The sequence below is a fragment of the Tachypleus tridentatus genome, chromosome 13 (assembly GCF_004210375.1).
Source record: "Tachypleus tridentatus isolate NWPU-2018 chromosome 13, ASM421037v1, whole genome shotgun sequence".
In the NCBI taxonomy this organism is placed as follows: Eukaryota; Metazoa; Arthropoda; class Merostomata; order Xiphosura; family Limulidae; genus Tachypleus; species Tachypleus tridentatus.
The window spans coordinates 271,993,760-272,065,848 of record NC_134837.1 but is presented as its reverse complement, the minus strand read 5'-3'; the positions used below and the strand labels follow the sequence as shown (position 1 = coordinate 272,065,848).

The window sequence follows — 72,089 nt, the reverse complement described above, 5'->3', positions numbered from 1 at the left end:
CTTGTTCAATTTGAAGCATATTGTTAGACAACGTGCCCTTGCTTTGTTTATGTATTCTACACTGACTGCTTTTATTGGAATAAATATTATTTCTGTACTTGCCAAATTATCGGTGCCGAACCTTTTCCCTTGACGACACCATTTATAAATGGAGAGGACCCTATACTTCGTAACCCACTGCTCTACAAGCCTCCAGTTGGGGTTTAAGTGCCTGCTTTTACTTGGAACACCATACTTTATTTGGTGTGCTTGTTGTACAACGCCATTAGGGCAAGCGTCTCGCTTCTGTATTTTTATGCGTTTCTCACTGGGCGACGTTAGTAGAGATTTATTTCAAACTTTTTAGTAAAAATCGCCGAGTTTAAGTTTAAAAAACAGGTTCATGGTTTTCTACTTTAACATTGACAACCATGACTTGGGTAACGCCTGCAGGAGATAGTTTGTCATTAAAATTTCTCTAGAGAAACGATGTCCGATATTTAATGCATTTGTTCATTATTTTGGGCTTGATGTTAAAATGATTAAATATGTATTAGATTGTAGAAAAATTGTGCTTACATTCTGCATGATTTGTCCACTTAAGAATAATGTAATATATCTGTACTTTAAATTGGTTTTTATCAAAAATATTTATCTTGTTATATTTATAATACTTCGTAACTTTCGATGTTAAAACATCATTGTTGACGTTACCTCATCAACAGTGAGAGGTATGTTGTTAAGGCAACTTTCATTTATAAATCAGTTAACTACATAACAGCTGTGTTAAAATCTAAAGGTAAATATTATAAATAAAATTCCTAAATGCCTAACACCAAAGTAAAAGAAGAAAGGAGGCAAACCGTTCTGAAAGCTCTAGGTTATGAACTTCGAGGTACAATAGAACACGGCTCTTACTCAGTAGTGAAAAGGGCACACTCGAAAAGATATTTGCAAGTAGCTGTGAAAATTATTTCAAAACGGAAGGTCCCCAAAGATTATCTGATGAAGTTTCTGCCTAGAGAAATATATGTCATTAGATTTATTCGGCACGAAAACATAGTTACGTTTTTCGAAACGATTAAAACTATTAACAGGTAAGTTTTAAAGGAATAAGCTGTTTTACAAAATCGTAGACGATTAGTCAATTACGTTTAAAAAACAAAGCATGGATCTAGAGGTGACTGAAATAAATGTTTAAATGTAACATGTAATTAAATACTACAGTATGAAAACGTGGTGTGGTAGGAAGGAGTGAAAGCGATATACGAAAGATGAACTTATTTTTTAAAATACCATATTTATTAGAAATGTCATAAATGTAACGTGCCTAACAATATTACTTAGGTCTACCACCCCATATTTTTGTATAGATTTTACGTATTTCGAATGAGCTTCAAATAAGAGGTTGATTTTGATTCTACAGAATATTTTTAACCCATTTTCAGACATCTTCGAAAGACAGAAACGTATCAAATAAATTACACCCTAACAGTTCATAAAATATTCTGAAACGTACGAACTTCGTAAAATACACACACAGAGATGTTAGCTTAAATTCCTTTCGTTTATGTTAACACGAGGGTTACGGTTGTTACTAAAATGTACTATCTCCGAGTTTAGTTGTGCAGCGCTATAAACACTTAAAAAATTTACGATATTTCACATTAATAGGTCCTTTCACTTAAACATTTTATTTTATTACCTGAACAAATTAACACAACTTTTTACAGGTGTGAAAAGTTCTTTGTGATGTATCAAATTTAGGGAAGTTTATGTCTCTCAGTATCATACATTTTTAATCCTTTCTAAGGTACCGCTTATTTGAATTTTTATCTTTGATTGTCGAATACGAACTTTGTTTCTTATTTTATAATTTTTAGTATGTGATATATTTTAATAAATTTTATAGTTAATTTAACTTTAAAATCACAATTTCTTGAAATATGTAATAACGTTTTTTTTCAATGTGCTCTAAAAATCGATTAAATATTGTGTAAAGGATGGCCCGTCTTAGAATAGTTTTATAATAACACATATTAACCTAATTACGCTGGTATGAAATATTAACCTACGTTAGCAATACATTCAAATTATATTATGGTATAATAAATGTATTTTCTTAAATATGCCATAAAAAGTACAAAATGTTTAGTGAATCAAGTTCACCCTGACAATGATTTTACATCGATAAACTTAGGATTTAAAAACAAAATAAAAATCTAAATGGGCACACCTACGCCACTTGGTGTCGATCATAGTTGGTTCTCAAAATAAATGTGAGAGTGTGCCCGAATGTTGGTCGTTATCAATGGACGAACCATTTGAAACTGAGTTACAAACCAAATATAGTGAAAAATCCATTCCTATGATAACAGATAATATTAGATATATATATATTATTGCCATTGATCTTCCCAAAACTAATAAATTTTGAGTCATAATCGAAATACATACCAACTTTCACCCAAAACCATTAGGCGCTCGCGTCGTAATCTGAGGGTCGTGGGTTTGAATCCTTGTCGCGCCAAATATGCTCGTTCTCTCAGCGGTCGTTATAATGTTACGCTCAACTCTTGGGCTACTCTTTTGCCAACGAATAGTGGAATTGACCGTAACATTATAACGCCCCCACGGCTGAAAGAGCGAACATGTTTGGTAATGACAAGCTGCTTTCCCTCTTGTCTTACACTGCTAAATTAGAGACGGCTAGAGCAGATAGCCCTTGAGTAGCTTTGCGCGAAATTAAAAAATAAACAAATTCATTCAGCTGTTTGCGAGAAATCTTGCTGACAAACACGTATACAGGAGTGGAAACATAACTTTGGTGGCAAAGATAAAAAGTGTTCTTTTGTTTGGTTTTGAACTTCGTACAAAGCTACTCAAGGGTTATCTGAGCTATCCATACCTAATCGATCCCCAGTGGCACAGTTGTATGTCTGCGTCTTATACTACTGGAAACCGGTTTTCGATACCCGTGGTGAGCAGAACACAGATAACTCTTTGTATAGCTTTGTAAATAATAACAAAACAAACCGTATTTAACTTAGCAAACAGAGATTAGTGGGAAGGCAGCCAGTAAATACTACCTACCGCCATCATTTTTACCAACGAATGGTGGAATTTACTGTAAAATTATAAAGCCTCCACAGCTGAAAGGGGCGGGCATATTCAGCAAGTCTTGTACAAAGTTTTACTAAAGAAGTATTTTAAAGGAATCAGATTTGAAATTTTAATTTACACATCAAAATACGCCAGCTTTGACTTCTTCCTTCCATTGCAAATATGATGAGAATTTTCCTATGTATACTTTAATGGTAAAAGTTCCGACTTTAGGACTAGATTTCGTTTTGAAAACACCATAGAGGTAAAAATGATTATTAGGGTTAGGGTTTACAAATGAACCAGTACAATATTATTCCGGGCATTTTCGGGTATGAAAGCTGCCGAAATATTAGTAGAAGTTTAATCATTTTTTATATGCAATTTAATCAAATAAAATTGCAAAAAATTATATAAATACATTAAATTTTTGAAAATATTCATAAGTTTCTCCTTTCGGCTCACTTATTCACTTGTGTGATGTGACAGTTTTGCCGTTGTACATTTATTATAATACCTACGCTTGTTTCTGTACAGTTTTTTGTGTGCCTATGACGTATATTGTTGACTGTGTATTGCGCAAGTCGCGTTGTTTTCGGATTTGTAGATGTTTGTTTGTTTGTTTTGGAATTTCGCACAAAGCTACTCGAGGGCTATCTGTGCTAGCCGACCCTAATTTAGCAGTGTAAGACTAGAGGGAAGGCAGCTAGTCATCACCACCCACCGCCAACTCTTGGGCTACTCTTTTACCAACGAATAGTTATAACGCCCCCACGGCTGGGAGGGCGAGCATGTTTGGCTCGATGCAGGCGCGAACCCGCGACGCTCGGATTACGAGTCGCACGCCTTACGCGCTAGGCCATGCCAAGCCCTCGGATTTGTAGAAGGTTCTTGAAAGTAAAAATCTACATTGTACTTATTAGATGTGAATGTAATACTAGTTATTGACAGTAATATTACCAAGTGAACCTTCGAGAAATTCGCGTGATTTCTATTAAAGCAATGTGCCAAGAGAGATTATTATTGTTGTTGGTCAGCTACAATAAATGTGCCATAGGCCTAGAAAATTATAATTGTAATTAACGCCTATTAATCGGAAAACTACAGAATTTGACAAGGAGAGTTTATAGATTTCGAACATTACAAACCGTTCAAATTCAGTAAATTACTTCGGACACTAGAATTTCTTCGAAAACATAAAATATCATAATAGGAAAAAGTCAACCGTTTGAGGCCAATCAAGCTAGCTAGCGAGATGTGAAAATGTCAACTCAGAATTAATTTGCTTGTCATGGAACAGAACATCGATAAAATATTCATTTCCACACGGATATAAAAATCAGTATCGTCTTAATGTTTGTAAAACTTGTACATAAACCATTATTTGTAATAACTATTAATAATAACCGTTATTAGAGATCGTATTGTTTTTTTTTTTATGTTTGTACATTAAAATTTGTGTTAAACAAAAGGAAAGTTGTATGTATCAATCTTGTTGGCGAATATCATAAGTTTGATAATATGTAACAGTTAATTAACATCTAAATTCAAATTTCCGGTTATTTGAAATTGTAATGCGTAACGTACGTAATATAATAAATCGAAGACTCGGCCGCAATAAATTACAATACGTAACAATGAAAAGAAAGAGGTTTCAAAATTATTAGTAAAGATTTAAACAAATAAAAGATTATCTGAAAAACAAAACAATTTAAATATTTTATCATCATAAATTGTTTTTTTTAACATGGTTTTATTTATAGTTAGTGTAATGAATATTTAATCATTGTGTGAATAGGATTTATATTGTTATGGAATTAGCCGTTGAAGATCTGCTGGAAAGAATAAACAAAGAACGTTTCATTAGTGAAAATCAAGCACGTAAATGGTTCCATAATTTGGTAGACGGCGTTGCGCATTGCCACGAAAGAGTAAGTATTGAATAATATTTTTACTAGGCTTGTGAAAAGCAGGTGTAGTTTTACTATTTAAAAAGCTCCTGAGAGTATACTAACGAAGATTTGTGAACTTAAAAACAAACTTCCGTATATATTTACTTAATTTTGTCCATTGATTTATCGATTAATAAAGTAAGGTAGATTTTGTTTCCTTAGGCACTTTACGGGCCTAGCAATTCATTTGTAAATTTTGCTAGTTAGTTCAAAATTTAAAAAACAAATCTAACCTTGTTTTGTGAATGAAAATATAAAAAAAGTGTTTCGTGTTTTGTTCACAGGGAAAATTTGGATTATTATTTTCGCAACCCGATTAATAAAATAAAAGTGTAACCATTTTTTTTTTTGCATAGAAGGTGTTTCTGACCTACTAGCTGCATTATTCAAACAAAACAAGCAGCTTCATATAAAGGTATGAATAGAGATCAGAACAGAGAAACAAATGTTTAGCTTATGCCAGTCCAAAAAGAAAGAAAGGATTGAGGACCAATGGAGATTTCACGATTCTGAAGCCGAGGTGGCAAATTAGTTACTCACATCTTGAACTTAAATAATGTGTTAAAATTAACGTATAACGTCACTACACAGTTGATACACGGATGCATAAATCAAGAAAATACACTAAGTTATAAATGTTTCCTTTACTACATGTATTACAGACGCCTTTAGCGAATGTCGCACTTAGCAGCTCGTTTTTCTCGCAAGTTTCGGGCACTCACATTTCAAACTGACTGAATTGTTGCGATTTTTTAAAAAATCCTTACTGTGATTGGCTAACTCGAACCTCTTTCCTTGGCACCGCTACCGTGGGGAATCTATGCAATAGAGGTCTATATGCTTTCTAGGCCGTATTGGGGTACACAATATTTACATTATTAACTATTAGGGCGATAGCTGAACATTGGCCTTTGACCATTTTAAACTAATATTATAGACCAATAGGGGGCCCGGCATGGCCAGGTGGGTTAAGACCTTTGACTGGTAATTCGAAGGTCACGGTTTCGGATCCCCATGCTCGCCCTTTCGCCTGTGGGGGGCGGTATAATGTAATGGTCAATCCTATTATTCGTTAGTAAGATAGTAGCCCAAATGTTGGCGGTGGGTGGTGATGACTAGCTGCCTTTCCTCTAGTCTTACACTGCTAAATTAGGGGCGGCTAGCGCAAATAGACCTCGTGTGGCTTTGTGCGAAATTAAAAAAACAAGACAGAAACAGACCACTAGACATTGGCGCTCACACAAATTTTCAAAGGGGGCAAAACGTGTGTTAGGGATCAGCTTTTACAGTGTGTGTGTAAACACATTGAAAGAATATGTCATGTGTATTTAAACATAATTTTACAGTTTTCGTAAAAGTCACTAAAATATTTAGTTTAACGTCGTACAATTATTTTGTGAAATATAAAGGATGCAAATGCCCCCTTTTGCTCCTTAAGCTGGCGTATATGCCAATAAACATAAAACTGGCCATTTTATGAAATATTAGGGGGCGTTACTTGTACAGTTTAAATTTTAATAAGGCAAGTTCCCTGGCCAATAATTTCAAATGTGAGTATTTTAAAGACAGACATTAAATATATTTACTTGCGTTCATTCGTGAACATCTGGTTAGTCTTCGTATCCCCAAAACATTTTTTATTGCAATTCTAAAGTAAATTTGGCTACTAAAGAGACATAATAATATAACTGTCGACAAGGATGCATTACACGAGGTACCTTTGTAACGAAGGTGTTTCCTTAGGCGCTAGGGTTCCTTTGGTTGTGGTTTGAGAAAACAAAAGTGTCTCGTATAAGGGATTTCTTTCTGCTAAACTTATTCTTCGTCCGCAATTGTGATGAATTAAGATTTCTACTTCTGTAATCAGTTTAACTACAAGTGTGTACTATCTTCACAAATTTGTTTGGGAATTTCGCACAAAGCTACTCGAGGGCTATCTGTGCTAGCCGTCCCTAATTTAGCAGTGTAAGACTAGAGGGAAGGCAACTAGTCATCACCACCCACCGCCAACTCTTGGGCTACTCTTTTACCAACGAATAGTGGAATTGATCGTTACATTATACACCCCCACGGCTGGGAGGGCGAGCATGTTTAGCGCGACGCGGGCGCGAACCCGCGAACCTCGGATTACGAGTCGCACGCCTTACGCGCTAGGCCATGCCGGGCCATCTTCACAAATATTAGAGAACAATACGTTTTCACACACTGTGTCAAGATTACACCCTAACACTGCTACCACAACATGTCGGTCCTTCTGTTTTGTATTTACAGTTTACATTTCCTTCGTATTTGTTTTGAATTTCGCGCAAAGCTACAACGCGAGGGCTTTCTTCGTCAGCCGCCTCATTTAGGAGTGACAGACTAGAGGGGAAGGTGGCTAGTCTTATAACAACCCACAGCCAATTCTTTTACCAACGAATAGTAAGTTTAGTCCTCAAAGGACGAGCATGTTCAGTGAGAGGGATTCAAACCAGCGATCGTCAAATTGCTAGTCTAGCGCTTCTAACCACTATGCCATGTCGAACATGTAATAGAAAAAAATTTAAAGCTCTTATAAGAGTATGATATCTCACCTTTTATTCCATATACATATTTCTGTCATTAGGGGATAGTTCATCGCGATTTGAAGTGTGAAAATCTTCTTCTGGACAGCAAAGATGTGCTGAAAATTACAGATTTTGGTTTTGCTAAGTTTGTGAATAAAGTTAGGTTTAATAACGAAAGCATCAGTTCAAACTCTCTGAGCCACACTTTCTGTGGAAGTTACGCATATTCTCCTCTGGAAATACTAACAGGAATTCCTTATTTGCCTCATCTATCGGACATCTGGAACATGGGGGTAATTCTTTTTGCAATGATCTTTGGTAAACTCCCTTTCAATGATTCGAATTACCAAGTGTTACTTCAACAGGTACAAAGCCCCGTGATATTTCCTTCAAACAGTGATGTATCCACGGGGTGAAAAATATCATAAACAAAATTTTAGTTCCGGCTAGTAAGCGAATCTACATACAGGATATTCGAAGTGATTTTGGTATAACCGTATTCCGGATACTGAACAGCCGATTCAAACCAACAATGATACAGAAAGAAAGAGACAGCAGGCATACTGAAGTATCTCATGTAAGACCAAACCAACAATCTACATGTAAACTACTCTACTAAAAGACAAAACTTTATATTCTGCAGTATTTATAAAAGTTAATCTCAATAACAAAACTACTTTTCTGTTATTAAAATTCAATATACACTGTACTTATTATTTGCATAGATTTGATTTTTAAATTCCTTACCAATAAAGTATTTCTGTACAAGATATTAGTATTATACTGCGTTATTGACTGTATATTTTTACGTTAACCCTAAATTAATATGTACTGACTAATCACAGTATTAGGAACTGACATAATATTAGGTTAGTTTTTACCTTAAGTTGTCTGAATTTGTACCACAGACTTCTCAAAATGCGGAAAACCTTTTTTTTTGTAGATAAGTCGTCGAGTGTTGTTTACATATATTTCAAAGTGTTAGAACGGTAAAAGTAACACTAGCCAATTACAAAAATGGTCAATAGGAATATTTTTTATTGCACTGACCAAGGAAAATGACTGGAGTCACTTTATGGTCTTCAAATCAGTTCTTGGTAATATAAACACAGTCATCTTTTCCCTAACGTTTTGGAAAAACCCTTTATGCCACTGTGAAAAGTGCAGTATTGAAGCGTGTATACAGCTTGTTCCAATACACTTTGAATTTCATATAAATAAATCATAAAGGACCCAAATCTATCATTATTGATCATTTCGCACCACACACTGACATATGTTACTGTTAACAACACAATCAAGCCAAGTATAATAAGGGAAAAGAAATGAGTGTAACGTAACTCCCCAGATTTTTTCTCTTTCTTCAACAGAAGCTCAATTTTCCTTTTTGGACAGACTGTCAGTTATCAAGTGAGTTCTCGTAATGATATTCACATTACAATTTCTAGTAGTAACTGAATCCTCACCACTTGATATGAAAATTAGTTACGTGCAAAACTGATATTTTGCAACTTAAAAGTCTCTCCCATTGTCTTAACTTGGTCAGTAACCAGCAATGGATAACCAGTTTTTCTCATAGCATACACTTTATTTTACAAATGCATGTATTTATATTCTTTAATAAGATATGATTTTGTAAAGTTCAAGAAATAGTATCTTTATAAGCACGTTCCTGCTACACGTGCACCAACTTTCACGATCCGTTAAAAGTTATGAAAATTGTTGCTCTTACTTCCTTGTCTTGCAAATTACTCATAAAATAATTGCTTATAAGACTAAAAAAATCGTTCAATGTCTATTTTAGATGCACAAATAAATGATGATTGCTAGAAATGTTTATAAGGCTTTTGCTTAAATAGCTAATCAACGTATATTTTTTAGCATTTCAACATTAAACTTTCAATAATTTCTTCAAACCATTTCAGGTCCTCATAACATAAAAACATACCAGATTTTTTAAAACGATACTGAAGACCTAGAATATTGGCTGTTCTATTTCAAGTACAAAATTTATTGCTATTCCTTTAAATTTTTCAGTAAATGACCTTCTAAATAATAAATTAGTAAACAACTATAAGCATAAGTGGGACATACTACGTGCTTCGACAGAAGTTAACATTTTATATAAATTGAAAATGTTTTTTTCTTTCGCACAATAGTTCTGACACACCCAACAAAACAAATGACTACTCTGTCAAGAGAATTTTGTTGGGCCAAAATAATTGATTCACGACCAAGTTAAGGACAAACGGAACATGATGAGTGAACAATATGATGTGATGATTGTGAGTCCAGTGAAGGAGATTCAGTGTTCGAATGATAAAAGACTACCATTGAATTGTCAGAATGAACCATCAGCAAACATCCGACAAAATATAAAAAGAACTCGGTGAACTACCATAAACTCAAAGATGCTGATATGTAGGAACGATTTTGCCAATATCTAATGACTCGAAATCTCTTGAGCATTGAAATTTGAACCTAAACACGAATTGGAAGCAACTATAAAAAATGACAAGCCAGTCAAGGGATCCTAATAGTCGATGTATGGATGAGAAAGCAAACTAATAGGAACCACTAAGAAATCCTGAATGGAGCTGAATTGGTCAAGTAACATCCACCAATGGCAATGCACATAGGCGCGACTACGGGGAATGAGGGGAAATGAAGGGCCAGACCCTCTTAAATAATCCATTGTAAATGGTGTCCACAAATGACGAAAATGGATAAATTCATCAACGCTGTAATCCTCTGAAATGCCTTCAAATTTATGAGTAAAAACAAGTATATATATATATATAGTACTACTGCCAATCGAGAAGTGCAAATGTGGAGATGACGCTGCTTACGATAGCGCTTTCCTATTGGTTGAGAGCTGCCGCATGATTATTTACATGTGGGTATGCAGAAGCAGATGGTGGAAGGCTTGTGGCAAGCGTTGAAAATTTGCATCAATAGAGAGCTGCATTGATCGAGAAAAGCTGTTGTGTGAGACAACTAAGATGTCATATTAAAACATTTTCTTCTACAGATATAACCAAAGGAGACATATCAATGTTTTGTTTAAACATGTAGTATGTTCACCTTAAAGTAAATCTTTTTTTACAAATCGTTGTTTTCCAACTTATTATTATACTACCATAATATAATTCCTTACTCAACAATAACTTTCTTCTGGTATTAACACTCAAAACTTCACAATAGATCTAGTTACTGAAATCCGAGAGATAAAAATACAAGAACTTCACATCTGATCTGGCGAATCAAATTTTAGGTCTCAACTCTTCCTCATTACACAGCTTGTTACAGCCACTGTAAATTTGTTTGTTTTGAATATCATGCAAAGCTACCCGAGGGCTATCTGCGCTAGTCGTCCCTAATTTAGCGGTGTAAGACTAGAGGGAAGGCAGCTAGTCATCACCACCCACTGCCAACTCTCGGGCTACTCTTTTACCAACGAACAGTGGAATTAACTGTCACATTTAAAACGCCCCCACGGCTTAAAGGGCGAACATGTTTACCAGTCGAACACCTTAACTCACCTGGCCATGCCGCGCCGCACTGTAAATTTACTAATGATCTACTTTACAGCTTATGCCACAACACACACACAGGCACTGTAAATCTGACATTGATCTGCTGTTTGGCTTACGCCACAAACCTTAAGATTAGCAATATTTTGCTGAAAAGCTTTGTTAGTAGCAGTAATAAATTTAAAATAAAATGTGTTAACAGTCCAAATAATTAACATATTAACAGTTGTATTTTTTGTTTCGTCAAGCATCACTTGGTACACTTTACTGTCGATGAGATTAGAATGTTTCATAGATTTTTGACATGTTACAATAACCTAGACATAAAATTAAGGTTACTCTGACATTCATAACCCTGCTGATTTGGTGTTTGTTTTTTAAGAATATCTGCCAAAAAAAAGTAATTAGATTTAAACAGATATTTGGGTGTCAAGGGGTATTATCAATCTATATTTCATGTCATACTACTAACAATTGGTAAAACCATTTTATTCTTTCTATTAATAGATTATTTCATATTTACACCAAATACTGACTAGATAAGATTATGTTTTTCAAAAACTAGTTGTATCCAAAAGGAAATGCTACACAAACAAAAACATGTGTATCATCGGTGCTAAATGGTAATGTTTATATTTTAAATATTATACTCAGAAATGTTGCCTTCTCAATTATAATTTTAATTATCATCACAGTCACTCTTTGAATACACAAAACAAAAGTATTTGGTAATTTATTTTTTCAAGCATAGCATACAGAGCCCTCTACCTGATACTTTAGAGATCCTTTTAAAATATGTGAAGAAATTAGGCTTGCAATTAATAAACGGAACTTAAAATTTATGAGAGAGAACTGAACTAGATTAGTACTAGAAAATGGTGTTAATACTTCTGTACTACAAATCCTATATTAACTACAAACAGATCTATATTGTATACGATTCACGTTAAAATAACATTAATATTATCTTCATTCTCCACTTCAACCTTGTTCATCAGACTGAACGTGCTTGGTGTAACTAAAGTACTTACAAATTCTGGATATGGACAACCTGCTCAGTGTGCAAGTTTGGATGTATCTTTGTGAAATTTCCATCGTCACACAATGAAGTTAAATGTAACGTAGTCTAAAGAGAAGTTCACACGGCTGAATTTCTACATCAGTAATAGCTAACGATTCTCTGTCTTATAATATGGTTATCAACCAACTGGTGTACTTTTTTATTAAACATACATTGGAAATGAACTTAGAATAATTGGTTTATTGGAAATAAAGTGGCTCCCATCTGAGCTCATTACTACTGATATAAAATTGGTTCTGTGAATATTCTATGAATTACAAAACTATTATTTTTTGTAATTGAAAGTTAGTAGTTTCCAATAAATTACAATGACTTAATATTTACTGATCTACTGTAGCACCCACGATGTTACACTTTTACTATTATTTATTTTACACCACCAGAACTTGTACCATTCTTTCTAATGAATCATTGAAGCTTACTTATAATGGCTTTTTATCACAAGAAATTTGTTTTTAATCATTATGAAAATAACTGAGGCAACCAGTGAAAGTAAAATAATCTTATATCCAACAAATCATACCAGTCATAAGTTAAAACACCATCTTTTATGTTCAGCTAATTACCAGGGAGATCATTATTTATTAGGATATATATATGAAGATTTGCAAATGTTACCTAAATCATATATACATACAAGTATGCATATTAGTTTCATTAACACTAGCTTTTTTTTTTACAGAACTGATTATAATTAGTCCTGTAAAAATCTATTAAAAGATAAAAAAAAATAATTACAACTTTTAATTTTCTATAAGAATAATGTTACATTTAGGTGGACTACAGCCACAAGTCTGAAGGCAATACATTATACAGAACATAATAATTAGAAACCAGTAACTTATTTTTTTGCTCTTGGTCAAAATAAAACTAATTCCTTTATTAAAATGGTATGTTTACTTTCTTTTTTCAAACACAGTACAATCAATCTTCTAACAAAAGGATTCTTTTGTCTCATTTATCTTCTTCCATAAAACATGGTGAAATATTTGATATAAACAGCAACAGTATCTTCTGCAGAAACACTATAATAACACTTCAACGGAGAACAATCAATGAATGAAATACGTTTTAAGTTCAAACAATGAAAAAATACAATTTGTGTATCATGAAATACTTTAAACCAACTGTTTTATTAGCTTATGAAGGCAAAAAATAGCAAAGTTGTGTTTGACTTCAACATTTTTACTTTCATACATCACAAGGCCTTCAAAAAAATTGTGGTTTTATTTTCTGACACAGAAGAATGCAAGAAAGATCGGTAAGTATGAGTTTTCCTTTTTCCTAGATGGATGTTTTTAAACTAAGGAGTAAAACGACTGTTTTGCCACATAGGAAAACAAAAAATCTTGAAACAAATCTTGTTTTTAAGTTAAATTTTATGTAAAATGATTCAAGGGTTATCTTGGCTAGTGGGAAGGAAGCTAGGTGACACAACCCACCACCAACTTGTGGGCTATTCTGATGAAAGAGAGAGATTTGACCATCACTTTTATAATATTGCCATGGCCTTAAATAGCACAGCATATTTTGTTACACTTGATCAAACAAATTTACAACTGAAGAAACATAAATGAGATGGTTGAGAACTTTGAACTAGTTTTCTTTCTTAGGCCTAAGATTTTCTACTAGTTACAATGATTAGATTAACACATGCTCACAAAAAACAACAAATCTAACAACCAATTATGTTCTGCTGTGAAAGGATAAAACTACAAAATGACTGAATGAACTATAATGTTGAACAAAATCTCCTAAAATAGTTTTAATTAAAAACAAATACTTCCAATAAAGTAAAACAAATTCTCCCATAATTCCTAGCTTTTTTAAACCTGTACTATAAGCTTTAAAAAGACTAACAAACAATCATCATACTACAGTTGAAAAGTGAACTTTATATTCCTGCATGAAACACATTTGAAGACCAAACCATGTGAAAATAGACCCTTTCTATACTGCTAATATTTCACGTCTCTATAAATACAAAAATGTTTTAAATTGTGTATACAGCTCATTACTTAATATGCTTGAATTATCTTTTTTCCTTCAGAGTTCTTCCAGGTACTAAACAAAACCACCTCTTTCTTCCTTTCATTATAAACCACAATATAATTAAACTACCCCCAACAAAATATAACATAAATACAGTGTTCTCGACTGGCATGTAGCATTTCCTGAGACTATAGTTGTTTGGGGTAAATATTCCCTGTGAAAGAAAAACAAAAACTATCAAGGTATAATAAATATTTTAAAATATTTACTGAAATTATACAAGTTTACGTATATTTAAAAATTATCACTTTCTTGTTACAAAGTCCCATCCCCTCCTTAAAGATGAAATAATAAAGGAATATTAAACTAGGTAATCTTGAGAATCACACAACGTTCATAAAACTAGAGGTATCACTTCTAATGACACATTTTTACTATGTCACACACTCAATTTTGAATATGTTCTCTATCTCCATGACAGCCAAAATAATAAAAATATTGATTTCTTGTATCAAATCAACTTTCAGTTTGCTGAGGTTAAAAGTTAATCAACAGGTGTTTAAACTGACAGCCATATCCACAAAAGTTATTATTTAATTAGTTGGTGTCTGAAGTTTCAGCCATATCCACAAAACAGTTTTTATTTAATCAGTTGGTGTCTAACCTTTCAGTCATATCCACAAAACAGTTTTTATTTAATCAGTTGGTGTCTAAACTTTCAGCCATATCCACAAAACAGTTTTTATTTAATCAGTTGGTGTCTAACCTTTCAGTCATATCCACAAAACAGTTTTTATTTAATCAGTTGGTGTCTAACCTTTCAGTCATATCCACAAAACAGTTTTTATTTAATCAGTTGGTGTCTAAACTCTCAGCCATATCCACAAAACAGTTTTTATTTAATCAGTTGGTGTCTAAACTTTCAGCCATATCCACAAAACAGTCTTTATTTAATTAACTTAACTTTCAGCCTTATCCCTAAAGGTTTTTTTTTAATTAATCAACTGGACATGCCATGTAGGTTTCACACACTCAGGACCTTGGTCAAGTTCATTATACTAACCAGCATGAAACTAGGATTTTTTTTATTTCGCCAACTAAACGATGGAAGTGTCCACTCTGGAATCCCTTCCCAATGCTGAGAAAAGCAGCCATGATGAGTATGACCACTGAACATAACTCTTGGGTTGAGGAGTTTTATAATCTGGGTAAAACAATGGAAGAAAATACTTCACACATCAATTCCAACAGAAGAAGCATTTGTTCTATGGAACAAAGTAAAATTATTAGGCTTTAAATATTATTATATAATTGAACAATGACAACATAATTGTTATTAGAAAAGTTAAGTAAATGAAAATACAAGGTGATTCAAAACAAAGATACCAAAAAAAAATGTGAATAACTTTTAATTATTTTAAATAACACCAAAATACAAGACAGAATTTTTTGAAAGGCTTACAAGTTTTATTTTAGGTAATTATTACTTCTATTAATTACATTAATTACCATTATTATTTATGAATGCATTTTATTGTAGATTTCAGAATTGACCATGTTTTATTTTGAGTGAAATGACAAGTCCCAAATAATGTCCCTGATTTCACCTCTTTGAAATCCTCTGGGTTTTTTTAAAAACAAACATTGGAATATTGATGAACTGAAACTTTGTACCCATAATGCTGAATTACCCATCCTTACAACTGTGTTGGAAAAAATGCCCTCAGAATTTGAATGCAGAATTAGATTGATTGTAGCTATTGATGGAAGATATAAGGTTTCAATTTTCATTTTTACCTAAAATAATACAAATGTTATTCAACTTTCAGGTATATGCATTCTGAGACTGTACAAAAAGCAGTGTATATGATCGTTTTTCATGCTCACTATCAACCAAAATATAACCAACATACACACAAAATTATAATATGTGTTATGCATGACTATTTGTAAAGAGAATATTAATACTGAAGAGCTAAGTAAGACAAACCTAGATCAAAAGTAAGGACTGAAGAGCTCAGTAAGACAAACCTAGATCAAAAGTAAGGACTGAAGAACTAAGTAAGACAAACCTAGATCAAAAGTAAGGACTGAAGAGCTCAGTAAGACAAACCTAGATCAAAAGTAAGGACTGAAGAGCTCAGTAAGACAAAACTAGATCAAAAGTAAGGACTGAAGAGCTCAGTAAGACAAAACTAGATCGAAAGTAAGGGCTGAAGAGCTCAGTAAGACAAACCTAGATCAAAAGTAAGGGCTGAAGAGCTCAGTAAGACAAAACTAGATCAAAAGTAAGGACTGAAGAACTAAGTAAGACAAACCTAGATCGAAAGTAAGGGCTGAAGAGCTCAGTAAGACAAACCTAGATCAAAAGTAAGGGCTGAAGAGCTCAGTAAGACAAAACTAGATCAAAAGTAAGGACAGAAGAGCTCAGTAAGACAAACCTAGATCAAAAGTAAGGGCTGAAGAGCTCAGTAAGACAAACCTAGATCAAAAGTAAGGACTGAAGAACTAAGTAAGACAAACCTAGATCAAAAGTAAGGGCTGAAGAGCTCAGTAAGACAAACCTAGATCAAAAGTAAGAGCTGAAGAGCTCAGTAAGACAAAACTAGATCAAAAGTAAGGACTGAAGAGCTCAGTAAGACAAAACTAGATCAAAAGTAAGGGCTGAAGAGCTCAGTAAGACAAACCTAGATCAAAAGTAAGGGCTGAAGAGCTCAGTAAGACAAAACTAGATCAAAAGTAAGGACTGAAGAGCTCAGTAAGACAAAACTAGATCAAAAGTAAGGACTGAAGAGCTCAGTAAGACAAAACTAGATCAAAAGTAAGGACTGAAGAGCTCAGTAACACAAAACTAGATCAAAAGTAAGGACTGAAGAGCTCAGTAAGACAAACCTAGATCAAAAGTAAGGGCTGAAGAGCTCAGTAAGACAAAACTAGATCGAAAGTAAGGACTGAAGAGCTCAGTAAGACAGTTAATTAACATCTAAATTCAAATTTCCGGTTATTTGAAATAGTAATGCGTAACGTACGTAATATAATAAATCGGAGACTCGGCCGCAATAAATTACAATACGTAACAATGAAAAGAAAGAGGTTTCAAAATTATCAGTAAAGATTTAAACAAATAAAAGATTATCTGAAAAACAAAACAATTTAAATATTTTATCATCATAAATTGTTTTTTTAACATGGTTTTATTTATAGTTAGTGTAATGAATATTTAATCATTGTGTGAATAGGATTTATATTGTTATGGAAGTAGCCGTTGAAGATCTGCTGGAAAGAATAAACAAAGAACGTTTCATTAGTGAAAATCAAGCACGTAAATGGTTCCATAATTTGGTAGACGGCGTTGCGCATTGCCACGAAAGAGTAAGTATTGAATAATATTTTTACTAGGCTTGTGAAAAGCAGGTGTAGTTTTACTATTTAAAAAGCTCTGGAGAGTATACTGACGAGGATTTGTGAACTTAGAAACAAACTTCCGTATATATTTACTTAATTTTGTCCATTGATTTATCGATTAATAAAGTAAGGTAGATTTTGTTTCCTTAGGCACTTTACGGGTCTAGCAATTCATTTGTAAATTTTGCTAGTTAGTTCAAAATTTAAAAAACAAATCTAGTAAGCTCAGTAAGACAAAACTAGATCAAAAGTAAGGACTGAAGAACTAAGTAAGACAAACCTAGATCAAAAGTAAGGGCTGAAGAGCTCAGTAAGACAAAACTAGATCAAAAGTAAGGACTGAAGAGCTCAGTAAGACAAACCTAGATCAAAAGTAAGGACTGAAGAGCTCAGTAAGACAAAACTAGATCAAAAGTAAGGGCTGAAGAGCTCAGTAAGACAAAACTAGATCAAAAGTAAGGACTGAAGAGCTCAGTAAGACAAACCTAGATCAAAAGTAAGGGCTGAAGAGCTCAGTAAGACAAAACTAGATCGAAAGTAAGGACTGAAGAGCTCAGTAAGACAAACCTAGATCAAAAGTAAGGACTGAAGAGCTCAGTAAGACAAACCTAGATCGAAAGTAAGGGCTGAAGAACTAAGTAAGACAAACCTAGATCAAAAGTAAGGACTGAAGAGCTCAGTAAGACAAAACTAGATCAAAAGTAACGACTGAAGAACTAAGTAAGACAAACCTAGATCGAAAGTAAGGACTGAAGAACTAAGTAAGACAAACCTAGATCAAAAGTAAGGACTGAAGAGCTCAGTAAGACAAAACTAGATCAAAAGTAAGGACTGAAGAACTAAGTAAGACAAACCTAGATCGAAAGTAAGGACTGAAGAGCTCAGTAAGACAAACCTAGATCGAAAGTAAGGGCTGAAGAACTAAGTAAGACAAACCTAGATCGAAAGTAAGGACTGAAGAACTAAGTAAGACAAACCTAGATCAAAAGTAAGGACTGAAGAGCTCAGTAAGACAAAACTAGATCAAAAGTAAGGACTGAAGAACTAAGTAAGACAAACCTAGATCAAAAGTAAGGACTGAAGAGCTCAGTAAGACAAAACTAGATCAAAAGTAAGGGCTGAAGAGCTCAGTAAGACAAAACTAGATCAAAAGTAAGGACTGAAGAGCTCAGTAAGACAAAACTAGATCAAAAGTAAGGGCTGAAGAGCTCAGTAAGACAAAACTAGATCAAAAGTAAGGACTGAAGAGCTCAGTAAGACAAAACTAGATCAAAAGTAAGGACTGAAGAGCTCAGTAAGACAAAACTAGATCAAAAGTAAGGGCTGAAGAGCTCAGTAAGACAAAACTAGATCAAAAGTAAGGGCTGAAGAGCTCAGTAAGACAAAACTAGATCAAAAGTAAGGACTGAAGAGCTCAGTAAGACAAAACTAGATCAAAACTTAGGGCTGAAGAGCTCAGTAAGACAAAACTAGATCAAAAGTAAGGACTGAAGAGCTCAGTAAGACAAAAACTAGATCAAAAGTAAGGAATGAAGAGCTCAGTAAGACAAACCTAGATCGAAAGTAAGGGCTGAAGAGCTCAGTAAGACAAACCTAGATCGAAAGTAAGGGCTGAAGAGCTCAGTAAGACAAACCTAGATCGAAAGTAAGGGCTGAAGAGCTCAGTAAGACAAAACTAGATCGAAAGTAAGGGCTGAAGAGCTCAGTAAGACAAAACTAGATCGAAAGTAAGGGCTGAAGAGCTCAGTAAGACAAAACTAGATCAAAAGTAAGGACTGAAGAGCTCAGTAAGACAAACCTAGATCAAAAGTAAGGACAGAAGAGCTCAGTAAGACAAACCTAGATCAAAAGTAAGGACTGTGTAATGGCAAATCCAAACCTCTGTACATGACAAAACAAAAATTAAAAATACTGTATCAATTGGAAGGATCCACAGTCACCTCCAAAACCAAGGGTACATTTTATATCCTACATTACAGCCTGTACCCTGGGATCCTTTCAATTGATACAGTTTTTTATTTTTGTATTGGCTCGTTTTTGGTTATAACAAATTATACATGACTTTATATGTGTGTGTGTGTGTGTGTATACATGTAAAACATTTGATTTGTTAGCTGGATATTTGAAAAGTAACATCACATAAGTAATAAATTAGAGTTAAAATCTCTAAAATGATTTTTTTTGCTTTGTTTATTTGCGTACACATTAAGTGTACAATTCTAAACTTGGGATCAAACAAAAATATCTAAGTAGCATACATAAGCTCAAGAATACTGCTTTGTAAGATAGAAAGTATTTGGAAGTTAAAAATCAAGCCTTATTTTATTCGTACCCTATCTGATGCTTGTTTCGAGAGGCACTCCCAATGTTCTCTGAACTTCAGGTTTTTTTCTAAAGGAGGAGCAGAATCTGGTTCTGAACATATGGCATCAGATTCTCGGTACATTGGAAAATGCTGGAATAATAGCTAGAACTATTACAACTATTACACTATCAGTCATAAAAACTTTTGAAACATAAATATTTCCATCAACAGATGACAGCATTAAAAACATGAATTTTTAAACATTTGACATTTCTATAAAAAGAATTCAATACATAGTTTATCATCAAAATACTATAGTATATCTATGGAAATATTGTGTACTTCCTAACTTCTATAGTATATCTATAGAAATATTGTGTACTTCCTAACTTCTGTAGTACATCTATGGAAATATTGTGTACTTCCTAACTTCTATAGTACATTTATGGAAATATTGTGCACTTCCTAACTTCTATAGTACATCTATGGAAATATTGTGTACTTCCTAATTTCTATAGTACATCTATGGAAATATTGTGTACTTCCTAACTTCTATAGTATATCTATGGAAATATTGTGTACTTCCTAACTTCTGTAGTATATCTATGGAAATACTGTGTACTTACTTACTTACTGACAAATAACGCCAGTTCTTAAGTGTTGTTTAACAACTGCACTTCGAAATAATATTAATTACATGAATTTCAGGAAAACAAACCTGTAAAAAGACTGGTCGGCTGTAAGATGGGAGAGAACCATATCTGTGGCATCCAAAGTGAGCTTCACCCTATAATAAATAGTATTAGTAATAAAAAGCTGAAAAAAACTTTTAAAAACTACTTAAAAAGCAGCAATAACAAGTTCACAAAACCCAAATATTAGTTCAGCTATAAACATAAAGTATTACATAATTAGGTGTTGAGACACAGCAAGATGATTTAAAACCAGAAGATCAATAAGAGAAGTAACAAATATATCAACTGTACAAATATGGTGTAGTAGTATTCTGTAAATAAGGGACATAATGTTGGTTTAATCTGGACACTTCTGGCTTCAAGTAACCAGATAAACATAAAGATGTAAATGAGAGGCATAATGCTGGTTTAATCTGGACATCCCTTGGCTCCAAGTAACCAGATTAACATAAAGATGTAAATGAGAGGCATAATGCTGGTTTAATCTGGACATCCTTGGCTCCAAGTAACCAGATAAACATAAAGATGTAAATGAGAGACATGATGCTGGTTTGATCTGGACACCCCTGACTCCAAGTAACCAGATAAATTTATTTATGTAGTTTTACACTTATGGCTAAAGAAAGTGTTATTAACTGTGCTGCACTCAACTTTTTGTAACTTTTGTTTTGAACAGTAAGCTGCACTTTTAACATTATGTTTTCTTAATTGTTTGTTTTGAATTTTCCACAAAGGGTCACAAGGGCTATCTGCACTAGCTGTCCCTAACTTAAAAGTGAAAGACTAGAGGGAAAGGAAGCTAGTCATCACCACCCACCATCAACTCTTATGTAACTCTTTCACCAATGAATAGTGGAATTGGCCATCACATTACAATGACCTTACAACTTAAAAGTTGAGAATATTTGGCAGGATGGGGATTTGAACTTGAGACTTTCAGGTTGCAAAAAAGAGCATCCTAAACTTTGGGCTATGCTGAGCCTACGATTTCTTAATACTTTAAACTAGTCACACTCCAGACATTTTCACTTCATTTTTTTTAATGGCATGAAGGAAAACATGCGTGTTTGAAAGTTAAAGAAGAACGACTAATTTACAGCAACAACAAACATAAGGAGTAAAATAATATTTATAGTTTTGAGTGATTCAAGATTCTTTAAATGATAAATTAACTTAGCAAATGCATTCTATGATGTTAAGAGGTCGTAAAACTGGAGGCAATTTTTCTTTGATAACTATAGTAATGTTTATATTTTTAAATAATTATTAAAACTGATTACTTATATTGGTATGCTTGCACTCAATTGATACAGATGATTTAATATTTACTAAGCATTTCTTTAATATAATATTACACAAAATGTAGTGACAAATGTAAATAACGTTTCAGTAGTAAAATTCATTTTAACATGCCATTCACAAGCCAATGAGAGACATTTTTGTTGAAAACACAAAAACTACCCAATTTGGTTTTTCGTAATTTGAACTGATTGATCAACTAACTAATAACTACACTCAGTTGACTGAACATGTTAGCAGCTGTGACAGTGACTGATACCTAATCACCATAGCCCTACTGGAAGTCCTTACACATTTTTATTCAATAAACTCAAAAAAGAAAAGAGGACAACAAAAGCTGTCCATTTAAATAGATAGGTTTGTGTATCAACTTTATAGTGTACCACTGACATTAAACTTCAAATTCTTGTTTACAAATTAATTACATACACTGCAATTATTTTTTTGTTTGTTTGATGTTGAGCTGTACAGGACAGGGGTCATTGCAAACAGTAATTATTTTAATGACACCTATAGTGACCAATAACAAAAAACTAAAACTGAATTTCTTTCATGGAGAGATACTGACAAAGTACTCCACACACAGAGGTATATCAACAGTTTAATAAACACACACAATTATGCAGTTATGACACTAAAGCAAGAACGAGATTTGAAAATTTTTTTGCCTTTTACAAATCACTAAACCTTCCTCCTATGTTTCATTGTAATAACATGTTAATAATTTATGTATGTGAACATTCATTATATCTTGGAGTTAAAATAAAAGGCAAACCTTTGTACAGCGAAGAAAGTGTGCTACTTCACGCAACTGGTCCTCAGCTTCCTGGCAAAGACTACAACCATCACCCACCATGGCCATGCTGTTCAGCATGATAAAAATGTTCCCTTGGATAACAACAAACTGAACGGAAGAAACATTGAATGCCCGTTCAAATCTTTCCTTGTGGTGTTTTGAAACACTGTCCAATAAACCAAGAATAAATATTAAAATAACACATACTACAAAAGGGCAAAGAAAGAGGACTTGTTTGTTTCACTGAAAGTTACACAAAGGATTATTTGTATATAACCATCCTTAATTTGGAATTGACAGACACAATAGAAGAAAGCTACTCATAAAGGCCAGCCTCCATTAAATGAGGTGAGCTTTGAATCTATATATAAAACAGTTCTAACCAGGGACAAGCCTCCATCAAACTGAAGAGGTAGTGTGAATATTATACAATAAAAGAAAATGGAGAAAGAATAGCTGTGTTAACATAGCAGCAGGAAAGAAACCAAAAACTGGAAGTTCTTTTGTTCATCAGGGGTAAATTGGATGTGTTATCCACCTCCTGATAAAACAAAAAGTTCACTCTTTTAAAGAACTGGAATCTTTCATCTGATGCAAAGTTTTCCTTTTCGTCCCACATCCGTATAACACGTGTGTCCACAACCTCTTTATGGGCTACATATGTACTTTAACAAAAATACGAATGCTGTGTGGTGTTCTCCATGGTATACCTCAATAAACCAACTGACAGAAATGTACAAGCAATCATTCCATTAGTTAAATAATTAATGCTAACTTCAGATCAGAACAAGCCACCTGCTTTGAAGAAAACTAACATCTAACTTGGTATGAGTAATTACAAAAGCTAATTAAGTCCACTCTTCTAACACCCTTATTTATACAGATTAGAATGATGACTTCATCAGTTGGATATCCACACTGTACATCTTATTTTTAATAGATTTCTAGCTAGCCCAATAATCAAAACTTACTCTGATTTTTCTCTTTTATACCTTGCATGCCCAAAAACAACCTGCCACAAAGCACACTGTATGTGTATGTGATGAATTATTTAATGTCAAATAAACCATGAGTTATCAGTAATATTTCAGACTTGTTTATTCATAAAACAGAGAGAAGACATTGCCAACTAGAAGTCAAGAACCTAACAATACATGAGAGAAGACATGGCTAACAAGAAGTCAATATCTTAAAATGATGTATAAGAGAAGACATTGCCAACTGGAAGTAAAGAACCTAACAATACACGAGAGAAGACATGGCTAACGAGAAGTCAAGATCTTAAAATAATGTATAAGAGAAGACATGGCCAACTAGAAGTCAAGAACCTAACAATACACATGAGAGAAGACATGGCTAACAAGAAGTCAAGATCTTAAAATAATGTATAAGAGAAGACATGGCCAACTAGAAGTAAAGAACTTAAAATCATATATGAACTTGTTAGTTATTAGTTTGTCCAGAAATAAATGTAGTTTTTAAACTGTGAAGTTTGGAAAAGTATAAACCAGTGTTGTAAAACATGCTTTAATCAGAGTAAGCACCATTTGCTTCAACACACTTTTGCCAATCTGTAACTATGCTGTTTATGCCCCTGCTGTAGACATCAGAGTTTCTATGGTCACTGAACTCCCTGAAAGTTTTTCTGCAGCTGCCTGGTTTTAAAAGCATTTATTTCTCAAAAAGTTGTCAAATTACTTGAAGAAAATGAAAATCTGTAAGGGAAAGGCCTGGGAAATAAGGTGGACGAGGCAGAACCTCGATTTCTAATTCTTTCAATTTTTGGAGCGTCATCCTTAACAGGTCTCATAACACTGATTTTTGTTGATCTTCAGTCAGCTCATGCAGAACCTACTTATCTAACTTTTCATCTTTCCAAACACACTCAGGTGGTTGGTAATGCTTGATTTGCTGGTGTCTAGCTTTTCTACAAGCTCATGTACTGTTGTGTGAGGGTCTGTCTGTTTTCATTTGCTTCCTTCCACAAACTTCGTGGTCTTCAAGACTTTCATCTCCATGTCAAAACCTGTACATTCAATAACAGATCCATGGCTAAATCCTGGTTGATATTCCATGTAATTTTGGTGGCTTTTCGTCCAAGTTTGAAATCATAGAGAAAAATCAGATGGAAGTCTTTGTCCATGCTGCCTTGGGTGTTGTGAAACTTACTCTAAGTAGAAATGAAACAGCAGATGATTAAGACACCTTGTAAGTGACAAATGTTGGATTAAACCAACCAACCAATGTAAAGTTACTCAATATTCAGCTCCTAAATGTCATCATGAAAATTCCTATATTTATTTCTGGACAACCAAATATTTAATTTGCACTAAACTATATGGAGAAAAAATATTTTAAGCATTAAACAATAGAATATCCTAGAAGAAAAATAAGTAAAATTAAACAAATCTGAGTAAATAATACAATTCCATATATGTAACTGTTGATACAAGGACAACAAATATGATACGTACCCTAAAGAAGCCAACCGAAAGAAACTTAAAAAGATTCACCCATACCTGTAGTGAAACCCAATATCATGATTTCCAACAACAACATATCTGTTGGTTTTCTCAGGTGCATAAAATAAACTGTTGTATCTATTGACATAGTAAGAAAACTCCTTGTCACTGCACCAAAGACCTTCATCAAACACGTCACCTAGAAAAGTCACAACAAAAGGTGTTCAAAACTGTTTGTAAGAAAAATTGACTTTAACACAAAATCATATGGCATTTGAAGCAATAGAAATTCCATAAAAGTCAAAACCTAATGAATGACAGAAGGAAATAAACCATTAAAAGTTGTTAGAAACATGTAGAAGGAGGAATGGGAGAATGGAAGTGGGAGGAAGAGGGGGAGAAAATAAACAAGAAAATTTCCAACAGATACAATACAGATAACAGAAGGGCTTTTCAAATATTAATTGGGACTACAGATGCCTAGTTAAATGATTTCAATCAATACAGATCTAAGTTTACCCTTACAAAGTTTAAGCTAAGTACTTAAAGATTAAAAAGTTATTGCAATACAATATTGTTGGCCCTGGCAGGGCCAGGTGGTTAAGGTGTTCGACTTGTAATCTGAGGGTCACGGGTTCGAATCCCCATCGCACCAAACATGCTTGTCCTTTCAGCTGTGGGGGTGTTATAATGTTACGGTCAATCCCATTATTCGTCGGTAAAAGAGAAGTCCAAGAGTTGGCAGTGGGTGGTGATGACTAGCTGCCTTCCCTCTAATCTTACACTGCTAAATTAGGGACAGCTAGTGTAGATAGTCTTCAAGTACCTTATTTTGTGGGGAATAGAGTTGTTCTGTTTATATGAAATATGTGCATTTATATTTATGTACAAAAGAGTTCAATGGACTATCTGTGCTATGCCAGCCATCAGTGTCAAAATCTAGTTTTTAGAATTAGATATCCTCAGGTGTACTGTTGAGCAAGTAGAATACGACTCTGTATTTAATTATTAGCATTTACAAAAGAACAACCAATGAAATTCTTTGTAAGAATGGTAACCCGCTTATTCACAACAGGTTGACCAATCATAAGCATGGCATACATAGGCAACTTAATTACCAACTTGAAATTAGACAACTTAATTATTTAGAATCATATTTATAACACTTTCTAATCCTTGTGATTATTTTTCAATGGGATTAGAAAAGTTATTTTTTAAACTACAAAAGTTTACTGATGCAAGATGGAATATCTATGTTTAGGCAAGATGATTTGAACTGTCCACTCAGAACTCCATGGTCTATTTCGTAGACACAATAGAAAAGGAAAGGATATTCCAAATGTCAGTGCTGTGTGGTTTTTGTCATATGTCCAGATCAGGAAAATCAGTCTATTACATACATAGCTTTGTTAATCTGCGTACAAGATTTTATGTGGTAAATTATATATATATATATATATGTATGTATGTTTTTGCAATGTGTAATAATTTAGCCATTATATTGACAACAAAACAAATTTTGGGTCATAACATTTGAGGCCACACTATTACATTTCTCGTTTACAGATAGCATATCAAAAATAATTTTTATACCACTGTACATATATATCTCAACTACTTTATACTTTACCATATACATTAAATGTTCCAAAACTTACAAACACCAATACAGACCCTGTTGATTTCAGAAGTTACCATAATAAGAGTTGATTCCAACAAATGTGGTATAGGAAACTACAAATATCTCAAGTTTAATTTACTTCTACTTTTGTATTAAACTCATGCTGAGGATTAGAATGTTTTTGAGAAAGTGGAGTCTCATTCCATGCAAAGATTGTTCATAAAGCTATTACAAGTGTCAACAAAACATTTTTAGTCACAAGTGTTTTGTTAGTTTTTAAATGAGTGGTAAATAAAGTGAGCAAAGCTTAACTAATATATTTAATAACAGAGAAATGAACTTACCTAGTATAAAAATAACATCTGGACTAAATATTGTTAATGCTGTTTGAAAAGCACGATGCATTTGCCACTCCCTGAAATACAATGTGTACAATGTGGTTCAAGTGTTAACAACAAAACATCAACTGCAGTAACAGTCTTATGAAACAAATAATAAATATTCACACACATATGGTACACCTTTCAATTTGTTTGCAACTACAAAGTTACAAGAAAATGAGAGTGTTGTATAATTAACACTTAATTACGTTTAGATCATCAAGAAATATTTGACAAGCTGCCACAAAAAAGGCTTGCTAAAAAGTTGGAGAGACAAAAACGATTACATAAAAAATATTTGGAAGGTTGCTATAAGTGGAGTTGTGTCACATTATGTATCATGAGTGAGGTCAGGGATCAGTATTAGAACCTTTGATCTTATTGGTTTATATCAATGACACAGATGAAGGGATGGTCAATGTATTAGTTATATTTATTACTTCTTTACAAAAGGAATATATATGTATGGTAAGTTGGGCAAATAAATGGTAGATGATGTTTAATTATAGTAAATGCAAGGTAATGCATATGGGACATCACAGTTTGAATTATGACTTATTTTAACTGGATTATTCTTAACAGTGCTATGAAAGGAAGAGATCATGGTGTTCTGGTTCATCAGTCTTTTAAGCCATCTAAACAATATACTGATGCTAGTGGTAAGGCAAATTAGAGTTTTACATTGTGTGTAACAATGAATATAAGTTTAGAGAGGTTATAACTGCATTTTACAGGTCATTAGTTAGGCCATATACAAAGTACTGTGTTTAATCTTGGGCTCTTAGAAAAGTCACTGAATTGTTGAAAAATGTTCAGAGGAGGGCTACTACGATGATATACAGAACTGACCCACAAGAGGTGATCTGATTGTAGTATTTAAAATTCTTAAGGGAATTGGCAGCATTAATACATAATCGTTTTTAATATTTAATGGCAAAAATGGTAAAATTAGAGGATACAAACAAATTTGGCAGGGTAGAAGTCTGCAGGTAAAACAGTCTTATTTTTCTGATAGGGTGGTTATCCTTTGGAATGGGTTGCCTTCAAATATGGAAAATGCTGTTAATGTAAAGGCATTTATGGGAAAGCTAGATAAATATTTTAATGATAAGGGTTAACTTTGAATGTTTAGTTTAGTCGACAGGACAGCCTATATGGACCAAAGTGGTCCTTGTTGCTCTTTAATGTTATGCCATGTTGTAGAACATTTATTTTATTTATTTAGGTTTATATCTTTCCTTGGATCAAATGTTGACAGTTTCATAATACATAAATTGGAAGCCACTTTTACACACATTATGCACAATGTTGTTTCTAGGTGATAAAAGTTCTTAGGATGGACTACATTTGCTAAATAACACATCAAAGATGCTGATTATTAGGAATTTGCATTATAGTTTAATGACAATAGCTCTTAGATTCTGTTTCAGATGTGAAACAGAACATATATTAAAGACTGGATCAGTTGAGCATCTTGTATCTTAATTTTGGAATCTTGTTTAATACATAATAAACAATAAAATTCAAGAACTAAAATTTTCTCCTACCTTCGAAGTTTATCAAACCAGTGTCCATTTCTGGAACCAAGTAAATGAGTGTCAGCTAAAAGCATGACTCGGAGAGGTGTGTGACTCTGGCCGGGTAGGATTCCACTTTCTGCAGAAAGTGGATCTAAGGTTGGCCACGAGCACTGTAGTAGCACGATATAATATATCAAGACCTAGTTAAAAAAATGAAAAGAGAAATAACTAAGCAACCAAAATAATATTCACAAAAAATTAAACAAATTAACATATCTTCTTTCTACAAATAATGGTATGGTGGAAGAATTCTAACATTGAGAATTCAGTGAAATGTTTTTTTTTATATAAAAGCAATGCATCAAAGCAAAACAAGCCACAGTTATCACATGGTTGAATTTTTCTTTTATATATGAAACATTCCTGTTTTAAAGTGATTTTTGATCCATGTAGGAACAGATAAAATAACTATGAGGAACAGTCCAAAGTTCTCCTCTCCAGTGAGGAGATTATAAGAACTGTTTCTGAAAAAAAAGTAGGTTTGTGATACAAGGTGATATCTTAAACAGTTTCTATATTACAAATTGTTCAACTGTACTGTCAGCTCTATCATTTGAAAATTCACTTACAACTGGAATAACAAATTATTCTCTGATTTCCTTATCCCTATTTATTTGTTTTTCCATTAAAAGTTCCTCTACTCAATAATTATTTTATTGGTTAAGTTCAGTACTGGCAAAAGATGCTTGTGAAGACAAACACACAATAAATTTTTCAATCAAGAAAGTTTATACAAACACGTATTTGGGTTTAAAATAATATTGATTCTAAAGACAAATACAAAAATTAGACTTGAGAACATACTTTGGGATATGTTGGCAGAAGAAGGAAATGGAAATCTGTCTTAAACATTAAGCAGTATTTAGCCTAAACCTGTACAAACTGTAAGCTCAACCCTTTTTAAAATTGTACTGCTTACATTATATCTAATTAAAGTAGTAGAATATGTTATCTCAGACAAATGTAGGAAAATTAAACTTTAAAGATATTAATGAAGCAGATGATGAAACATTTATCAGTTATTTCCTAAACCTGCTGTTTGTGGGTTCAGTCACAAGTTTGGATGTCCAAAATGAAAGTTATGAGCACTCTTTAAATATTAAATATGCATTTACAAACACAAAAAATATGTTGATCACTAGAACAAAATGTCTTCAAACTACTATAATTTACTCAACTTTCTCAGAAAGCTTTAAATGGATTAAAATTCCTTACAAGCTTGAAACAGCCAAGCATAAAAACCACTAATCAAACAATTTTGTTCACTTGCATTTAACAGCAAGAAATTTAAACAACAGCTCCTAATGGATAAAATGTAAATACAAATCTTGAAAACCAGAGAGAGAGGTAATGGGTTTGTCTGGACAGTTTGACAAATTTATTGATGTCTCAGAAAAAGAAGGAAAGAAGTTCTGACTTGAAGTTATTGTTTGTCATTATGCATGATATGCTTCTAATTGTTAGAAGCTGTTAAAGCCTATTACTGGAAGTTAAAACTTCTGGCGGAGATTTGGAGATGTCATATGAGTTTTAAACACTACCTTTCAAAATTAGGAATTAAAACTTGGGTATTATAAATATATATCAATACAGCTGGCATACAAACATAGTCTATTATTCAAATAGATTAAGCTTCTGGAAAACACAGTTTCTTAAATTTGGATGAAAACTAACAGAATATAAATAAACAATTATTGGTAAGGCATGTTTTTTCTCTCATTTACTTACACGTTATCTCCTTTATATGTAGCATCCAAATGGTTTCAGAAACAAGCAAAAGACATGAACTTAATAGCTATAAATTAGCTTACCTCACAAATAAAGAGCAGACATAATACAAGAAGCCAGAACTTGCCGACTTCATTCCACCTACTGAACCAGCCAACAGGACCTCTATTTTCTGTCATAGTCCACAAAACTTTCATTGCTTTCAAACTTCAAGTCATTTGTTAATGATAATTAAGATCCACAGAGATTATATTTATATATAATCTGTGTAGTTCTGTTACAGGTCTACTCACATGTTACATTTTTTCCAACTGGATGAATAGAAGTTCTGAAAAAAAAATTATATGGATCAGCCCTTAATTTATACTGCAAATTCACCTCGGAAAATAATACAGAAAGACTTGGTCATGTTTATGTGTATTTCATGTGAAAGTATGACTTCTTACAATGTAAGAAAACATTTTAAAAATAATTTGTTTTGAAAACCACTGCTTGTCAATGATATGCATGTCAACTTTATCAGCAACAAGTTTGTCTTTAAAAAAAGGAAAATATCTTTTCTTCCAGCCACATAAATTCATGTCCTGGAGTTAAAGAGCTAATCAAATGACTTAGATGAATTGAATAAATGATTTTCTATTTTGGAAGAGCAGAATGGTGACTGCAATTCATATTTCGACAGCTCCTTATCAGCAATTATTTGCAGTTGAAATGGAAAACTTAGGTACTGTGGTTAACTTTTAAAATATTTTCAACCTACCACTCCTTTATGCAAAGCTCTGCAAGATTCTAGATACTGCTTAGTTTAACATTCTTTGAAAATATGTAGACACAATGGAATCACATCAAATAGTCCTAGTTTAAGCACCTTAGGTTATAGATGCATGCACAGAACAAGAGCCTAAGATACTTTCTGGAGAAAACAAACTACAATGACCTATGTAATTTTTATATTATACAAAATTATCTCTTTATTCTCTATCAGTAAAATCATTTAAAATGACCTATATTGACATATGCAAATATGAATTTTAACGTTTATTTCCTCTAAAGTAAAATAAAAATATAGGTCTTTTGAACAGGTGGTGGTAATAAGGAACAAGATTCATTTAGTGTTCTCAAACCGTAGATTACACTTCCGAGATGATTACATGAAACTACAAAGAGTATTACAACAGAGTTAAAAGTATATAATCTCAGATTCTTTCTGAACACCAGTATATGCAAATATAGGCTTCATCACTTCAATCTCTTCACTATTTGGTTGGGCTAGAGGAAAACACTCCTCTTTTTATTTTTTTAAGTTTAGTTGTAGTTTTCTTCAGATTTTCCAACAAAGCTATAAGTTGCCAATCTCAAAGTGATTGACTACAAGGAAAACTGCTAGTTAACATCACCAACAACTCTTTTCTTCTTTTTTGACTAAATTGTGATTTAACAGCCACTTCTATAGTGCATCCATGGCCTTAAAGTACGCAGTATGTTTTTTGAAGCAACAGGACATGAACCATGAATCCTTGGATTTATTTTTCTGACACAGTAATTACAAGGCCATGCAGATGTTTGTAATTATTTTTAAAGTCCTAAAATAATTTTAAAAAAACTTTATGTGAAGAGGTCTGTTATTACACAAACATTATTTTTTCTGGTGGTGGTAGTTAAACTATTTTTAGTTACCCAATACATGAGGGATCTTGAAATTTCTCCCTCAGGTCCTAGTGTGAAAGATTCTGAGATATGATTTTAATATTCATAATTTATAGAAATTAAAACATCGAGTCTTTTAAACTACCACAATAAATTTCATAAAATTTCAAAGCAACAAAACAGAGTGTATTAGCCCATCAAGAATGTCCCTTCCAACTCCCAACTATAACCACCCCTTACAACTCATGTATTCATCCAATCTTTTCTTGAACTCAGTTAAATTGTCTGCTTCCACCATCCTTGAAGGCAGCTCCTCCCAATATCCAACCACTCTGTTTGAAAAGTAATTCAGTCTAAACTGTCTTTACTATTTCCAGTAAGTTCAAAGTTCTCGAATTTACCATCTTTATCACAAATATGACCTCTGAAACATTTACTAAACCATACTGGATTGTTCCACTCCACTGACACCTTTTTGTATCTGTAGTAAATATGTATGATCTGTATACATATCAGTTTTTCTCTGAATGCTTTTCACATCACAGATTAATCAACATCTCTTTAATAAAAGATTTCAAGATACAAAAAATGGCATGTTACTACATATCAGTACACAAATATTTATTTAGAAATTACATGAATGTTTTTCAAAGAAACAAAGTACATACAGATCTCAAGACAATAAGAGTATAGTCCAGCAGTTAAGCTTGTACCTTAACAAGGTACAACTAAACACACACAATTTGACATTCAACATTTTTGTTGCCTTTATGAAAAATGCATTTCACATCTTCTCACTGCATTATTAAATCACCAACTCGCCTCTCAAAACTAGTACTATTAATAGTAACTCATTCTATGAGACAATTACTGTGTTAGATACATAAAACTCTCTCAACTAAAACTTAGCCTGTCTACTTTTTCTTACTTAAGCTTGTGTCCTCACATTCTATCATCTTCAGAATACAGCAGAGACAAATCAAAGGCCTTTAGTCTAACAACCTCCAAAATAATCTTGTAAATTTTAATGAGATCACCTCTTACCTTTCTCATAAAAAAGACAAAAGTAAGCAGTCACAATCTATAATAAGTAAACTTAATATTCCAAAAAGTGTTTAATCTCAAAATTTAAGTTGAAAGGAGGTCCAGTTTAATCTACACTTTGATCAATGTGTGTTATTGGGTAATACTAGTTTTGGGGGAATTACGCTTCTCATAAGTAACCCTGAACACAAGTTAACCAATGAGTGAAATGTATAAAACAGATATATAGTAATTATTCTACAAAACAAGTACAACCCAAGAATTTTTGGAATAATACACTTGTTTATTATACTTGGTACTGCACAGTTATAAACTGTGAAGAACTGAATAGTGGCCAAAGACTATTAGTAATGCATTACCCCCACCATTTTAAAAATAGTTCAAAATCCACTCGTTATATTTAATTTTAAATTACTTAACAAATTAGGCTCTTCTTATAGTTGTACTACAAGTACAAAAAATTGTACCTGCTTTATACAGTAACACTAATATCAGCGTTACAACTTATTACTTCACACTTTATTTCATTCAAATTTTGTACAAAAGTACAAAGCTTGTAGCTGTACAAATTCGAGTAAGAAACTATTTATTTTACTGTATTATATACTATAACCATCAAGAAAGTTATGCCTAACTGTAATAATTATCATAAACTACAGGGTAAGATTAACACACATCATTATAGATTTGTGTTACTACCAGTATCATCGTATCTAAAAGCATTACATATAAGGTATTAGTGCTTTTAATTCCATGTATCTAGCTGACATCCGCATACGAACAATAAAAAAACAAAACACAGTATTGCTTGAGGATTTTACATATATGTGGCTTTAATTAAACTAAAATACTTAGCTAAAACTACTTGAATAATGAAAAATTATATTTTTGAAATAAATGAAAAATTTGCTTACGTGTAATCACAACATATGTTCAGCATAGATAACACAGCAAGTTGAAAAACATTAGAAACAAATTTAAAATATTGTATCTAAGATAACAAGATAGATGGCGCTATACACAAGTAAGACAATAATATAATAGTGTAAAAGCAAAAATCAAAAAGATGAGCCAATAAAAACAATTACAATAATAATTTAAATTGATTAGGCCATTACTTTCAAGTTATATTTATATAAATATTTTTTCTACTTCATTTAAGTTTTGTACAGCAAAGTCGTGTTGAAGACGTAAAGAGACTTTTTACTCAAATTTGCTTCATACTCTTAATCTTACTGTAATCATACTATAAAAACCCTACAATTGTGATTAAATAATGCTCTCGGGATTTTTTGAAACAAATATTATTTGCTCTCCAATACTTGCTCTCCAATGAAGTGTTCAAATTACTTCTCATGATTCACATAATCTTAAATTTAACGGTAGAGGCGCTTAAGTCTTTTTTAATCACATATAACGAAGTTTTCTAAATTGTCATTTATTTTTACTTATTTTTTCTTAATATAATCTATTGATCTGTTCATCACTCTTCCTTTTGAGTAAGGTTAAGTTTTTTGGAAAATAAAGTTACTTGTATTATTTATGTCAAATAGCCCCCAGTTTAGGGTTTTTTGTTACCTAGTTGTTTGATGAAAGTTAACTATTATAATAATGAAAAAAGCGTGTTTTTAGTACCCAATAACGTTCAACAGAAAGGGTGAGCACTAGATATATTTAATTTTGTAATTTATAGCAAAGCTACTGAAGCTAACTGTCGTTATTCTAATTTTGAACTACTGACCAGATGAAAGGCAGCCAGGATTTGACTGGCACTCTTATTTCGAACTCATAGCTTAAAATACGGGTAATAGTATTTGGTATCATGAGTATTTTAATCCAGCTTATCAGTTCTGAAGTCTAGAGCTCTGAATATAGGGCCAACCTCTGCCCTTGGTTGAGCACCTGAACAACAAGAATATACATCTGTGAACTGATGACGTATACAGAGTAGAAACTGTAGTTAGTTTATTTAAAAGTAACATTTACAAACTCTTTACGTATCATACACACGTATTTGTTTTAGCCACTGCTTTGGTATAGATAACGGCTGCGTTGACAAGTTCATTTATAAAAGATTTAGATATAAATCTCTGTTTTAGGTTTAACATATTATTACATTCTTCATTATTTAGTACATAATTATGTATAAGTACTGCTAGTGTGGTAATACAGTGATACAATACTTGTATCGTATCGTGAAATTTTTATATGGTTTATATATCTTCACGAAATTTGGCAAGCTTTCAGCAAATATTATAAATCTTTTGCACAGAAAAAAATCAGAAGTTCTAACAAACTATTGTTGCTAAAATTTATTGCTTAGTACATGGAATCAAAGTAGTTACTGCTCCGAGTGTAAAGTTATTTTTATATTAAGATTAAAAATACTTTTCTCCTTTAAAAAATGAACAAATTTCTTTTATGTAATCTTTAAAGCTGCTGAAATGAATGTTCAGCTTTTTTTTCGACAAATCCTTATATTTTATCTACTACCCTTATTCACTACCCTAATTTTATGTGAAGTCGGGCAGTTTGACCAGCATCGTAATCACCATAAAAATACGAAATAAATCAAAATTATCTTTTTTCTTTCTAGAATTACTCCAAATTTTAGTGGGAAACTACATTTACTTACATGAAATAATTTAAAGTTCTTTATATTATACATCCGTTTCTTATTAAATTTTATTGTAAGTATTGTAACAAACTGTTGGTGAAACTTTTGTATCTAGGTGCCTACCGTTTGACAGCATCAATATTTAAATACGTATCATATTGACTACTATCGTATCATATCAGCGCTAATAATTATTAATCTATATTCTATTTCCGTCGATGCAACGATTACTTGAATCGGTATGGAACAAAAAATAAGAAAAAAAGACTAGCGTAATGATTCAGTAGTTCTTCTGAATGGTGTGTGATGTTAATTCAAGTAAAGAAAAATATTATTAATATAAATAGCTTGATAATAAACTAAAATAAATAAGTTGATATTAATAAAAAATCACAAATTTACCTCCAACAGAAAATAGTTTAAATATCATTCATAAAGAATTACACTTTACAAATTTAATTCAGTTCTAGCACTTAATATTAAAAATATTGTTTTGACCAGTGTTTTTTATAGGAACTGTGTTTCTAACTATAACGGCTTTAGTACTGTTGATATTACATTCTAATTTAATTATAGTAATAAATTCTTATAATTAAGAATCGGCGCAGTGTGGTATTGACTAGCTGCTTACTGCAGTCTATCATTGATAACTCAGAAACAATTGATGAAGATACCCCTCGAGAAGATTAGCACGGAAATTAAAACAAACAACTTCGTTTATAGAAGAAGAGAAAACAATGGGCGCGTGTTGTTTCCAAAGATATGTAGATAAGACATTAGAAGTACATTTTATTTTATTTATAAAAAATAACCATAAAACTAAATTATTAGGACAAGATAAATATACTCCCACCAAGGAAAGTGCATAATGACTCTCGTCGTAAGAAAATTGTGAAATTCAACCACATAGCAAGAGATTATAGACTAAAAAATGTCACATATATATCTCGTTTACACGGAAACTATGAAACAGCAGTTACTTAACATCGGCCCGTCATGTTCAGGTGATTAGCACACTCGACTCTTAATCTGATGATCGCAGGTTTGAATCCACGTCACACCAAACATGCTCATCTTTTCAGCCGTGGTGGCGTTATAATATTTCAATCAATCCCACTATTCTTTGGTAAAAGAGTAGCCCAAGAGTTGACAGTGAGTTATGATAATCAGCTGCCTTTCCTTTAGTCTTAGAGTGCTAAATTAGGGACGGCTAGCGCAGATAGCCCTCGTGTAGCTTTGCGCGAAATTCAAAAACAAACAAACACGATTGAATATCTGCTGTTTGTCATTTGTGTAGAATCGAACCCTAAATTTTAGTGTTGTACGTCCATAAACTTACTATTGACCCACTAGGGTGATTTCTAGCAATAGATCAATATTGAGGTGGTTACTTAGTTAATGCTCTAATCGTTTTTATTATTTTAATAAAATTTTAAATGTTGAAATTATGGAAAAATATTCAAAAGAAAGACAAATTATAAATATCGGCAATTTTTTTGACAGAAACTTATTATTAATTTAAATATTTAATTATATCTTTTACACAGTTGGGTAAATGTTGAAAAGTTTGTATGTAATTCTGTCTGTCTTTCATATGGGATATTTTCATGTAAAATCGATTTAATAGCGAATCTAAGACAGAAACAACATCAGATTCTATCAAGATATTTTATGGAAATATTGACAATTTGACCGAATTTTGAGTTGCCTGAGAAATAAACAGATTAAACTCATTTAAAGGACAATGAAAACAATTTTTATTCAGACGTAACAATAATACAAAAAAAATCGTGCACTGGTAAAGATCAATGGATGATCTCCTAGTGAAGATCATCATCTTTACATCTTTCAAGAACGAACTATAATGAACTAGTCACGATGAAATGGACAAATAAAATACACTAGAATATAAAATGTAAACTCGCTTTCTTTGTCCAGTGAAAGGCGTCAGCTGTCATTTTCAAACGATACATAATCGATCAGTTAGGGGTAATTCAGTGATAACATGTTCAACTCATAGTCTGCTTACAACACTTACTCATGGGCAGAGGAAATGTCACGTACCAGAGAACAAAGAAATGAAACAATCAGCACAAAGCAAATACAACAACATTTTGAACCACATGTGGCTGTCATGATAGTGCAAGAACTAAATAACAGAAAAAAAGTCTATATCATTATGTAAGGTAGCTTAAAGAGCTAAAATTCAGGTTTTGATGCTTCTGGGATACAAACAGAGAAAAGCCATTGCGTGACTTTGTGCTTAACAACAAAACTAATTATTATTTGTAAATTGTGATTGTATTTTTATGTTAAGATCCATCTGCAAGTATTTAGAATCACGTGCATTATTTTTAAATCAGGTAATCATAATATCTCCAAAGAGAAGAAAGCTGAAACGACAGTTTGTAACTTCTAATATATTTATTTAAATAACAACATAGTAATGGCACAAGTTTTCATGTAAACAGCTAAAATCTATTTGTTTATTTCAGTAAAAACTACATTGTGTGGCTGCTGAGGTCACCGCGTGGAACTAAACTTCAGATTTTAGCGTTGTAAGTTCGTAAACTTATCGCTGTCCTATTTGGGGGATAGTAAATTGGAGTTATATTTGCGTGGGTGAAAAAAAATGGTTCTCAGTTTTAAGTTGTACAAACTTCCCAGTTTTCACACATCTTTATACGTATCCCCTCACTAAAAAAAAAAAGGTTTTTCCTTTTGGCTACCGGATTTTAAAACTGTCAATACTCAATTAGTAAAGTTTATTTGTAATGCAAGTTGAAATGTCTGCACAAGGTGTAATGGAAATTTATGTTTAGAAATCTCTGTGCGAGGTCGCTGCCTAGGTTATTTCAAGTTTAAAAATTATGTGCGATGTTACAAAAAATTCAATAGGGGGAAAATTATTGTAATACATTAACAAAAGAAAAGTCAATGGATAAAGTTTAATAGTGGAAATATTATATCAAGAACCATCACACATGGACTCTTTTCTCTAATTCTGATATCTTTTTTGTGGTACCATTTAAAGTTGTTGTTTTTCATACATTTTTAAAATATTTCATGTTAATAATCTATCTTTCTAGCCCCCGCTAGTACAGCGGTATATCTCCGGATTTACAACGCTAAAATCAGGAGCTCGATTCCCTTCGGTGGGTTCAGCAGTAGCCCGAAATGGCTTTACTATAAAAAAACAATTAACATTGTAATTAAACCGTTATCAAGGTTGTTTGTCCGGTCCGGCATGACCAGGCGGGTTAAGGCATACGACTCCTCATCTGAGGGGCGCGGATTCGCGTCCTCGTCGTACCAAACATGCTCATCTTTTCCCCCGTGGGGGTGCTATAATGCGACGGTCAGTCCCACTATTCGTTGGTAATAGAGTAGCTCAAAAGTTGGCGGTGGGTGGTGATGATTAGCTGCCTTACCTCTAGTCTTACCTCTGCTAAATTAGAGACGGCTAGCGCAGATAACCTTCGCAGTAGCTTTGCGCGAAATCCAAAAACAATCAAATAATATCTTTCTAGAAATTTCAGCTTTCACAAAAACTGGTAAAAACATTGAATGGTTTGTTTTTTTCGAATATTTCATCAGTTGGAGAGTGATACGACATTAACTTACGAACGGTATGTAACAATTTTTATAACCTGAAGAGGGCGTAAACTACATGTCGTAATATAATAATTAAATATTAATTTGTTACTCATAATAATATTTAGTAATATTTATTGTTATAACTGGATTAGAACAAAATATGAAAAATCTACCAACCGAACTGATCATAGTTATAGCTATAAGAACTATTTTTATAACTTGTGAAATGTATCACAAATACCTTTAGAATATTCAACAAATTCTTGTCACATAAATCCCAAAACAATACATTGTTTTATTAGATTACTGTAGAAACACATGAAAGTAGTCAGCAACACATACATACACGGGTTCAGGAAACTATGACATCAAGTACCACCACATGAAAGATTAACTTACTTTAAAAAACAAAACACACACCAAAAAAACCACTGGTTATTAGGGTAAAACTATGATGGGATAAAACGTTTTGTAGTTCTATATAATGATGAAAAGATAATAATAAAACAACTATTAACTAGTTTTGAAAAAATCAGACCCACTGCTAGCAATTACATTAATCTTTCATTATGGATTCTGTGTGAGGGTAGTGTTTGGTTTATTTGAAATTTTTTAAATTAAAATTATGTTTGTTTGTTTGTTTTGAATTTTCGCGCAAAGTTACACGAGGGCTATCTGCGCTAGCCATCCTTAATTTAGCAGTGTAAGACTAGAGGGAAGGCAGGTAGTCATCACCATTCACCGCCAACTCTTGGGCTACTCTTTTACCAACGAATAGAGGAATTGATCGTAATATTATAACGCTCCCACGGCTGAAAGGGCGAGCATGTTTGGTGTGACGTGGATTCGAACCCGCGACCCTCTTAAAATTATATACAATATCGCAAAAACAAATCGGAAAGAAGATAAATTATACAGTGGATACATATATTATCGTCGTACATTTGCAAAAACAACAATACAAAAATAAAAAAAAATAAAGCATTAGAGTGAAGATAGTATATTAGGAATGTTTAAAAATGAAAAAAGCGATTATAAGACGAGTTTAAGTTTTTGTCTGATTGATTGAGGATATAAAATAGATCAGACAGTTCTTCTGTTGTGATTATTTCAGAATTATGCTAACAATTAAAAATAATAATTAAATAGAAGTTCTTTGGACGAAGTGGTCAATTTAGGAAAATGCTATTTTATTTATTAATTTTTACATTAATGATCCATTATCTTTATTTTCAGGATTCTTGAAGTTCTCTCTATTTATAGACACATCTCAGTTCCAAGGAACTTATTATTACGCTTCTGTGGTCGCCGAAGACGACAGATTTATCACTTCTGGACCAATCAATGGTAATGTTCTAACCACTTCGTCATAACTTGGTGGCTTTTCTTCACTATAGGTGGCGCTAGAATGGCTGATAGAAGGTAACTCCTGGTGCGACGGAGGTGTTGTTGAAACTGTTGATATGTTGACCGTTTCAGGGTGGGATGACCTTTGATAAGATCTTCTGGCGTTCCGATTTCGACGGTAAGGGACGATGATGAAGAGAACAATGACGAAAAAAGCCAAAACCGAAATTATAATTCCAATGTAGGTCCACAAATTGACTGAGGTCCACCGACGTGTCATATAATAAGAGATAGTAAAAGTGATCATATTCAGCGCATATTTTGATAAATTGACAGAAGAAAGAATAGACGGATAACTAATAAATTAACGGGTAACTTCCAGAGTAACAATGAGTATATACAGAAATATGCAAGTGGGAGAATAGTGGGATGATGTACGATAATCACTTTATTTATTCACCAAGTAGATGAATCTTATGAGCAGGTTTAAGATAAAAACGAAGGAAATTTGTATTTATTTATGCGCTGTGACGTTTTCCGGTTTAAGAATGAGAGACTAACATTTAATTAAAATGTTTCTGAGGCCTAAAAGGTTATGTAACAGTAGTTATTATTTATTTTTTTAAATAAAAATGAGTTAACCACTATTCCGAAATTTGGTGGAATACTGGATATTCTAATGTTATTTTAGGCCTAATATAACACATTGTTTAAGGAACACAAATTTCTTAGAGGTTATTAGACAAATAAGGTTTTATGTGAAAGATGGGAATATTTATTTTTAATTTTAGGCTAGAGGAGCTTCTTGGAATAAGAACAATAAATTAGATAACTTAATATGTAGAATTATAGACGAACCTTTCTCTACGTTCAAATACTTTTATTTTAGAGTTTTCGGCCCCCTTACGGAAACTTTCATCGGGCAACAATGTTCGTGTATAATTCTACATATAAATTTCAAGCAATGATCAACAATATAACTTCACCTGAAACAATATTATCTATTATGCAATAATTGTACACCTGAATAAACAGTAAATTTTACTGTTCTGTTGTTTAAATTTCACTTATATGTGAAGACAATTTAATTGCATTCGTTAGAAATTAAACCATGATCTGAAAGAAACAGCTGTGCAATCACTTATGGTCTACTCCGTATATTCAGTTAATTAGTGATTCATTTTTACAGTTTTACCTTTTCAAGTTGATATTACATCAAAGTTCCGATTCATCCTTTTTTTTTTTTTTTTGGTAACTATGTACAAGGTAAAGTAATATTTTCTCGTAGCTTTCTGTCTACTACAGTAACGTCAGTCTACAGATAACAACTTAGTGTCTGATCTTCAATGATCCTTACATAATCATTCTGATAGTTATGATAGCGTAAGGTTATAGATATTATAAACATCTATTTCGATAACGTATCTTTAGTTTATATTTAGTTTATATTTTACATTTATATCTTGGTCAGTCGTTGTTATATAACTTCTCTTACGCCTTCATCAAGTATACACCACATTTCTCCTTATTGTATATATGTGTGACACGTATTTTTCGAGGTATGGAGATTTTTTCCCAATACGTAGAACATTTGAAAAGTGATGAAATGTCTAAAATGCCACGAATGCTTCAATAATTGTAACAGTTAACCCTGCTAATTGATTATGAATAGTCGTAGAGGCGGATAGCGATACGGGCTAGCGTCCCTATGGGTCAGCATTCCTAAATTAGAACTCCATGATTTTATTATACCCTTGGGGTATAATGTAGCCATTTATTCCATGACTTCATTTGGTTTTTTGAATTTCATGCAAAGCTACACGAGGGCAATCTACGCTAGCTGTTCCTAATTTAGCAGTGTAAGACTAGAGGGTGTGTGTGTGTTTTCTTACAGCAAAGCCGCATCAGGCCATCTGCTGAGCCCACCGAGGGGAATCGAACCCCTGATTTTGAAGACTAGAGTGAAGGAAGATAGTTATCGCCACCCACCGCCAACTCTTGGGCTACTCTTTTTACCAACGAATAACGAGATTGATAGTCACATTATAATGTTTCCACACAGCTGAAAGAGCGACATATTTGGTATGACGGGTATTCGAACCCGCGACCCTCGGATTATGAGTCGAATACCTTAACAACCTGGCCATGCCGGGCGCATTTATAGCAATATTTACCATTTGGATATAGTTTAGACTTCACGAGCTGCCTGCCCTAGTCTTCCCTAATTTATAAGTGAGAGACAAGAGAGAAAGCAAGACAAATAATGAATATCACTCCCCTCCATTAGGTTACTCCTTACCAGCGAAAAGTGGTATTGAATAGACATTATTGAATTTTTGTTGTAATTTTCTGAAACTTGTTCCAATTATTTACAGAAATATAGAAGAAGAAAAACAGTGCGGTGGCGCTATCTTTTAATCAGTTTGTAGAATATTTTCATGTTACCAAATAGTACAAAATGTTTTCCTTAATCAATTATTTAGATACTAAAAGGATAACACTATTGTTTGTTTTTCTTTTGTTTGTTTTTTTAATTTTTCGCTAAGCTACACGAGGATTGTCTGCACCAGCCGTCCCTAATTTAGTAGTGTAAGACTAGAAGGACGGCAAATATTCACCACCACCCATTGCCAACTCTTGGGCTGTTCTTTTACCAATGAACAATAGGACTGATCGTAACACTGAAACGGCAGAAAGAGCAAGTATGTTTAGTGGGACAGAGATTCGAACCCGTCACCCCCAGATTGCGAGTCAAGTGCCCCAACCATCTAGTCATGTATTGGGAGAGAAAACAGATAAAGTATTCCACTGGTCAACAGGCTTACAAAGCAAAAATCTTGGATTCGATTTCTTACGTTGGACCAAGTGCAAATTGTCCATTATGTAGTTTTGCACTAAAAAGACAACGAGAACATCAGCGTATACAACTTTATATCGTTGTTTGTGAGGTTTGTACGATTGTAACGTAAAATAGCCCACTCGTACAATTACACATTTAACAACTTCTTTTAAAATTATTTTAATTCTACAAGTCGGTGTATTTCATACAAGGTTACAGTTTAAGGAAGAGTAATCTGTAAAGTTCATTTTTTGGAAAATCTAACAATAACAGTCCCTAATTTTTAACTGATAGACTAGAGGAAAGGCTGTTAGTTAACAGGACAAACAACATATTAATCGAATAGTGGAACGTGATCTAGCAATAGACATTTATCAATGTAGAAAGTTGTAAAACAACAGAGACGAATAGTGATGAAAAGTTGACAGTTTTACATGAAGCTCACAAAAATTTGTAGAGGAACGTAGATGAATTCGATTTCTCTTGTATAATATTTTTAATTTCTGAAGGACAGTACACTTCCATATATATATATGTAACCATAAACTTTCTCTAAGTGAAATAAATAGCAACATGGATGACACTTTGACTCTAAACAAATTAATTTTTTAACAAAGTTCTCTGAAATTAATTAATTATATTTCCTTGCCAGTTTTACGTCATAGGGAAATCTTTACCTTGTTGTGTTCCACCGTTATCCTGTAGACATTTCTCGTCGCTCAAATCTCCACAGTTATTGTAACCGTCATTTAACAAATCATGTGATACGCAAGCTCCATTCCTACACATATAACTGTCTAGCTCGTTGCAAAGACCATTCTTGGCTGTAAAAAAATGGTGTTAAAATTATTTTAGGACAAAACTGAATTTATCGTCTAATGTTTAAATCAAATATGTTATTACCTTATATTATTATCATGGATGTTAAATTGTACATTAGTTTTAAGCGAGATGATTTAACCTTTAACCCATAGTGCAGACGAAACGTTGTTAAATGTTGAAATGGAACTTGCCTATTCATATTTATTTGTGTGAGTAACATTTTTAAAGCGAAAATTTCAACACACTGATTTACTATGAGTGGCTAGGCCAGATGAGGTCAATCGTGAAAATGGGTGTGACCCGTCAGTTGGATAACATGGACGAAACAGTTAATATCTTTTTGGTTACGATTATCTCCGCACTGAAATTACTATTTCCAATTATTTCAAACGGAAGTTGAATATTTCAAATTTCGCTATCCAAAGTGTAGGTTGACGTTGCTTATTACACAAGATGTTCGTATGAGAAGTTAACTTTCCTAATTATATTGTCCAGATTGGAATTTAACCTTCCTAATAAAATTGGGCAAATTGAAGACCCACATTTGTAAGTATATTGTTCAGATTGAAATTCAGTATTCCTAACGACGGTATTCAGACTAAGGGTTAATAATCTCATAATTACTCTGGTCAGAGTAAAGGTTAACATAATTAAATACGATGTTCGTATTAAAGTTTAACGTAACTAATTATGTTGTTGATACTAAAGGTTAACATTATAAACTGTATTTTGTTCTAAAGGTTGACATTCGTAATTGTATCTTTTGCTAAAGGTTTACATTCTTAAGTGTATTCTTTTACTAAATGTTAATATTATTAATTGTACTTTTTACTAAAGATTCAAATTCTTAATTGTATTATTCACTAAAGGTTTACATTCTTAATTCTATTCTTTTACTAAAGGTTAAAATTTTCTACGGTATTTTTGCTAAAGGTTAACATTCTTAATCGTATTCTTTTACCAAAGGTTTACATTCTTAAATGTATATTTCACTAAAGGTTTACATTCTTAATTGAATTCTTTTAGTAAAGGATAACATTCCCAATGGTATTCTTTTACCAAAGATTTATATCCTTAATTGTATTCTGTTACTGAAGGTTAACATTCTTAATTGTATTTTTAATAAAGGTTAATATTCTTAATTGTATTCTTTACTAAAGGTTAACATTCTTAACTGTATTCTTTTACTAGAGGCTAATGTTCTTAACTGTATTCTTTTACTAGAGGCTAATGTTCTTAATTGCATTTTATACTAAAGATTAATATTCTTAATTGTATTCTTTTACTAAAGGTTAACATTCTTTATTGTATTTTTTACTAAAGGTTAACATTATTTATTGTGTTTTTAACCAAAGGTTAACATTCCTAATTGTATTCTTTTACTAAAGGTTAACATTGTTAATTGTATTTTTTACCAAAGGTTAAGATTATTTATTGTGTTTTTAACCAAAGGTTAACATTCCTAATTGTATTTTTTTACTAAAGGTTAACATTGTTAATTGTATTTTTTACTAAAGGTTAACATTCTTAAATGTATTTTTTACTAAAGGTTAGCATTTCTATGTGTATTGTTTTACTAAAGGTTAACATTCTTAATGGTATTCTTTCACCAAAGGTTTACATTTTAAATGTATATTTTACTAAAAGTTTGCATTCTTAATTCTATTCTTTTACTAAAGGTTAACATTATCAATTGTGTTTTTAATCAAAGGTTAACATTTCATATGTGTATTATTTTACTAACGGTTAACATTTCATATGTGTATTATTTTACTAACGGTTAACATTCTTAATTGTATTCTTTTACCAAAGGTTTGCATTCTTAAATAACTTTTTACTAAAAGTTAACATTCCAGTTGTATTCTTTTACCAAAGGTTAACATTATTAATTTTATTTTTAACCAAAGGTTTACATTCTCAATTGTATTCGTTTAGTAAAGATTAGCATTCTTAAATGTATTCTTTTACTAAAAGATAACATTTCTAATGGTATTCTTTTACCAAAGATTCATATCCTTAATTGTATTCTGTTACTGAAGGTTGACATTCTTAATTGTATTTTTAATAAAGGTTAACATTCGTAATTGTATTCTTTACTAAAGGTTTACATTCTTAATTGTATTCTTTTACTAAAGGCTGATATTCTTAAATGTATTCTTTTACTAAAAGTTAATATTCTTAATTGTATTCTATTACTAGAGACTAATATTCTTAATTGTATTTTTTACTAAACGTTAACATTTTTAATTGTATTCTTTTACTAAAGGCTAATATTCTTAATTGTATTCTGTTACTTAAGGTTAACATTTTTAATTGTATTCTTTTACTAAAGGTTAACATTCGTAATTGCATTTTTTACTAAAGTTTAATATCCTTAATTGTATTCTGCTACTGAAGGTTAACATTCTTAATTGTATTTTTAATAAAGATTAATATTCTTAATTGTATTCTATTACTAGAGACTAATATTCTTAATTGTATTTTTTACTAAACGTTAACATTCTTAATTGTATTATTTTCTAGAGGCTAATATTCTTAATTGTATTCTTTTACTAAAGATTAACATTTTTAATTGTATTCTGGTACTAAAGGTTAACATTCTTAATTGTATTTTTAACAAAGATTAACATTCTTAATTGTATTCTTTAACTAAATGTTAACATTCTTAATTGTATTATTTTACTGAAGGTTAAAATTCTTTATTGTATTTTTTACTAAAGGTTAACATTATTAATTGTGTTTTTAACCAAAGGTTAACATTCCATATGTGTATTATTTTACTAACGGTTAACATTCTTAATTGTATTCTTTTACCAAAGGTTTGCATTCTTAAATTACTTTTTACTAAAAGTTAACATTCCAGTTGTATTCTTTTACCAAAGGTTAACATTATTAATTTTAATTTTTTCCAGAGGTTTACATTCTCAAATGTATTCGTTTAGTAAAGGTTAACATTCTTAAATGTATTCTTTTACTAAAGGATAACATTCCTAATGGTATTTTTTTACTAAAGATTAATATCCTTAATTTTATTCTGCTACTGAAGATTAACATTCGTAATTGTATTCTCTACTAAAGGTTTACATTCTTAATTGTATTATTTTACTAGAAGCTAATATTCTTAATTGTATTCTGCTACTGAAGGTTAACATTTTTAATTATATTCTTTTACTAAAGGTTAACATTCTTAATTGCATTTTTTGCTAAAGGTTTGCATTCTTAAATGTTCTTTTTACTGAAGTTAACATTCCAGTTGTATTCTTTTACCAATGGTTAATATTCTTAAAAGTAGTTTTTACTAAAAGTTAAGATTCCAGTTGTATTCTTTTACCAATGGTTAACATTCTTAAAGTAGTTTTTACTAAAAGTTAAGATTCCAGTTGTATTCTTTTACCAAATGTTAACATCATTAATTTTATTTTTTACCAAAGGTTTACATTCTCAAATGTATTCTGTTACTGAAGGTTAACATTCTTAATTGTATTTTACTAAAGGTTAACATTATTAATTGTATTTTTAATAAAGGTTAACATTGGTAATTGTATTCTTTACTGAAGGTTTACATTCTTAATTGTATTATTTTACTAGAGGCTAATATTCTTAATTGTATTCTTTTAGTTAGTTATCACCATTAGATTCCATCAAGGAACATAGGGCCGCAATCGCTTGCGGATTCTTGAACAGGTATTTAAGTGAGTAGGTTGTTAGCCCGCTGCACCGAGCCGTCCCTAATTTAGTAGTGTAAGACTAGAGGGAAGGCAGCTAGTCATCACCACCCACCGCCAACTCTTGGGCTACTCTTTGACCAACGAATAGTGGGATTGACCATCATATTATAACGCCCTCACGACTGGGAGGGCGAGCATGTTTGGCGCGACGCGGACGCGAACCCGCGAGCCTCGGATTACGAGTCGCACGCCTTACGCGTTAGGCCATGCTTTACTTTTACTATAGGTTAACATTTTTAATTGTATTCTTTTACTAAAGGCTATTATTCTTGATTGTATTCCGTTACTGAAGGTTAACATTTGTAATTACACTGCTAATGTTAAAAATTAACGTTGAAGGTTAATATTTCTAGTCTCTTCGTTCTGTTTGAAGTTTGATATTATTAAATTCCTTCAAAAGTAAAGTAGTCTAAAATCATGATTTATAACGTTTCTTTGACTTACGTTTTTATTACTAATGCCAAAAATAATTTATCACGTAAGTTAAATTATTCGAGGACAGCAATCTGACGAATCCTCAATAGTAAATAAACAAACAAAAACGACTCAAGGAACGAGAGCGAAAATCTATACTTACACATTTGAAAACACGTGTAAACCAGGGTTACCTCGGGCGTTTCGTCACTTTCCATTTCTTTGTCACTCACGTGGAACTCTAATGTAATTGTGTTCTTACCGGGCGAAGAAGAATATACAAGTTGGTCACTTTTCGAATACTGCAGCTTTCCACAGATTTCATGGGCTGATTTACCGTCTAGAACTTTTACGGAATCTAAACACTTTGTGAAACTTTTAAAATTTGTTGATCTTTCCCGTAAAAAAAAATTTAGAAATGTTATAAAGACACGATTATTTGCAGCAGTTAACATTGTGATGTTGCAATGTAATCCGGGAAAATGTGTTGACAGTTTTAGTATTCCATAACTCAAACTTCCCACATCTATTAACGAACGATTGCTGACACTACACACATCTTCAACATAAACTGTAACAGAAATAATAAATGTGTTAGTTGAGCTTTCATTTTATAGTAGGATTACCACATTGTTAGTGTGAAAAGCAAAGATGTTATATATTTATTTCATAACCAGTCACACTGTAACAGCTTTTAAATTAGTTGAATTTCGTGCAAAGCAACTCGAGGATTTCCTGCACTAGGTGCCCCTAATTTAAAAGTGATTATCTAGAAGGAAGATAACTTGTTAAAATCACTTTCTGCTGACGACTCTTTAGTTGCTCTTTACCAACGGAAAGTAGGATTGATTATGACATTATAACGTCCCCACGGTTGAAAGGACGGGCATGTTTGGTGAAGGAATTCAAATCCACGACCCGCAAATTGCGAGTAAAGCGTCTAAACCACCAGTTTAAATAACATTAACACACTTTTTACATTTGTTAAATAATCCTGTGATTTTGTAAAACTATGAATAAAACTTTGTCAAAAAGTTTAATTAGCTTATAATACTGAAAATAAAAACTGTTGTCGTGAACCTACTCAAAAGAAAAATGTTAATTCTTTGTTTTCATTTTCGCGGAACGCAGGTCTTCGGATCTCAGTTCATGTGGCTGCGTATTTTTAAACTGATTTCTTTTTAACGTAAGACTTTAATACTTTAATAATTTTCCAGCAGTTGTAGTTATTTTTCTACCCCTACAGCTAATGGATGATGTCTGTCTCACCTTCCACAATAAGTTACTACCCTACAGTTAAATTAATAAAAAAAAAACTGAATTAATGACACAACTACTAATCGTTTGTTTTTCGTCTGTTTCTGTTTGTTTTAGAATTTCGCGCAAAGCTACACGAGGGCTATTTGCTCTAAGGGTCCCTAATTTAACAGTTTAAGACTAGAGGGAAGGCAGCTAGTCATCACCGCCCACCGCTAACTCTTGGGCTACTCTTTTACCAACGAATAGTGGGATTGACCTTCGCAATATAACGCCCCCCACGGCATGTTTGGTGTGACCGGGATTCGAACCCGCGACTCTCGGATTACGAATCGCACTCTTAACCCATCTGGCCATGCCGGGGCTCGCCTTTTTCTGAAAGATACATCACCATTTCATTGCTATAGTAGCGTGTGTGTTTGTTTTCTTATAACATCGGGCTATTTGCTGAGTCCACCAACGGCAATCGAACCTCTGATTTTAGCGTTGTAAATCCGTAGTCTTATTGCTGGATCAGCGGGGAACACTATGGTAGCTCGCACAAACTTTTCCAAACAGCCAATGCTGTTCTTCTTAAGGTCACTACTTGTACAGTTAATTAATAGTTAGAAATAAAAGAAAAAAGCTGACGTTCGTTGCATTTTCGACGATAATTATCCTGCACTGACAACATTTTAAAATTGTAATTCCTGTTTGTACTATTTACATTACGATACGACACGCCTATACTTACATGTTTCGTAACTAGAAGAAAGAAATCGTTTTTCTTTTCCTTCCATCAATTTTTTTTCCGTTTGAACTGAATTTTAAAGCATCCGAATGCCGGTAAGTTTCACTTACGTTTAATAGGCATAAAGAGTAGGACAGTAGAAATAAGAATATTTTAAAACACTTTTCTCGATACATATTACGGAAAATCCTTACGAAGAATGGCGGTTTGTGTCAGTACGTTTCACAAATGTCAGTTAAACCAACTGCTGTTTCGTCAAGACTTTGTAACCTTTGGTGTATATGTAGCAATAATTATGTTATCTTTCAACACGTTGTTGCTTATCAACACATGGTTACCTAGCAGCAGATGTAAGCATGTTAGTGATAAAATTAGTTTAGTTTAATAATATTATGTGTCGCATTTTATCATCGAGATGAACAAAATTACGTAGACAAAAACAACAGTGAAAACAAATAAAATACAGATAGTGATGGGTCGATTAAAGTTGAACAAGATTCGAAGTGAAATGGAAAGTTATAACGAAAATACATATATACTGTCATTAACCCCTCTTCTCCACTGGCTCCGAGATTAGGCTGTAGCTTATAACATTACAAACCCATTGTGTGGCGTATACTGGAACATAATAAACGTAAATCCTTTGAATATTAAGATGAGTGTAAAAAAGGCCAACATGATATGGCTACGTTGAGAGGTCGTAGGTGAATTTAAGAGTGACAGTAAATACCTCACTATTCGGTCAGACAGGAGTATCTCAAAGTTGACGGTGGGTGCTTTTGGTCAGCTGCCTTCGTTATTTTCTAAAAATTCAAAATTATGAGTGACTAGCTTTGTACGAACTTTCGAAGACAAAGGAATAACAAGTGGAACAAATAATAAATTAGGGACCTAGACTTTCTTCTTTCCGATTTTGCTTGGTAGAACTTCTATCCGGAAATTAAGAGTGAGTTTTCTACTTTGCCTAATAAAACTTCATTAATGCATCTTCTTCAATGCGATTTTCATTGATGAAACGGCTGTTAAATTTTTCTTTACTGGTATTACGTTTTGGTTTTTAAACGCAAAGCTACAAAATGAGTTATCTGTGCTTTGCACCCTACTGGGATCGAAACCCTAATTTAGCATCGTAAGCTTGCTGACTAACCCCTGAGCCACGATAACATGGCAATTTGGAAAAATAAAAATACACTTTCCAAAAATATTTGTCACTAAACTGCAGCAAATAAGTACCAATTAGGTAGTTCTGATGAACTACATAAAAAAACTACTAAGCTAGAAAGCTCTGATGAACTACATAAAAAAACTACTAAGCTAGAAAGCTCTGATGAACTACATAAAAAAACTACTAAGCTAGAAAGCTTTGATGAACTACAACAAAGAAGAAGTAAACGAGGTAATAAAAGTTTGGACACAGCTCGATTAGGTTATGAAAAACTTTAATATAAATATACAACGTTTAGACAAGATTATGTTCCGAAGATGATATAATATTTTGCTTCTCTGCAAACTTTTATTTTCTAAAAAGTGGGTTCATTGTTATAAAACTAGACTAAATAGTTTTGATGAATTACAGCAGATAAGCACAAGGCTAGGTAGTTTTGAATGACTACTTAAGAAGAGTGCCCGAAATGGCCAGGTAGGTTAAGGCGTTCGACTCTTAATCTGAGGGTCGCGGGTTCGAATTCCTGTCTCACCAAACATGCTCGCCGTTTCAGCCGCGGGGGCGTTATAATGGTACGGTCAATCCCACTATTCGTTGATAAAAGAGTAGCCCAAGATTTGGCGGTGGGTGGTGATGACTAGCTGCCTTCCCTTTAATCTTACACTGCTAAATTAGAAACGGATAACGCAGATAGCCCTCGAATAGCTTTGCACGAAATTCAAAAACAAACAAGCTGAAGAAAAAAAACACTAGAAAAATAAACTGTTTTACAAATTATTATTCTAGTTGCACAAACAGAGAGTTCTGGAGTCAGTCTGATTCTTGTTGAATACATTTCTTTTACGTGCTTATGATTCATAATATTTCAGTGACAAATTTGTTTTTTAAGAATATCGGTCAAATGTCACGGTTACCAAGCCTCGATGTAAATGTTGTTATGTTACGATAATATATCAAAATATTTTAGGATGCGGTTGGTTGTGTATTACGAAAAGTCCAATGTCTTGAGAAACGTAGCAAAGACAGTAAAAAAAAAAATTGCTGTAGCCAGTTTGAAAGCCATTAGCACAAGTCTGCTGAACTAAATAAGTAACTACGAATTGATTCAACGACTTCTAATCTCCAGTATTTGACGCTTACTTATTTAATGGACACCGAATCCTAAAGCGCTAAAAATTTCCAGGGGTCATTTCGAAACGTATCCCATAATGCGTCGAAAGAACAATATCTTTCTCAGTCTTACGTCTGTGGCTTTAGAACCAAAGTGTTAGAAATACGTGAATATGAAATAACAGAGAACGTTCCTAACATGTCTGAAACACAAGGAACAAGCAAAGACCTACAAAACATTTGCAGTTAGGTTAGTATTGCAACTATATTTTTTTAAATGCAGGATTTCTAGAATAATACAATATAATTCTAATCGTAGAGACTAAAATGTATAAGTTCTCTCTCTTGTCTTAGGCCTAATATTATTTAAGCCTTCATTACGTACGGCCTACACTCGATAAGGAGACAAAATTAAAGATAACTATAAAGTGTGAGCGGATTTGGCACAATAAGATTTCTCATCATACTACAAAAACATTAGGGATCGTTGTGGATCTAAGGTGATTTTCTGAGTTTTCGAAGGTGAAACTTGACGTTGTCCAATATAGATGAATGTAATCTCGAAAAAGAGAGGCGGGGCTAGAATAGATAATATCTTCGATTGTCCTTTTTGTTTTAGTTTTTCGAATCCCGGTCGCACCAAACATGCTCGCCCTTTCAGCCATGGGGGCGTTATAATGTGACGGTCAATCCCACTATTTGTTGGTAAAAGAGTAGCCCAAGAGTTAGCGGTCGGTGGTGATGAATAGCTAGTCTAGTCTTACCCTGTTAAATTAGGAACGGCTAGCGCAGATAGCCCTTGAGTATCTTTGCGCGAAATTAAAAAAAAAAAGTTAAAAAAAAAATAAACTTAACAGTACGCTCCCAGTGGCACAGCAGTATGTCTGCTGACTTACACCACTGAAAACTGGGTTTAGATACCCGTGGTGGGCAGAGTGCAGATAGCCCGTTGTGTAGCTTGGTGCTTATTTCCAATCAAACTTTACCGTACATAATATTATCAATAAATAATGTTTTAATATTATTCTACGACTTATCGCTAGATCTTTTTAAAAAATTTGATAATCTTTCAATATGTTGTACAAAATATATTCTGAAGTATATGTACATCCGCCTTTTGTTTATATTCGATGAAATGAAGTGCGCACGCATACATGCTTAGTCTGTTGTAAGCTGTACGAGAATTTTCTCCGACAAAATTGAGTATTGTAAAAATGTTGCATTATGCTATAAATAAATAGTTAAAAGTTTTGTAGTGATTTTTGTTTTTTGTTTCGTTTTTTTTTTAAGTTTTTTTTTTCTGAACTGGAATCTTGGATATTTGTTTCGGTAACACTAGTATTTGTTCTAAATGATAGAATTAAAGCCAGACTTAACTGTAATAGTTTTGTCTGTGAATCTTTTTTAGTTGTTTGTGTAGTTTATTCTCGTAAATTTTATAAGTTCGAACCGTCAGGGCGCGGCATAGCCCAGTGGTTAAGGCACTCGACTCGTAATTGAAGGCTCCCAGGGTCGAATCCCCGTTGCACCAAACATACTCAATCTTTTAGGCGTGGGGACGTTATAAAGTTTCGATCAATTCCACTATTCGTTGATAACAAGAGTAGCCTAAGAGACGGCGGTGGGTGGTGATAACTAGCTGCCTTCTGTTTAGTGTTTCACTGCTGAATTGTAGACGACTAGCGCAGATAACCCTCATGTAGCTTTACGCGTAATTCAAAAACAAACACCCTAACCGTCAGTCTTCAAACGGCCCTCAAGTGAAAATGACCCCAATGAAAGTATGAGTTAAAATAATGCAATTTGCGTGACAAATGTGTGAAGTAGAACTCAAAATTTGCATTTTTACTGCGAAATAATGCTTGTTCGTTGTTAACACAGGTTCTACAAAAGTTTCTACTTAAATTTGATTGGTTAATTAGACAAAATGACCTTTAATCTACAAGACAAAGTACCAGATCTTAATTTCATTATATTGATGTTTTATTGTATTTTACAATTATACATGTTAGCAACCATTTCTTTTATATGAATAATCGCATCTGAACATTCTGCACTGAACGCATTAAACAAGTTTCGCTCAAAAATAATACTTTTTATAGTCGTTAGATGGCAACACCCTTGACAATGGAAATGCTGAATAATGAATAATGTAGCACCAACACCTTGGAAATGTATTCATAATCTAATTAAACATACAACAAAAACGTGTACGAGTGCTTTCACATTATAAATATTTTATAGATCTTTATGTTTATGCTGTGGCTTTATGATGGACCTTTCGCTATAAATGTATTAATTAATGAATATTCTATCCATTTTACGTCAGAGCAATTTACATGAGAAGATCTTATATCATGATTCAAGATAAATAAAAATATAAAAGATAATTCATATTTTAATTAAACTTACCTTTAAGAAATATTCCAGTAATCTGTGAAATTTTCAGCAACAGAGATTGTGTGTGTTGAGAAGTAACTTTATCATTTATTTTTGAGACAAAAGACGAAATTGGTAAATGCGAAATTTGTTTTGTAGAAGATTGCTACTAAGCCTTAATGTAGATAAATCGTTATCCAAGAATCAGTGAGAAGTGATATTCATTTATTTATGAGACACAAATAGTTTTCTAGACGTACTGAATATTTTGAAATCCCACATATGATTTTTATATATAATGCAAGAATGAAATAACTTAAATGATGTGATGTACGAGACTTAAGATAGAAAAACAACCACGCAGAAATTTCACTACAAAGCTTCTATATGTTCCACACGTTACGTAATTAAATATTTCTCACCCATATATCTTTTTTTACAGACTCCCAACCATTTTAATTAGTACTTCCTAGCTTGTCTTCAGTTTTACTAGCGTCTCAGTAATCGACATTCCGATGTTTATGTACAAGACAGGTTTTCTCGCTTCTCTAATTCTTTTCCTTTTTTAGCTTACGTTTGTTCTTTTACCATCTGTTGCTTTCGAATGAAACTCGAGTTTGGTTGTTTTTTTATACTTTACATTTCATTAAATGTCTTTTTCTTCGTGTTTGGAGACAGCTTCATATTATATTCACCGTGAGCTCAATAGCATAAAGTATTGATATTTGTAGTCTTTATTTGCGGCCACCTACTGGTATAGCGGTAAGTTTGCTGAGTCATAATGCTAGAAAACTTATTTCGTCACAGATAGTCCATTATGTAGCTAACTAATTGATTTACTTATGCAGTCTTTGTTATAAAGAATGACTGATCCATCGACATGGGTTGTTTACAATAAGTTTTTATGTTTCAACGTACAGAAAGACATCACATTAAGGAACGTACATACATCTTATACGTTTTGATCTTAGCCGAATTAGTAAATATTTTTTACACATTACCGTAAAGTAGTCTATTACATAATCTAATAAAGACATCTTTTCACTACTTAACGCATATAATACATTCAACATCGTTATAACGAAACAATTTCTGGAATCAAAACTGACTCACTTGACTCATAATCTGAGGGTCGCGGATTCGAATCCCCGTCACACCAAACATACACGCCCTTTCAGCCATGGGGGGCGTTATAATGTGACGGTCAATTCCACTATTCTTTGGTAAAAGAGTAGCCCGCTGGTATCTTCTACGGATTTACATTAAAATCAGAGGCTCGATTCCCCTCGGTAGACTCAGTATAAATACTGATGTGACTTTGCTATAATAAATTGCACATATTTATTGGCACCAGCAGAGATGCCAACCATTACGATTTTGGTGTATTCACTATACGCTCATACAGACAAATATTACGACTTGTTGCAACTCCCAAATTATTATATATTATTGTTGTTGTTGTTGTTTTGAATTAAGCACAAAGCTACACAATGGGCTATCTGTGCTCTGCCCACCACGGGTATCGAAACCCGGATTTTAGCGTGTAAGTCCGCAGACATACCGCTGAGCCACTGGGGGGCATTATATATTATATAGGCCTATACAATAAAGTGATAAATTGTTTCCCCAGGGCTTGAAAGGGGTGAAAAGAAAATTTCTAGTGAGATACAAATAAATTTTGATAATAAATGGAAGACATAGTCCAAATGGCTACTTGCGATAATCATGTTTGTGCTTGAAATAATAAAACATATTTGTACCTCCGACGTCTACCAGTAGTTTAAGTACGGTGCTTCTCCATACTGGGTACGTGGGGGAATCCACAGTTACGTCATCAGTGCTTGTCAGCCAGTCAGCGCTCGTGTAGATGGGTATTTTTCGTTTTCTAAGCGGCAAAGAAACAACAATGCGATCGTTCACAAGATGGAAAAAAGAGGCCTCGTTCACCAGATTTTCTTGTTTCTGGCAAATCTAAAAGGATTAAAACTGTGAATCAAAAATTTAGGAAAGAGTATAGTGCAAAATATCCGGTCATTGCATCAAAAGTCAGTGACAGTCATGTGTTTTGTACAGTTTGTCACATCGATTTTCTGTGGCGTATGGCGGGATAAACGATTGTTCAAGACATACAAAATCGGCATCTCACCAACAAAATGCTGAGGCGAAGACAAAACGATACAGACACCGACATTTATGAGTAAGAATTCAGAATATGAAACCATAAATGCAGAAGTGATGTTCACGCAATTCGTCATTGCTCATAATTTACCCTTAGCTGTAGTCGATCAAGAATTTTTTAAAATTTATTTATTAAATACACAAAACACAGTCATAAATGAGCAATCTATAGCAGTAATAAATAATAAAATAATAATAAACAGCTTAGAGACATTGGTCAGGCCTAGTAGCCGCAAATGATAAAGGGCTCTGTCTACAATCATTATGCTCATTCATTTGAAATAGTTGGCATCTCTGCATCAGTAGTGTAAACTGTACAATGTTATTCAATTTCTGGATGTTGGTAGTTACATTTTTAAACCTGACCAACATTATCTTAGCCCCCATCCTCCTAGTGGCTCAACAGAGCACGTATATCTCATTGTGTGGTTTTGTGCTTAACAACCAAACTCTACAGATTCTAGTAATTGTAAATTGTATGAGTTAAGCCACGTGTAAGTTCGTGTTTTGAGTTATATAATTTGATGTTCGTGTGTATAAAACTTGTACTTCCTCGAGTTTCATCAGATTAAGGTCTATCTGATAACTACATCAGGTTCACTTGAATAGTACAGTTGAGGATTATATACTGTTGATTTGGGTAACTGAACGTCGATTATAAAACGAATAATAACCTACATAATACGTAATAAGTTTGTTTGTTTTAGAATTCTCACTCAAAGCTGCACAAACAGCTATCTATACAGGGCGTAGTGACCCTAATTTTCAACTGACAGTCCACAAGGAAGACTGGTAGCCAAAAGCGTCCATCGTCAAGTTTAGGGTACTCTTGTTTGATTGAACAGTGGGATTTGACTATCACTCTAACAGCACATCAACGATCCCAAAGTGTGGAACGGACCGTGAACCATCAACTCTCAAACTCACAGTCCAACATTACTAACCATCAAGTAATTTTGGGCTCGCAAGTAATGAAATATATTTATTTTCGTAGTAAAACTTTCATCTGTAACAATCTTTGCAATAAAAAACAACAAACAGTTTATAACTAAACTATTTTCATCTGTTTGACCTTGTCCTTGATTATATAACTTTTTCTGATACACAAATGGGCTTCTAATTGACTCCTTGATCTGGCTCTGTTCCTTCTAATTAGAATACCCTACAGGGGTCCGAAACGTCTAGAACCATAGACACTACAACGAATTTTACAGAATGTGGTCCACGTGCTGTCCTTGAAATTGGAAAGAAGTTTATAGAAGATATTATAATTCTCTTTGAACACTGCTAAGCGTATTCGTGTCATTGTCAACGGTCTACACTGCCAGACTTCTTAAACTTAGTTGCAAACAGCACTGTGAGTGATGTTTCTCTCTCTTCTGGATGACGTGTGTTAAGTCCAGCAGTAACCATCTGCTGGAACCAACCTTCTTTGTTGCACGACGACATTAACTCGACCTTCACATGTTTTAACAGCGCCATAATCAGTCGCGTATCTGAAAGAAAAAAAAGAGAGAAAAAAAAAAACAACTTTAATGCCAGGCTTTTCGGACACCCTGTATAAAAATTTACTTGGTCGTATTTTGGGATAACTCGTTTAGTTTGATATATAATCTGTAAACTTTCACTATAATAATATCTTAGTTAAAATTGTTTATTTGTGTTTTGAAAGCTCGTGGTTAAGGTGCGAGAACATAAAAAATGTTGATAAATTTGAAGTTTTTTTTTTTAATACTGCATAAAGATTTCAATAAATATCTATGAAAATTTCTATTTATAGCTTTGTAATTAACCTAGTTTCTGGAAGAATCGGACCGGGTTGATATTTGCAGGAAGCATAATACGAGACGTAATAATGTTGAAAACATTCCATACCTTACTGGGTGAGGCCAATCCCGTTATTCAGTAATGTTATGGGCACTGTTATCTGGTTTCTCTTCCTTTAATTAATAGTTAGAAATTAGGAGCTGTATTTTAACACTAGAGGTCTTTCTGATTTGGTCGTTTGTCCTAGGTGTCGTATAAGGTATACTTATATGTTTGATTACTTGTAATTAAGCACAAAGCTACACAGTGGGCTATCTGTGCTCTGCTCACCACGGGTATTAAAACCCGGATTATAACGTAGATGTAACGCTGTGCCACGTGGTGGGGAGGGGCATCGCATAAAGTACAATTACGTTTGAAAGTCTACAATTTTTTCACCCCGATAATTGAGCCACTAGGGTTTTGGGGAGCTTCAGTTTCATTTAGTTATTTTGCTTATTTGTTTGTTGTTTACAACAACGTCACGTTGAGCTATGGGTTGTGTTCACCACGTGGAAACGAACTGTGGACTTTTGTATTGTAACTCCGTTAAATTAGCATGCACCTCCAGGAGAACTAAGTATTTCGATATCAATTTAAATCCATTGTTATGAAATGTTATGAAAAAAAGTATTTTTTAGCGACACTGATGTTTCTACTTTTCCATTTAAGTTCAGTGTTTAAGTATTTCTGTACAAAACAAAGTTCTAAAGTGAATCTTAACATCTCATTAAATTTGATTACTTTTTTTCAACTAACGGAACTTAGTTTAAACTTTACACATTTATATACAACGATATTTATTGTTGTTGTGGTATGGAGAAAATTTAGGCCAAGGAAGAAGTGTCAAAATGTATTTAATACAAGAAATATGGTGGGTTATTTGATGTATGAAATTTCAGTTGTACAAGTCCTTATATGTATATAAATCTACTTTTATAATATTATTTATTTAAAATTAGTGAGCTGCGTTTACGAAGCAGAGAACCAATCAGAATGGACTTTGAATAATCTTTATGTGAAAAAATACTTTTTATATTGTGTTGTATAGATGGCACTGCTGTGTAGTATATCAAATTTATTATTTCACGGTAATTAAAGAAAAGAAAAAAGTATTTAAATTTTGTATTTGTATGTGTTTGCCTGAAGACGCCAATTTGCTTAGTTTGAACTTCCCCTAGACACTAACGTAACGAGAATCTGATTACATTTCTTTTGCCTTCGTGAAATCCCAGTTCTGTTCTGGTCCTAGCATTTTGGCTAAAAGGTATAAGTTCCGATGTGTTGTTAAATCCTAGTTCTTTTCTAGTCCTAACACTTTGACTGTAATGCGCAGATTCTGCTGTGTGTTGCCAAATTCCAGTTTATTTCAGTCTTAAAATATTGGATTAACAACGTCAGTAAGTGAGTTTCGATGCCCATGGTGGGCAGAGCACAGATAGTTTATTGTTTAACTTTGTGCTTAACTACAAACAAACAAAAACGTTTAACACTTTCATTGTAACATGCATGTTCCACTGCTTTATCAAATGTCAATTTTTTCTAGTCCTAGCACAATGACCATAATGTGGGTGTATTAGGTGTAAAAGATACTTACTATTCGTTCAGTGTTCATAATAACTCAGACCCACAGCCGCTTAGAACAATATTAATTAAACTTGTAATATTTTCTTTACGCCCTCTAGGTAAATTTATAAAACAAAAGGTTAGTTAATTTCGAACCTGATGTATTTAGATTTAAGGATAAAATTTGGTACATAGTGGCGTCAAGTGGGCAATATTTGGCAACACGCGGACATTACTCCATGAACGGATAGTCGGAGTGATTTTTTTTTTCTTATAAGCTAGAAAAACAACAAATATTAGGACAAAATGAAGAACCACAAGTTTTACTTACGATGACATTTGTTTTGATGTTTGTATTAAAACTTTTCAATTGTTTTACTGATGTCGACTTTAGGCGTAAGTACTCGAAAAATAAAACCTTTTTAGTATTCAAAAGCCGGATAATACGAAAATAAAAGTTGAGTAAACGTGTAGTTATTTATTTTGTTGCAAGTATGAAATATGACCTCGTTAAAGTTCTTAATAGAGCATCTACAATCCTATTAATAATTAAAAGTTATAACCTTATTATGACGTTAGTAGGGCTCTTACGTAACTTTAAGGCAATTGAAAGAAAACTGTTGTTTAACCCTCTTAGAACTTTTCATGGAAAATAATTTGTAAACAGTATATCACCAACATGCGTATAGTATAATACTTTCATTTACCTGTTTTACGATATGGTTTTCTTCATAAAAATATGAACAATGGTCTTTTAAAGTTTCTGAAACTTAAGTCTTGGTTTTACGTTGGTGTAAAATACTAGCAGTTAATATGGGGATTAGTGGATTTTAACAAACATGTTAACTGTAGCCTGGAGTTCAAAGAGTTTTGATAAACGATATTCATCTTAATCTGTGGATCAGTGAGTGTTGATTAAATGATATACACCTTAATCTGTGGATCAGTGGATGTTAGATAAACGATATACACCTTAATCTGTGGATCAGTTAATGTTAGATAAACGATATACACCTTGTTTATCAGAGTATCGGTCGGACAGCTACCAACCACTTCATAAGTGGAAGTGAAATAGTTGGATGAACTGAAGCAGAAATTGTTAGAGCTTTATTATGTACATAACAGCATATAGCCAAAGGTATACAGAGTTAATAGGCGATTGACTACTTCTAAATTGGGTGATATAACATTTATGAAATTCTCATAGAAGGGGCAACCTAAGTTTCTTCCATGCTGCCCTCTCGTATCAAACTGGTTAATTTACCAACTTTTGATTTTTTGGCGTGCGACTCGTAATCCGAGGGTCGCGGGTTCGCGCCCGCGTCGCGCTAAACATGCTCGCTCTCCCAGCCGTGGGGGTGAAGAATATGATGGTCAATCCCACTATTCGTTGGTAAAAGAGTAGCCCAAGAGTTGGCGGTGGGTGGTGATGACTAGCTGCCTTCCCTCTAGTCTTACACTACAAAATTAGGGACGGCTAGCACAGATAGCCCTCGAGTAGCTTTGTGCGAAATTCCAAAAACAACAACAACAACAACCTAACACACGGTATACAAATTTCTATGCATAGTACATAATATATATGTATTTGTAATGTTGGGTTAAATTATGGAATATAAATCACGTGATTTGAGTGTATGTGATGCCTTGAGCTGAAAAATTTGAAGTGTGGAGGCAGAAAGATGGGGAAGAGCTGGTATTTTGAGCGCGTGTGGTCCAAGCAAATGAGTAATTATTATGCAAACGACTATGGTAACAGCCGAGGGGTGTAGCTTCCTGTGGGCGGCCCCGATTGTATTTAAAATATATAATATATCAAAGTCAGGAATATACTCGTATTTTGCTTTTCTACAGATGAACATTTTATTCGCTACAACTTGTAATTCTCTGGTATTTCAAAGGAAACTATTTCCGAATTTATTATATCCTATGAAGTGCGATTTCTTTATTTGAAGTTGGTGATATCCTGTTTGAAGCTCTGTTTGATTGGTAAAATCACTTTGTGAAGCTTCTTGTTTAACTCACTGTGTGGTTGGTAAAGATAATGTGTGAAGCTCTGTTTGGTGGAGTCACAGTATGAAGCTTGTGTGCTTTGTGAATTCACTATGTGAAACTGTTTGTCTAGTGAATTCACTATGTGAAACTGTTTGTCTAGTGAATTCACTATGTAAAACTGTTTGTTTGGTGAACTCACTGTGTGAAGCTGTTTGTTTGGTGAACTCAATGTATGAAGCTTTGTTTGTTTGGTGAATTCACTGTGTGAAGCTTTATTGTTTGGATTACTCGCTGTGTGAAGCTGTTTGTTTGGATTACTCACTGTGTGAAGCTGTTTGTTTGATGAGCTGTGTGTGAAGTTCTGGTTGATGAACTCACTGTTTGAAGACAGCTCGTAAAGTTTGAAGATGAAGTGAGTCTTGTTATCAGATGAATTGTTTGATACTCGGTATAATGTTCGTTAATAAAGGTTCTTTGTTATAACAATCTGTACTAGTTATCGAATGGTCGTTAATAAAGGTTCTTTGTTATAACAATCTGTACTAGTTATCGAATGGTTGTTAATAAAGGTTGTGTGTTATAACAATCTGTATAAGTACTACAGTGGTCGTTAATAAAGGTTCTTTGTTATAACAATCTGTATAAGTACTCCAGTGGTCGTTAACAAAGGTTCTGTGTTATAACAGTCTGTATAAGTAGTCCAGTGGTCGTTAACAAAGCTTCTGTGTTATAACAATCTGTATAAGTACTCCAGTGGTCGTTAATAATGTTTCTTTGTTATAACAACCTGTACAAGTAGTCCAGTGGTCGTTAATAAAGGTTCTGTGTTGTAACAGTCTGTACAAATAGTCTAGTGGACCCTTATATAGATTCTTAGTTATAGCAAGCTGTATAAACGTGCCTGATGCATTTGACGAATTTAGATGAGAGGATAAAGTTTAGACAGAGCGAACAAAAAGCTGACACGAACGGAAGAAAGACCGGAAGTTACCTTTTTTCTTCTTCCTTTCTTTATCGAGAATGTGTAGGAAATCCTAAAGACAAAATATGTCGAGTCTTGAATAAATGTCTTCAGGTTCTGTCCACACCTATCTACCTGTTTGTCTGTGTAACTACGGGTAGAAACTTTATTCAAACTAGGTGGTTTTCTTGTCTTTGTTAAAAGCGACGGGAAATGTATTTCTGTAAAAACACCTATACAGAAGCTATACAACTCAGCGCCTTCATTATTCACGTTAGCTCTAATGGTTCATCAAAAAGAAGAACGGTTTGGTTTAGGTTTTGAATTTCGCGCAAAGATACATGAAGGCTACCTCCTCTAGCTGTCCCTAGTTTAGCAGCGAAAGACTAGCGGAAAGGTAGCTAGTCATTACCACCCTATGTAAACTCTTGGACTACTCTTTTACCAAGGAATAGTGGGATTGGCCATTACATTATAACGCTTCCACGACTGAAAGAGTGAACATGTTTGTTGGGACGGGGATTCGAACTCTCGACCCTCAGTTTGCGAATCGAGCGCTCTAACCGCCTGACTGTGTATTGCGTATTGTGAAAGCTTCACTCTTATCAGTTATCTGTTCCGAACTGTTTTCATATTTTAATTGAGATCTGTAACGTCATTTGGTACAGGTAGGTTTGCCATAATGAAGAGATGATGTGTGGTTCCTTTCTAAATGTTTAGTTTGAATGTGACGTCTTGAATCTTCCTGTATCCTGAGGAGGGGGATATTGTGTAAAAACAACAATTGTTGTTGTTGATTAGGGAGTTAATCAACTAGTTAGATATTTCTCCAGTATTGTAAGTTTTTGAGTGTGTGCTGTAGATACGAGAGGAAATATAACAAGTCACTTGTTAGAGTTATTTGTGAGTTTGATATATCTCCTGGTAAGTTGTAAAAGTTTCAGTTTAGAAAATAAAACGCTTTCTTTTTTCATTAAGTGGATTATTATTTTATTATTTTTATCTAATAATTGAAAATAATTCGCTCAACAGTAGAAGTGGTTATAACATATCAGTCAAATCACCACAGTTAAAAACAAAGTATTAGATGTGTTTTTGTTTGTCAGTTTTTGCCTAACATCACCTAGTATATGTTTAAGTTTTACCCAATATGAAATTTCTTCTGGCTGCTGAAAGCACACCATGTGTTTATTTAAGAGTGACCTTGTCAACTTTTGAGACATACCACAAACAGCGGTGCGTATATTTTTATATTAAAAAAAACACCAAAAAACTGGCAAAACGAAATTCTTGCTCATGGTACGGCTCCATCTTTCATCCCAATGAATGCTTGATATAAGCTGTCTTCCTTTTTCTACGAAAGTTGTAATTCTCACGAGTTTTGTTTCATGCAATAACGATGTTTGATAACGTCCTGTGCGACATATAAATTTGGTGCATCCCAACTCAAGCCATTAGTTCGCTTTCTTGGTCAAGGGGCAGTTAGCGGCTCCCTTCGATGTCGAATGCAACGCTCGTACTACTTACTATTTACTGTTTACATTTAGAACGATTGAAAATAAAGGTTTCGAATCTTTTCCAAAAATAAACCTTTTTTTTCCGTCGTGTTTTTGGTTTATTTTTCAACCTGATTTGACAGACGCCCAAAGCTCTAACGAACGGAATATAGCAAAGTAATTTAGCTACTGAATTTAAAAATGAGGTTATGATAATGCGACACACCACGGCGTCAACTATATGCATATGTAATCGAAATATTTTATATTTATAAGTCCCAGTATCGCTAAACTGTAAAAATAATTAACTGTATACATTGAATATGAAGCACAAAATTGACTTGATTATAAAGCGACGTTTTGATTAATAATTAGGCTGTAAATTTCATAGTCGCCTTATAATCGCGTCCGACCACAGGCCCCTTCCCACTACTCTAACCTGTCACATTCCTGAATATAGAGATATTATCCGTCTACGCATGTGCATCAGAAGTTTTCACAAGGTCATCCCTAATTTTTGCAACTAATCTACCTGCAGGCTGTTCAGTATTAGTATTGGTTTTGAGGACCTAAAAAGGGCGTTATGACACTAATTTTTTCCTTTATCATGGTTTGTGAAAGTGGGAGTTGCCTTATATTCGAAACTACTCTATGATCGGTTTAGTATGGTATATACAAACACAATCATTTTATGGAAGCTGGAGAATATAAAAATAAAACAAGTACTGAAATATAGTTGTATACACGTATATTTAAAGGGTTTATGATGTTTATACGTGTGAGAAAAAATAGAACAGAAAATATTTTATAGGACATTTATGGCGGAGATTGTGTATTCTGAAACATTTGATTAAATGTTAATATTGTTCTAGTTTGTTTTGAACTTCGCGCAAAGCTACAGAAAGGTTGTTTGCGCTAGCCATCTCTACTTTAGCAGAGGGAAAGCAACTAATTAACACCACCTATCGACAACTATAGGGCTACTCTTTTATTAATGAACAGCGGGATTGATGGTAATGGTAATATTATAATGTTCCCACAGCTGGAAGGACTAGAATGTTCGGTGACGGAGATTCGAACTCGCAACCCTCAGATTGTAAGTCGATTATCTTAACCCAGTTGTTCTCAAACTGTGTGCCGCGGCGCTCTGGAGCGCCTCGGGATATTTCAAATTTTCGAGGGAAAGACAGCGATGTCAACATCTGTCGGACACCGCGCAAACTACTAGCTTGAGGTAGTTCACAGTTTTAACATTAGATCGCGCTAAATTCCTTTCGATGATGTTCTCTAATGTTTGAGATATGTTTTGTTTACTTGTACTTTTGGCTACGCCAGTAACTTCTTGAACTTTCTCGTTTCTTAGATTTTGTTATAAATACCTGTCGACTCTCCGAGTCGGTCAGTAATTGGAATAACTGAAGGGTGTTGTGATCATGTGTCTGCGAAGTCTAGCGAAGTTCAGTGAATTATTTTGTTGATTTTTAGACCTTGTGCTTAAAAATTAAAAGATTTTTGAACATTAATAAAAAGTGTTGGAGTGAATAAAAGGATGGCGGACCACAAACCAGTGGTAAAGTTGTGAAGTAACGGAAATATTGGAAACATGACTATAGTTATCTAGATTTTGGTTTTACTTCGGTAGATGTCAATTATGAAGAGTGTCCACAGTGTGTATTATGTCTGAAAGTTTTGGCTCCAGAGTGCGTGCTTCCAAGTAAACTTAAATGCCACTTAGAAACCAATCATTCTAACATGGTTTGTAAATCCCATGATTATTGTACCAAAAAGTTAAAAGAATTCAAAGAACAAAAAGGTACATTTTTGAAACAAGCATCAGTACCAAACAATGCTTTGCTAGTATCCTACAAGGTAGAATACTGAGTCGCAAAATGTAAAAACTCTCACACCATCGCAGAAGAACTGATTTTACCGGCTGCAGTGGATGTGGTGAACAGTGTGGTTGGTGAATCTGCTTTCAAAGGTGCCTTTATCCAACAATACTATCACATCCAACACATGACCAAAAACTTCAACGATCAGCTAATTGAAAAAATAAAAGGAAAAGAGTTCGGGTTACAGCTGGATGAGGCAACAGATAGTAACGAGGATGTTCATTTGATTTACTACACACGGTTAGTGGGTGGTGACAAAATTGTGGAAGACAAACTCTTTTGTAAAAGTATCACTACAGGTACGAAGACCCAAGACTTTTTTGAGATCCTTGACACTTTTATGTGAAAACAACTTAGACTGGAATATGTGCTTTGGGGTCTGTATCGATGGTGGTCGCTTTGTGTCCGGCCGTTATGAAGGATTGCAGGCACTCATACAAAGCAAAGCCCTTGATGCACTGTGGACCCATTACATTACTCACAGGGAAGTCCTTTTGTCAAAGCATCTGAGTCCTCCACTGAACCTAGTCCTGGAATGTGTGATGAAAGTGTGAACTTTATAAAAAACTCGTCTCCAGAATACGAGGTTTTAAAAGCAAACAGTGTGAGGATATGGGATCTGAGCACACATCTTTGTTGCATTACTGTAGCTCGTAGTGGCTTTCCCCTGTGTTCGAATTACGACAGGAACTCTTATCTTGAAGAAATAGAACATGAATGTGCTACAAACTTCTAGAATACTGATTTTTTGGTCAAAATTAGCACACCTGTGCAATCTCTTCTCAAAACTGAATGTGTTGAATCGCTCTCTGCAGGGAAGCAACATGCACATTTTGAAACTCGCAGAGAAGGTTTCAGTCTTCAGAAAAAAGTTACTACTGTTGAGAAGAAAAATGAATGTAGATGGTGGCAAAGACTGTTTCTCCTTGTTGCAGTGGTCTGTTACATTCAATGAAGTTGATTTGGCCCACGAACTAAAATCTGTTTTTGAGAAGCACCTCACACAGCTCAGTGACTGGTTTGAAAAATACTTTCCAGAAGATATGGAGAAGTTTGCATGGATCCAAGACCCATTCAAGGCTGAGGCCCCATCTGAATTTACCTCTGCAAAAGAAGAAAATCTTACTGAGCTGTCTTGTGACAAGACTTTAAAAACAAAATTTGGCACCCTGGAGCTAACTTACTTTTGGATATCAGTAACAGATGAATATCCGCAGCTATGTGTTGAAGCTCAGCGAATCCTTATTTCATTTGCGACGTCATATCTCTGCGATGCTGAGTTTTCGGAGGTTGCTGTGATAAAAAGCAATCATCGCGCGAAAATTAATGTGGAGCAGGAAATAAGGGTGGTGGTGTCCAGTCTGATTCTAAGGTTTGAGAAGCTGTGCAGTGACCAATAAGCACACACATCGCATTAGTAATTGTGATTATTTAAAAATGTAATAAAAATATTGTTTTTACTTTCAATTACGTATATTATTCTTTCAAGCAGCTACTAAGCTGTTAGGATCTAACTATTTAATAAACGGAACTGTTAGGTTTTTATTTTTGCCTAGGAGACACTAAGGGCTCCGTGAAACGAGGAACTTGGGATACGCTGGCCTAACCATTAGACAATGTTCAGCCTAATATAAGTGCAAAGTTGTCGGGTTGCTTCTTTTATTTATGTATACAGATATATTCTCTTAAATAGTCTCCTACAGTAGTGTTCTCAAGATGTAAATATTAACTAGTTACCTACAGTGGTGTCCTTGAGATGTAAATTTTAACTTGTCTCCTACAGATCTACAGCGATCATATTCTGATTTTATATTTGATTATTTATTCAATGTTTCAATATTGCAAACAATTTTCACAAAATTTGATTTTTCTCAGTCGCTCAAATTAAATTTCAGCATTCACTGTCGAGTCGAATGCTGAGGATTTGATAACATGTAAAGCAACTGAATTAATATGATATTAGTTAGATGTCAGGTTTACACAATTTGTTTGTGTCAGATGAGGTTCTAATAATACGATGTGTGTTGATTTAAAACCTGAAGATATTTATGTTAGGCTAGGTCGTGGCCTAATATGGTGCGTGAGTAGGGATAGGTGGTTCCATAGTTCAAGTACTTTTATCACCCAGTGATACTAACGAAACTTTCTGTGCGTTAAAATTTAAAGTTAAATTACAAAAGTATTGAATATACAAATGTTTTGGCTTGGTAATTTAAGTATAGGAGGCGCGGCTTTCTTAGGTATCGGTTACCTAAGGCGGCTTCATCAATAAAAACGTTTATTTTGATCTCAACTAAAATGAAATCGACTTACAGACAGACACAACAAGCTAACGTACGTCAACGTATAACAAAGTTCCAGTAACTTCGAGGAAGTAGATCTTAAAGAAATACTCTATACGTTTATGGGTCCGGCATGGACAGATGATTAAGGTGCTTAACTCGTAATCTGAGGGTCGCGGGTTTGAATCCCCGTCACACAAAACATGCTCGCCCTTTCAGCTGTGGGGGCGTTATGAAGTTGCGGTCAGTCCCGCTATTCGTTAGTAAAAGAGCAGCACAAGAGTTGGCGGTGGGTGGTAATTACCAGTTGCCTTCCCTCTAGTCTTAAAGTGCCAAATTAGGAAACGGCTAGCGCAGATAGCCCTCGTGTAGCTTTGCGCAAAATTCGAAAACAAACAAAGCAAACTCTGCTTTTACAGCTAAAAGAACGAAGAACAAAATGAGAGTTTGTTTGTCTTCGAACATTGGATCATTTGTTGTATCCACCTCTGGGAATCGAACGCGGATTTTCTGAACCTATCGTTGCCCCAGCGAGGAATGAAAATAAGGGGAAGCAAATTCTGAATCTAAACAGTTTGAAGTAAACCACAAGTAAGGTTGGTGAAGTGAACATTTCATTGACGTTACTGTATAAGTTTACTGATATTAATTTTGATGTACCGGGTACACTGGGATCAGTATTTTAATATCTTTCCTGTATAATAGTTGAAATGGATTTAGCGTTGCTCTAGAAACCTTCACCTGCGAGGTTCATACGGAACGTGCAGGCAGACGTTGTACGGCAGCGGCTACGATGGGTTCGACGTTACTATGGAAACTTTCACGTGGAAAGTTAAAATGGCGCTAACAGGCAGACTGTCGCATCGCGACTAACATGGAGGTATTCCAAACGCTAGGATAAATTATGCCGCGAAGAAATAACGAACGCGTGGCAACTTATCTCCTTCCATGCGGTAGAAGATGTAAATATGATAGCCTGATGGTGTATAGAAAGTGAAGGTAATACCTGTGACGCGCAAGGGTAGTAGTGTTAAGGATTTTTATAAGCTAATGTGATAAACTTGGCCAATAAGATTTAGTTCGGTTTATTTGGTGTTAAACACAATGGTACACAATGGATTATCTGTGCTCTATACACCACGACTATAAAAATAAGATTATTGAATCTTATATTATGCAAGTTACATTCAAATTAGTTATAATTTTCAGAAGTTACTCGTGGATGACTTTCCTTGCGAGTGGCGATTGAATAATATTAATTATTATTATTATTATTAATTAATGTTCCTAAATTTATATTATTAGAAATGTGTAAATAACTTAGTTTTGGTTTGTTTGTTTCCTGAATTATATGCTAAGCCTAAAGCATTTGTTATTTACTTCAGTAAACAAATAAGTCTCCCTTTTGGTTTTTAAACAAAACAATAACAATCGTACATGTGATTTCTATCACATAGAGAAGCTAATGTCGAATGTTTTTTTGGGGTTTTGGCAGCGCTCCTTGCTAAAAAAAATTGCTTCTGCGTCAAAGAAAAGTCAGTCAAACATTTGGTAAACTATGAAGATAAAACTAAAAACTTTCTTCTATATCTTCTTTAGGGAGTTTTTTGTTTTGGGAAAACAGTGTGTAATTCCGGACAAAACATATCATTCTGTGTCTATAATGATGACGTCATTATGATCCGGCATGTCCAGTTGAGTTAAGATGTTCGATTTGTAATCTGAGGGTCGCGGGTTCGAATCCTTGTCGCACAACACGTGTTCCCTATTTCATCCGTGAGAGCGTCATAATGTTACGGTCAATTCCACTATTTGTTGGTAAAAGTTTATCCCAAGAATTGGCGGTGGGTGGTGATGACTAGCTGCCTTCCCTGTAGTCTTACACTGCTAAATTAGGGACGGCTAGCGCAGATATCTCGTGTAGCTTTGCGCGAAATTCAAAAAACAAACAAACAAACGTTATCATATCCGAGCACGTTACAAACTGGTAAACACAACGAGGGTTTTTTCGCGACTGCTTGTAATGCGTGGACACCAATGACAAACAGCTCGTTCCTTTTTATCTAATTGCAGTCTAAAAACATAAAGTCATTTCGCACCTGTCTGTAACACTGATGTAAACGTCAGAGTATAACGCATATCGTTAAACTGTATCTTGTTTTAGTATATTTTTTCTGGTAGCGAACTTCGTTACTTCAACGGCAGAAGACCCAACAAAGAAACGAGACGACTATATGACAGTCACGTGCTGTCATGAGAGCCGCGTGTAATATTATTATTTTTGACATTTATTTGGTGAATAATCCAAGAATAAAATTATTATTAGTTGGGCAACTAACGTACGGTTGTAGAGAAATATCTAACAATACCTTAAATTCGCGAGTGCACTTTCTGTCTGTAATCGCACTCATGGGGAACCCTTAGCCTGACTAAAGTAATTGAGTTTCAGTCAGTGAAAAGCGTGCAAGTAAGCGATCGAATTGTTGATATGATTTTTTTTTAACACGTTGGCTTTCACACGATCCACCGGTGGGTCGTGATAGTCTTCCAATAAGACCCACACGACCCACCGGCAAGTTGTCGTCTATTTTCTTTTTAAAGGGCCACCTATTGGCTGGGACACAACGGCTACATATACACTCTTCCTAAAAAGTAATTATAAAATGACTACTGTGACCCTGGAATGTATCAGCAAAATAGGCTTGGGAGCTTACGTGTTAAATCTGCTCTGATAAATAGCACAGGAGAATAAGTCTAAAAT

The 72,089-nt window shown here is 33.6% G+C and overlaps 3 protein-coding genes across 3 annotated transcripts; 1 reads left to right on the top strand and 2 right to left on the bottom strand.

Annotated features, from left to right (window-relative positions):
• Positions 1-804: 804 nt before the first annotated feature.
• LOC143236567 (testis-specific serine/threonine-protein kinase 4-like) lies at positions 805-7,995 on the top strand. Its single transcript, XM_076474868.1, has 3 exons — positions 805-1,076; positions 4,880-5,012; positions 7,639-7,995. The coding sequence occupies exons 1-3, from the start codon at positions 805-807 to the stop codon at positions 7,993-7,995; spliced, it is 762 nt and encodes a 253-aa protein (XP_076330983.1).
• Positions 7,996-11,586: 3,591 nt separating this feature from the next.
• On the bottom strand, positions 11,587-34,171 carry LOC143237277 (metallophosphoesterase 1-like). Its single transcript, XM_076476347.1, has 10 exons — positions 34,062-34,171; positions 30,540-30,784; positions 28,696-28,868; positions 27,113-27,183; positions 25,205-25,346; positions 22,665-22,851; positions 20,614-20,682; positions 19,923-20,045; positions 15,249-15,389; positions 11,587-14,399 (listed from the first exon to the last, which is right to left on the bottom strand). The coding sequence occupies exons 2-10, from the start codon at positions 30,651-30,653 to the stop codon at positions 14,226-14,228; spliced, it is 1,194 nt and encodes a 397-aa protein (XP_076332462.1). The 5' UTR covers positions 30,654-30,784; positions 34,062-34,171; the 3' UTR covers positions 11,587-14,225.
• Positions 34,172-40,530: 6,359 nt separating this feature from the next.
• LOC143238668 (uncharacterized) lies at positions 40,531-50,749 on the bottom strand. Its single transcript, XM_076479087.1, has 4 exons — positions 50,502-50,749; positions 48,675-49,082; positions 44,225-44,371; positions 40,531-40,966 (listed from the first exon to the last, which is right to left on the bottom strand). The coding sequence occupies exons 1-4, from the start codon at positions 50,545-50,547 to the stop codon at positions 40,653-40,655; spliced, it is 915 nt and encodes a 304-aa protein (XP_076335202.1). The 5' UTR covers positions 50,548-50,749; the 3' UTR covers positions 40,531-40,652.
• Between the last annotated feature and the right edge of the window lie 21,340 nt (positions 50,750-72,089).

Coding starts and splice junctions, on each gene's coding strand:
- LOC143238668 (XM_076479087.1), bottom strand. CDS start 50,547: ATGGAAGGAAAAGAAAAACGATTTCTTTCTTCTAGTTACGAAACAT. Junction 44,372..48,674: donor TTACACGTGTTTTCAAATGT/GTAAGTATAGAT, acceptor ATTTTTTTACAG/CCAAGAATGGTCTTTGCAAC. Junction 40,967..44,224: donor TAACGGTGGAACACAACAAG/GTAAAGATTTCC, acceptor GGTGGACCTCAG/TCAATTTGTGGACCTACATT.
- LOC143237277 (XM_076476347.1), bottom strand. CDS start 30,653: ATGAAAGTTTTGTGGACTATGACAGAAAATAGAGGTCCTGTTGGCTGG. Junction 28,869..30,539: donor GTCTGCTCTTTATTTGTGAG/GTAAGCTAATTT, acceptor TTTTTTAACTAG/GTCTTGATATATTATATCGT. Junction 22,852..25,204: donor GATATTGGGTTTCACTACAG/GTATGGGTGAAT, acceptor TTTATTGGACAG/TGTTTCAAAACACCACAAGG.
- LOC143236567 (XM_076474868.1), top strand. CDS start 805: ATGCCTAACACCAAAGTAAAAGAAGAAAGGAGGCAAACCGTTCTGAAA. Junction 1,077..4,879: donor ACGATTAAAACTATTAACAG/GTAAGTTTTAAA, acceptor TTGTGTGAATAG/GATTTATATTGTTATGGAAT. Junction 5,013..7,638: donor TTGCGCATTGCCACGAAAGA/GTAAGTATTGAA, acceptor TTCTGTCATTAG/GGGATAGTTCATCGCGATTT.